Here is a 60,948-nt window from a genome sequence, read left to right as displayed (position 1 = left end):
CAACTAGTTGTTAGCTAGCGCTAGCTACCCAGTTAGCTAGCTTGTTGTAACATTTTAACATTGGCACCTTTTAGAGGCAAGACACAGCTGCCGTTCATCATGAGAGAGGACCTCCGCTCCTGCTGCAAAACTGTCAACCTTTAACCCCAAAGAGGATGCGGGACTTTGAGAAAACAATGATAAGTTAGCCAACGGCCACAAAAGTGAAGCTACAGTTATTGGTCATTGCCTTGCTCGCTAGCTCCCTGAGAAGGAAAGCTCTGAGATTTGGCCAGGACTGGATGCGGAAGGAGGATATGAGGCAAGCTGGACAGCTAATGCTAATTGTAAGCTTTGCTGGGATCAAAATATGGGGAAACATTTCACTGTGAGCACAATTATCAAACCTATCGTGCTTAACTAAGCTAACACAAGCTAATGACGGACAGCTAACAGTCACCCAGAGATCAGCGGTGGAACGGAGTTGTTGTTGTTCGCTGGCGTTTACATTTTGTCAGTCAACGATAGAGACATTACCCAGGGTGAAATGCTGATATATGCGGCCTAGCATTAGCCGGTAACTAGCATCAAGAGATCTAGTGATGTTTCACGTTTGTCAGACAGTTTCAGTGTTGTGCCGCTGCTATCGATTAGGTTTTCAGATACACCGAGGTGATTGAAGGCGGTTGAACAGGTCAGACTTTATCCGATCCCAAATGCTTAGAAATATTCGTAAGCTAGTCTGCTAGCTTGCTAATGTCAATCAGAAAACTTAATCTAGCTGGCACAGCATTGGCCTGTTTCAGCTCTGTCATCCTGTCTGAAATCTGAAAAATATGTCATGTAGCCTCCCTGCTTCTTTGATTTTGGTTATAAGACATGTACTGACAAACGTTACACAAATGTAAATTCGTGCCAGTGGCAGCTTAGGTCATTCTCAGCTTTGCTTTTCGTGATCAGATAAACCATATTCTGCAACTCAACCTTAGTAGGGTTTATCAATGATCAATTATTTAATTGAACACAAATGTATTCCAATTCATCTTTATTTTGCTATATTAATCGAAGAAAAGCTGGAAATCAAGAGGAAACTATAGTTTCATAATCATCATGTGAAATTTAAGGAAGTACTTGAAGTAAAACGAGCTAGAAAAGATACTTAAAGGTGCTCGATATAAACTGATTTTGTGATTGTCAGTGTAATTTCATGAATGGGTTGTTGCCAAATGCCTAGTGCTAATTTGTTCCCAGGGCTGAATGTGATGTGTAGCTTCGTATAAGGAAACAAACCCGTTTGATCTTTCTTACAGATGAATGTTTTTTCATACATTCTGTGGGTTACCAATGTGCCAAAAAGTCACCTTCCCGATTACCCAACAAGGATTAGACTAGAGTGTGGCAGCGTCGGTGCAGGGAGAGAGCCCATACTGGAACAAGAATATGCAAGGACTCTTGACCTCCTCAACTGAAGTATACATATCCAAGGTGCAGAACTATTGTCCTTGATGAGACAGTCTTGGTTAACCTGCCATACCCAATGGAAGTGCCATCATAGATACCAGATACTGTGGCTCGAACTGCCGCAAAGTTTTTTGAGCTACAGCCTTTGAGGAAGCATTTCAGCTTTTGCTTGAACCTCAAGGTGGAGATGGGTTCCCAGGCTCTCCAGATACTGCGGCAGGGTGTGTGGGCTTCACTCACAGGGGGCTGGTATGTGGACCCGCATCAGAGCACCTTCTCCAACTGCTTCCACCTCTACCTTTGGATATTTCTCCTGGCCTTTCCCTTCCTGCTGTTCATGGTAAGCACATTGAACCACATCAACATACAACCTTTATAAACTGTTTGAAAAATGCTATCGAGAATAATTGCTTTTGTTTACCACACTGGATGGTTGCACAAGGGTTTTACACAACACATGGTTGTGACACATTAGGTGAAGGGGGGAATCCATAGCATTACCTTATTTAGTTGTCGGCAAACAGTATGAGAACATTCAAACGTTTCCAGTTTAACCACAGTAGACAGTAGTATGTGAGGAAGTCTTCAAGTGCTTGTGTACATTCACAACCAATGGTCTTGGTTATCATCACCATAGCATTAGCCATGTAGTTCAGTTCCAAAGAAGTGTTTTAAATATTATAGGAAATATGTGAATTTGTTTCAAATCTATCTGCGTCAACATATGTGGTCGCCCTGTGCACTACAGTAGCTGTGTAGTTGCTGTATGGTGGTCGAAATTAGCTATGGCCCTTTGCTTTCATTATGATAAGTAAAAAGCACTGTGTTCAGTTTGATGTCTCTATTGCCCCAGCCATTATGAATGAATTCCTAGTACTCAATCCTTGACTTGGATTGCATGGTATTATTTTCACATTTAGTCTCATCTACTGTCCTCATCTTTTCACTCCCTCCAAGGCTCTGCCTCCTAGCTTGCTGGTAGCAGGTGCCTACTCTGCTGTGGTGGCAGTCTTTTTCACAGCCATTAAGATTGTCAACTTCCGGCTGCATGCTATGTTCGACCTTGGGGAGATTGTGGAGAAGAAGCAGGCCTCACTCACAGCCGAAGCTGCAAGGACAGAAGACGGAGAAGAAGGTTCAGGTGCCCATGATGGGAATCAGCATAGGTAGGAAGATCTTTTCTGGTGCATTTCGGTGAAAAGCTATGAAATCACAATGCTGCGAAAGGACAAATCCTATACATGTTTCTCTATGTGTCACAAATTCATAGGGATAGTCATGTTGGTGTGGAGATGACTGTGTTTCGGAAGGTCAACTCGACACCGCCGGTGCGCTGCAGCTCCCAGCACTCTCTGTTTGGATTGAACCAGGTGTCGGTGAGGATAACCCTATTTGTATAGTACTCTGCATGGTGGAAAATATGCTATTTTGAATTTCCCCCTAACTGTTTGTTTTTGTTACATTTTCCTTATCCTTCAGGAGTTCTTGCCCCAGTTGGAAGATACAGGGGGCTCTAAGGGTAGGTTTCTGAATTCTATGTTTTCATATGGCTTAACTGAATTGACAGGCTTTTATTAACCTGAGTTGAATATGCACTATAGCTTTTTGAGGGACTTCTGTCATTTTTACCTCCAGATATCAGAGAGCTGTTGCGGGAACAAGGAAGCAATAATATGATTGTTACTTCAGCTCATCGTGAGTTACTACGCCAGAGTTCCATGGACACCACTAGTAAGTCTGCTAATTTAAATGGAAAACATACAAGCATCATAAACACTGAACTCTTCCATACAGGCAGTCTCATCCTGCCTGAACAGAAGTCACACACATTGTAGACATGGCTCTTCATTTAGTCCATCAGGATGAATAGTAGTGAAGCCATTTAAATGTATAATTTCAGAGAGGAAAAAAAACAAGTTTAAAAACAGGTCCCAACTCTGACAAAACCTCTCTGCTACACTTCCCAAAGTGCATTTCAATCTAAATGTTGGTCTGTTTCACTGTACAGGAGCTCACAGGGTGGGCCAGTCCTGCATTGCTGCTGCCCTAGGAGGGGATTTCCCTGGCTTCATGGGAGTTTCGGGTGCATTTGGAGAACCCGGAGAGTGCTTGTCTATCCCCCCTTCACCCTCCAGTCAAGAAGATGGGGGCGAGAAAGAACCGTTGCAGGAAGCAGAGGAATTACACCTGACTCATCGGGGTTCTGGGGACAATGGGTTGGGGGCTTATTCTCCCCTTGGCCCCTCTGCTGAATCAGAGAGCTTGGGGGATACTCCCCTAAGCCCTCTTATAAAGAGCAGTTTGAGTGAGGAGCTGAGTCAAAACCTCCTGGGTTTGGGCCTAGACCCAGTGGTGTTTGCACCTGGGACTGAGCACCCAGGCAGTCGCAGTGGGGTCGCGCTGGCAGCTGGCTCTACGGACAGCTGTTTCAGTGCCGGCGGTGCCACCACAGACCGTGAGACTCTAAGCACTGTTAGCAGTTACCGCAGCGAAAAAACGGATTCCACACAGCTGGAAAGTCCGTCTTTCAGCCAGCCACGGCCCTCCGATGGACATGCTCCTGCATCAGCAGCAGGGACGGGCGTCCCCAGGCCCGCAGAGGATCCAGCAGGACAGGGAGGCAGTGACACTGACAACCTGTCAGACAGTGTGCTGCTGCGCTCCCCATCCAAAGAATTCTCCCTCAGCCAGGGGCTGGACAGGACACTTGTTGAAGGAGAGGATTTTCCCCCTGTACTCTGTGATATTGCACAGCCACCTCCTCTCCAGAACTCCTCCCCTTCAAGTAGTGGCCAATCAGAGGTCTGTGATTTAGACCGAAATGTCCCAGTTCCTCCTCTCCCCCCACCTCGGCAGGCCAATTCAGTGCCCTCAGGGCTGGCCCTGGGTCTGGTGTGTTCTGAGCCTGCTTTGCCCATCTCCTCTACACCCTTTTTACTACCCGAGCAGTCTGCTCAGCAGGTGGTGCGCCCTAAAGACTTGAAGCTGCTGCGGGCCAGCGGCAGTAGTGTTGGGCACAGGCCAGGCCGAAGGAAAGCCCCACGAAGGCGAGCTGGCGCAGGGAGCAGTAGTTTTGACTGTGGTTCATACAGGCGTCACAACAATCATAGACAACACAGAGATTACATCCCAGTGCGCAACCGACTGGGCGCCAAGGCGTACAGCGAAAGTCTGTTTGAGGATTCCAGCGACGAGGACGATGGCAGCGACATGAGCGCTGGTTCTAGTCTGGGTTCTCAGCGTCGATACAGCTCTGACGACGATGACGATGACTCGAGTTCCTCTACCTCCTGCTACTCCCCGGAGCTCACTAACACTGGCATTACATCCCCACTCCCCACTGCTGCTCAACTCCCCACTCCAAGGGAAGGGGATTTACCTGAAAGCGCTGGCCCCTCACATTCTCGTGCTGCTCAGCGCTCTTCTAGCACGGCCAGTGCAAAGACTCATGCCAGAGTGCTAAGTATGGACGGTGCAGGTGGAGGCCAGAGCAACACGGCGGCTCTGCCTTCTACTTTGATTACCATGCCCTCCACCTCCACCCCTGCACCGCGCACTCTCACCATCTCCAAGTCTGACCTGGAGGCCCGCACTATCCACACTGACGGCTTCACTGGAACTCACCATCATCGGCTGGATTCTCTCGGAGGCTCGTGGACTGGCAACCAGATGGGCTGGAGGGCAGAAGAGCTGGTTGAAGAGGGAGCTGTGGGAGGAGGTGAGTCCACGTAACCTTTAGAGTCAGTGTCTAGACTGTGTTTTTGTTAAATGAGTTCTTACTTTTTGCTGCATTTAAAGGCAGAATCCTTAGATGGGGCAGTGTTTTCAGTATGTTTTGTATTAACCAGCCTTGGCAGTCCAGAAAATGAAAAAGCATTTATTGACCATAAAGGAATACTACCGTCGTTCTATTTTATTACATTTTCTGCTTCACTTAAACTTCAACTGTGAAAAAATTTATTGATTTGAAAGGGTGTAATTTAGTGTCACTATCCTTCGAATGTCTTGAATGCGTAATTGAACATTGACATTCATTGACTGACCTCAAATCAGTGCTAACTTCCATATCTGTGACATCCTTTTCAACCATGAAATAAACGGGAAGCATGTTTCAAGATGAGGAAAAGGAACTGCCTGGTTACTAAAGATATTTTTGTAATGTGTCGCCAACAAAGACAAAGAATTTCCCACTAACTTCAGGACGGACATGCATGCGTTTGGAGACGGTAGTTCCTTTTTTTTTTTTTTTTTTTTTTTGTGGCTGAAGATTTGAGTCATTACCATTCTATTTAATGCAACATCCTAGAGAGAACAAACAATGTTTAATTACAAGCAGCCTTGTAGGTGTAGGTAAGAAGCCACATTAATGACTCACTGTATAAACACAAAAGTTGAAATGGTGACAACCCTTAGAGGTGTGCTGTCTTTGGCAGACATGAAACAGAGCATGTCTTACTGCATGATACTGAATTAAATGTGATTGCCTTGGCCTCACTACTGCTCTGAAGGCAGGAGAAACATATCCAGCTATGCCCCCGGAGCAGATCACTTACCCCTACAACAGTAGTGAGTCAGTGCGTTTACATGCAGACTCATAATTGGGTAAATAAACAAATAAGACTTCAACAGGACTTGTAAACTGCATGTAAACACCTTTATCCGATCTACTTCGCACATAAACGGACAAGCGAAGTCGGATAAGAACACCTAGATAACTCGTTCATAGTCGGCATTCTCTCTGCATGTATACAGAGATCGGACATTGCATATCGGAGTTTGCGTTCTGTGCCTGCTCGAGAATCCCAGCGGAGGATTTCACAAGGAAGTGTAAGGAGACGACTTAAAAAATAGTAGGGTTGTTGCCAGAAGGGAGCCGGACGTGGCTCTATAACCACTTGTTGAAAGGGCTACAGCGCCACCTAGCATAGTGGAGACTAGGGTTGCTGGACGGGTCCCGGGATTTCGGGATTCCCGTGAAATGAGTCAGTCCGGGAGTACCGGAAATTGGCCGCGGGACCCGTCCTCCCGTTTTTTTTTTTTTTAGTTTTTTTTGAGGGGGGATATATTTTTAAATATTATTTAGACAGGCAGGCATACGAAATACCAGCGCCTCTACAATACTGAAAGTGCTGTGTCCGAGGAAGAGTCTGATGATACCCAAGAATATGCGTATCAGCCAGAGCCAAGCGAGCAGACGATGACCCAGAGCCTTACTGCACATCTGCAGCAGGCAGTCATTAGCCTCGTTAGAGATGTCGCCGTCTTGCTCACACCTGCGCAATTATGACGCTCGGCTTGCTGAGCGCACAGCATTTTTGTTGTGCGCTCAGCAAGACGGGCTTCATAGTTGCGCAGGTCTGAGCAAGACGGCTCCAAGTCGAACGAGGCTAATGACTGCATGCAATGTCCCGAGCCAGACCAGAGGTATGGGAATGACCTCCACAAAATAATTTCAAACGAGTTTGCGCTCTTCGAGGCAACCAAAGAGCGACCCAAACACCTGCAGCAGCTCTACTCTGCACTTTCCACCATACAGCCGACGTCCGTGGAAGAAAGAGCGTTCTCGGTGTCAGTTCGTGACAAAGCTCAGAAACAGGCTGAGCAGTGTTTCTTGAAGTCACACTTCATGAAAATAAAAGAAAGGAAAGCTGGAAAGTAATCTTGCTTAGCGTGTCAGTTTGAATAGGCTGTTAGTTCTGTCATGTCTTATTTTACACGTTAAAGGCACTACGAGTAAGATGGCACGTTGGCGTCCCCTTTGGACAAAAGCGGTAGTATTTTTACGACGCCCGCTGTCGCAAATGCTCGTGCCAGGCGCGTGAGCGTGGACTGAGAAGGGCGCAATATAGTGCATGTTCGTGTGTTGAAAGTGTGAGGACTCTTTTCGGCTCCGTGAGAGTGGTTTTGACACTGCATCAACTAATGCCAGTCAGTACACACACCTGCTTGCAATGAGTTGATTCAGCAGCGTCACCTAACTACTCTCTCTCTCACGGAGCTGTGTCCTCACAGAAAGCGAATGAATGAGAGACGGCAGTTAGTAGACTATGGATCACGATGAGGTAATGTGTTTGTGTTGTTGATGTAAATAATGACTATTTCAGATAATGGTTATCTGATGATGGTGAAGCAAAGCAAACTTTGTGTTAGTACCAACCGCTCATTCATTTAGCAGTCTAGTTTCGCTCTCGTGAAATTGTATACACGTTGCTTGGCAACGTCCTCCCGCCCGCCTATCACTCACTCTCCCTTTTCGCTTTTCTTCATTGCATTCTCTTTTTTTTCTTTGATGGTTCAGCCCCGTTATCAGTCATTTATGACGACAAATAACTGTCTCAAACAAGGCTCCCGCTCCCCTTCCCTCACCTGGAGGGATAGGCTTCTCAAATCGCGTTGCAGCGCCACACTGAAATCTGCAACCAATACGGATATGTGACCATAGAGCCTGCACGAGCGAACCGAAAATCGGACTGGGTGTGCGACCAGACCAAAAGCAGTAATAAAAACTATATAAAAACGTCTTTCTTTGCACTGATGGTCTCGTTTGCTGTTAAAGGTAATTTATGATTATCAGAGGAAACATGAGGTTGTTTAAAAGATATTTAAATGTTACTCGTATCCGCTTTAAGAGCAATCGGTAGCCTAGTGCATTTTTTGTTATTTGCCTATCCTTTGGAAAATATTCAATTTAAACTGATTTCGTTCATAGAAATAAAAATAGATTGTTTGAAATACATTTGTTCGCCAAACACCGTTTTTTGGCCATGTTTTGATATTGAACCTCTGTGAAATTGTTTTCGTATTTTCTTCATAAAAACACCGTTTTCAATAGGCATCTTCTGGAAAATATTTTGCCTAATTTGAATGGCTTTTCTTCATGTTATTTAAGTAGAAATAAAACGTGATGTAATATAGCCTTGTTCTGCTGCATTTATTTATCTATTTGCATTGATTTAGTCCCATTAAAGTAGTATTAAAGGGCAATAATGGTTTCAACGGGAAATCCCGGGAAATCCCGTGAGGAGCTCTGAAATCCCGGGATTTGAAAAGGGGCCATTTCGGGAAATTTCAGCAACTCTAGTGGAGACAGCCATGCATCGGACATTTATCTGATTACTGAAAGGCCATGTATACTCAGACAAGTAACACGGTCCGCTCGAGTGTCTAGTTCGGTATTACCGTCGATAGTAAGCCTGCTATCGGTGTATGAATGTGTGTGAATGGTAACGTGGGAATGGGAACAGGTCTCCCTTGAAAAAAAAAGTCTCCGGTCTCAATGGGATTTACCTGTATAAATAAAGGTTTAAAAAAATAAAAAATACAATGTAGTTGTGCCATGGAAACGCACTGACTGATCCAAGTGAAAGTATCAAGAAATGTAGTAGTGCCATTGCTCAAATAAGCAATTCCTTCTTGTTAGCCAGACACAGTACAATATGTTACATTTTTAGAAGAGTTACGTTGATGAAGTGGAACATATGGATTTTGTCCTTTGTTTGTTGTTGTTGTAACACCTGTCATGTTGCCAAACTTAAAATATCCTGACTTTTAAATGAATTTCTCAAGAGAATTTCTGACAATTAAGAAAATATAACAGATAAGAACAATGAAATCACTTAGATCAAGCAAACGGCAAAGCATTTATTAATAGGTTAGGTTGTTATGGCAACACACACATGGGACACAGTGTAAAGTTAACGAAGGAATCTCACAACCATAAACTGTAAATGATAGACCGAAAAGCCCCCAACAACCAGTCCTAAAAAAAACACTACAGTGAACAGTAATGGCTGAATTGAAAACACATTTCCTAGTTATAAAACTGTGGATCCAGGACTTAATTACTGAAAGACCAAAAGGACTCAAACATACCTAGATGTTTATGTATGCAAAGCAGGTAAAGAAAAAAATAATGAAGACGGGCATTACCAGATTCCTCTTTTAAGTACAGAGCGTTTCATTAGAGGTTCAGAAGCTGATAGTCTGTTTATTAATTTATCTGCACTGTTTGTATCCGCTGCTAATGCAGTGCAAGCTACCCGGCAGGGACCGACTGAATGCAGTAAAATGTACACACTGAATCCACAAACTGGGCATTATGACTTTCATGAAGGGAGGATAAGCTGCAGGACTGTTGTATTAGGGTAGACTGTATTAGATTTAGCTAGGTGTATTCCTAATAACCAAGTGCCTGTGTGTGTGTGTCACCTCCATTTCACTATAATTTAGAAAGAAACGTTTTAAATGCATGCTGCACACAAATATCCTTTTTTCATCACTTTGAATTGTCTCCGTGGAAGTTTCATTTAATAGTCCTGCTCTGTACAACACTACAAAACCAAGCAGGAATGAAAATGGCTAAATGTGGGTTAGAAAAAAAACAACTAAATACAAGCAGATTACAGCACCCACCGGGTGATATTTCTAAGGGCTCATGGTAAGGATACCTTCAAAACACCTTTCCTTTAAGGCCAACATGCAGGAAGAGACTAAAGTCAATGGAATTAGAAAAGGTGCCACGTTAGTGTGTATCCATTAGAAGTGGCGGGACCAGGTTGTATTGGACCGATAGCACAGAAGATGAATGACTAAACAAGATTAAACACTCCTCTAAAATTTGAAACCACAATCATAATTATGTGCAACACAACACATTATTAATTAATGTCATTAGAAAAGTGTATAAATTGATGTTGGATGGAGGAAATTAAGATACTTTGTTGAGAAGTATTATTAGGCTTAAAGAGCTGCGTCGCTTACCTTTTTGCTGGGAGGAAACCCTGAATATATTACTGAAAATCTTTGGCTAATGCACTTCAGCCTGTAATTAAGCTTAATTAGCTTAGCTTATTCTTCTACACTGCAGTGAACCATCAGCATTAATTTGTCATATGCCTTTTATTCTTGCTGTGAACAAAGACTCAGTTGGGTTGCCATGTCACGTCAGTGTGTAATTTAAGATTTTTTCGTTAAAATTCAGTTTAAGGGGGTGTTGATTCAGTAAAGTCTGCAAAGCAAGCAGTGAATGTTCAAAGAGCAGACAGCCACAGAGACTTCCACACAGTTTACCTCCCAAAATGTCTTATCAATGCCAACCAAAGGCTGAGAAGTAGCTTTGAACATTGCGGAAGGCTGGCATGAGTAGGGACAGGTGGACAGAGGAGAAAAGTTGGGCAACAAAAAGAGAGGCGGGGCCCCCTAGCTCAGTTGGTAGGGCGTCCCCCCCCCCCCGGGCCGGGCCCAGCAGCAGACCCGGGTTCGATTCCCGCCGACGGTCGTTCTCTGCATGTCACTCCCCTCTCTGCCCCATTTCACCTCTGTCTCTCTGCACTGTCAATAAAGCATAAAAATGCCAAAAAAATATCTTAAAAAAAAAAAAATCAGTTAAAGGCCAATGTTTTATTGCTGCCTGTTTGGAGTGCATGGGGTGCCTATAGGTGGTGCCTTGTCTTGTGTACATTGACACTGTAATGTAACCTGTTGTATATCTGTAACTGATAACCCCTCTATAGCTTTGGCTGCAGAGGATGGAGACAAACACGACTCGGTCAGCAGTGTTAAGAGGACCCAGGCCATCCGCAGGAGACACAATGCTGGGAGCAACCCTACACCGCCCCCATCTACCATGGGATCCCCTCCCAGGTTAGTCCACTTAGCAGATCTTAGTGTTAGTGTTAAAATTATTAAGTATGCGTGTTTGCCATAAAATTAATATTCTTAGCAAGTTTTGGAGTATTGATAATCAAACATGACTTAATTGAAAGTACCTCTCGGGGAACATTCCAGCTTTAGCTTAACATTGCCAAAGTTACATAAACAAATGTGTACAACGTTTTTCAGGATGTTTTGTGTTTTTGTTCCCGTAGCCTTCAGGACCTCCAGCGGGCTCGGACTTCCTCACATTCCCGGACCCGCACACTTCCCTCGGCCTTACAGTTTGCCTCCTCACTCCTACTGCCCCGCAGTGGTGGTGTCCACGAGGCCTCCACCTTCGACGACACAACAGAGGGAGCAGTGCATTACTTCTTTGACGAGGGCGGTGAGTCAGTGCCGCTGAAGGAAAACTTAAACATTTTGGGGGATGTGCTCATTCGCCTTTTTAAAGTTGGGGTTAAATGAGAAGATTGATACAAGTCGGTGACTTTCAGGAAAATTGCTGCAGAAATGCTCAGTAGACGTTTTTTGACTTGTGGTCATTTTGACCCCACTTTACATAAAAGAACATCACCTTTCTGTTTTACGACTATTTAATTTCTCTTCATCAATATTGCTTCTCCTTCATGTGATGGAATATTGTTCTTAGATTTATGGAATGAAAATAAAGTAGTACAAATTGGGGAAACAGATGGGCACACAAGTGTCATCTGTTAGTTCAGCAAAGATCATTCCCCATTTAAAGTATCAATTCTAGCTTTCTTTCTGTTGTTTAACAGGAGTGAAGAGGTCCTACACATTTGGACCTGGTGGAGGCGGTTATGAGGACCCAGTTCAGTAAGTTGTAAAGCAGTTACTAGTGATGCCTTTTACCAAGATTGAGAGTTCATTTTCTGTTAGGAAGCTCCGACTAAAAGCTGCAACTAATGCCATAAAATGTCACACTTTGCAGGGAAAGGGAGAGACAGTCCCAATCCTCAAGCTTCACCTCCACTGAGGTCCAGGAAGGGGCTCCAGTCCTGTCCATGCTCCAGCCCAGACCTGTGGTTTTACAGGGCATGCAGGTGCGCAGGGTGCCTCTGGAAATGCCTGAGGTTAGCAGTGTTTGGTGTAGCAGATAATTTATGTGGACTCTTTCTAACTCAGGGGGAAAAACTTGTCACAGATTGCCGTTGTTGTTTCTGCGTCTGAATTCCTCACTCATTTCTCACCTCATCTCTTAGTTTGATCTGGACCACGAGTCGCTACAAGAATCCCAGGAAAACACACTGATGATTGAGGAGAAGGCCAAACCCAAACAGTACTATCGCTTCTGGGTGCTGCCCGGGAAGTGGCTGAGGGTTCGATACGATCGATTGGCTCTTCTGGCCTTGTTGGACAGGTAAGCCAGACTGCTGAGTAAAGGATAGATAATACTAGTTGGTTCCTTGTTCCCCATAACAAAGCACTCTCTACTTGGTTGGCCTTAATATTATTTACTATTGTATGAATAATGTACGACAGTGGATCTGAGTCATAGTTTCATCTCATTTCTGTTCTGATATTAAAGTAAAATCATGTTCACTCACTGCTAATGACCAGGCAGTGTTACATTCGTCATTCATATGTGTTGACCAATTCTTGTAACTGTTTTGAGAAAATAAAGTAACAGTCAACTTCATGAGCTGTTGATATCTTAAAGAAAAGCATCCTAACTCTGTATTTAACTTAAGTACTCAACTGAATATTTGCTTAATCAAAGTGTTTTAATAACAGGTTATGTCCAGTAGGTATCTCTTGATGGTAAATGTTTTTTCAGATATTTGATCATTATTACATTTCTCTGCCTTCTGTCTCCAGGAACCGCCGTGTGGGAGAGAATGTGTTTGCTGTGGTGTTGGCCAGTCTGGTGGCCTTCTTGGGGTTCCTACTGCTGCTCCAGGGCTTCTTCAGGGACATCTGGGTATTTCAGTTCTGCCTGGTCATTGCCAGCTGCCAGTACTCTTTACTAAAGGTAGCTAACCTCTGATTTTTTTTTTTTTTTTGCAAAATGTATCTCATCTTGTTTATTTATCTATGTAAATGTCTTCACGCTGGGAGAAACTGTGCTATTTTATCGATCTTCCCTTTTTTTTATTCACTATTTTCTGTTTATCCAAAAACATAAAACTTCTATGCTTACATCTGTTTTTGGTTTTGTATTTATGCAAATTGTGTAACCATAACCTATAAATTCCCTGCTTCTTTGTTTTTAGAGTGTACAACCAGATGCAGCTTCTCCAATGCACGTGAGTACTACTTTCACCTTATTTTTTATATTTATATATACACTCACCGGCCACTTTATTAGGTACACCTGTTCAATGGCTTATAAAAACAAATAGCTAATCAGCCAATCACATGGCAGAAAATCAATGCATTTAGGCATATAGACGTGGTCAAGACAGGGTGCTGAAGTCAAACCGAGCATCAGAATGGGGAAGAAAGGGGGTTTAAGTGACTTTGAACGAGGCATGTTTGATGGTGCACGGCAGGATGAATCCATACTTTCATGTTGTTTACGCCAAATTCTGAACCTGCCATCTGAATGTCGCAACTGAAATTGAGACTCATCAGACCAGGCATGATTTTTCAAATCTTCTATTGTCCAATTTTGGTGATCCTGTGTGAATTGTAGCCTCAGTTTCCTGTTTGTAGCTGACAGGAGGGGCACCCGGTGGGGTCTTCTGCTGCTGTAGCCCATCTGCTTCAAGGTTGGTCATGTTTTGCATTCAGAGATGGTATTCTGCATACCTTGGTTGTAACGAGTGGTTATTTGAGTTACTGTTGCCTCTCTGTCATCTCGAACTAGTCTGCCCATCCTCCACTGACCTCTGACTTCAACAAGGCATTTTTGTCTACACAACTGCGGCTCACTGGATATTTTTTCTTTTTCGGACCATTCTCTGTAAGCCCTAGAGATGGTTATGTGTGAAAATCCCAGTAGATCAGCAGTTTCTGAAATACTCAGACCAGCCCTTCTGGCACCATGTTCAAAGTCACTTAAAACCCCTTTTGTCCCCATTCTGTTGCTCGGTTTTAACTTCAATAAATTGTCCTGTCCAGGTCTACATGCATTGAGTTTCTGCCATGTGATTGGCTGATTTAGTTATAAGTGTTAGGAAGAAATTGAATTGCTGTACCTAATAAAGTGGCTGGTGAGTGTATATACGTATATATAATGATACAATGATCTCAAAGCATTAACCAAAACGGGACATTTGTTGGCTTAATATTGTAGGTTAATGGTGGCCTGTCTTTGTGTTTGTTATTTTACAGGGCCATAACTGGATCATTGTGTACAGTCGACCTGTCTACTTCTGCTTGTGCTGTGTGATGATCTGGATCTTTGACCTATCTGGGCGCTCCAGCAGCCTACAGCCCTTCTCTCTCTACGGTGTCACCTTCTTCTCTGGACACTTCCTGCTTTGTGTCAGGGACGTGCTCGTTGGTTAGTTTTTGTACCCGACTTGACGGTCATTTATTAAGTTTCCCAAAGTGTAAAATTGTTTGCTTGTTTATTGTATGTGTGTCTTATTCCCATATATTCTCTCTCTCTCTCTCTCTTGTCCAACAGTGTTTGCCTTGTGTTTCCCGGTCATTTTCCTGTTTGGTTTGCTACCTCAGGTCAACACGTTTGTGATGTGTCTGCTGGAGCAGATCGACATGCACATTTTCGGTGGGACTGGTAAGAACAAGTCTCTGCAGACAGGATGTTGATGTAATGCCTTGTCAGGAAATGAGGGAAGTTTGAAAGCATCTCAGTCAGTTCTGTTAGCTATAAAATTACACAGAACTGTTTGTTTTTGTTTTTTCTTCCTCCTGATCTTTTTGCTGCTGTTTCCTCAGCCACTACCAGCCCCCTCTCATCTCTGTTCAGCCTCGTTCGCAGCATGTTGATGGCCGCTCTGCTGTACGGATTTTGCCTCGGTGCCATCAATGTAAGTGGAACAGAGACGCTCCTATGTGAAAGTATAGCAGGGCTGTACAGTGCGACAGTTTTGATCGCATTTGCTACTGAAATTGATCACGTGCGATGATGAATACAACTCCAATCGCACTCGTGCTAGTGTTGCCACCCGTCCCGTTTTTCCCAGAATTGTTCTCTTTTTTTCACCAGCTGTGACCCGTTTTTTGGGGAAAATGCCAAAACCTCATTTGATTTCCTTCCTTCGTTCAGTAGTTAAGGCCGTCTCACACGGGCCGAGGAGTTTGTTGCGCCCGCTATTGCATCGGAGAGGCGGGCGGGCAGGGGCGGTCTTAACGATCTCGGGGCCCGTTTCAAGACCCTGTGTGGGGCCCCACACTTTTTTTTTTTTTTTTTTTTTTTTTAATAAATAATGCTTGTGCATGCTGCCCGCGAAAATAAAAAAGATTGTGGAAACCAGTTGGTTCATAGACGGATTATGAGATAATGGGCCCAGACTCTTTGTACCGTTTTAAAGTTAAATGCATCAGAGCAGAGGAACATTTTAATCAAATCTTGAGCTGCAGAAGGAACATTATTTTTCTTAAACAGGCACTCTTTACTCTGCAACTGTGAAAACAGTACAGTAGATTGGTCTGCAGACTCATGTTATATGATGGAGGGGCCCATTGCAACATATACAGGGTGGAAAGCTACTTTTCATGAACAGTATAGAATTTACACATAGCAAGCTTATTCCTGTTTGTGTGTGGGGGGCTTAGCTGTCCCTCATGAAGCCCCTTAGACAGAGCTAATAATGCTTTTGTTTTGCACTTGCTTTTCTATTTGTCACCTAGTTGGGGCCATGATGATTTATTTCCTTATATTTAGGCTATTCCTTGTTGGACCCTGTTATTGACATGAGTGACTGAGCTCTTTGACAATGCAACATTTAAAGTTACTATCAGTATTTCTGGCTTAGGCCCCCCCCCCCCGAGCCCTTGGGCCCCTGGGCATGGTTGCATGCAATATTATTCTCAAAGTGCACCAGATTGATGAATTTTACTTTAAAAGGTTGCATTTTTTTCTTCCGGGGCCCCCCTACAAGGTCCAGGGTCCCCACCCACCTCAGTCTCCCTATTTAGCCTATACTGTAAAAAGCACTGTAGGTGTGTATGGTTATTATAGGTCATTACACTGGTCAGTCTGAACTGGTAGCCTAATAATGGCCGAGCCCTCCGCCCCAAACATTCAAGTGTCCCTTTTTTTCCTAAATCCAAGGTGGCAACCCTAACTAGTGCGACAGCCTGCCAAATTGCAATTGGCAGGTTAGATTATTTTGTCTAAATTGCAATCAGTGCACCCCTATTAATTTTTCTACAATTATTACTGCACACACTAGGAAATAATATTAATTGAGAATCTCAAATGAGACCAAGATGACATGCTCAAAGGTAATTAGAGCGAAATGCAAGGGTTAAGGTTATGCAAGTTTTCGATCATACTTTGTGTGCTACCAAATTTATTTTTGTGCTACTGATTTTTTTTGCTTGCTAGCACCAGTGCTACCACTTTAAAAAATAAGCGTACAGCCCTGTATAGGTATTTTGTTGTGGTAGAAAGCTTCTGATAAGAGAAGTAATCAATGTGTACAGATAAGTAAATGTATATATATTTTTTCCCCATTAGGCACCGTGGGGGGATGCCCATGTGCCAGTACTGTTCTCTGTGTTTTGTGGCCTACTCTTGGCCTTATCCTACCACCTCAGCCGCCAAAGCAGTGATCCCACCATTCTGTGGTCAGTATTTTGTGTTTCACATAGTCAACAATGGCCTGAGATAATTGAAAATCTTGTTTTTACATCCATGATAGGTCATCATTTAACAACTGTCTGTAGCCACTGCCAGCCCAAACAGTTCATTGTATATACTTTTTGACATACTTTGCAAAAATAAAGCAAATTTACAATTTTTTTCATGCATGTAAGTACATTATCTAATGGGCTCTGAGAGCTACTAAAACGTGAGTGATCTAGACAAAGAAGTCTGCCTGAAGGCATCCTTTTGAAGACTTTGATATTACATATCAGCTTTGTTTTTCACACTCTCTTAAATCAGGTCACTGGTACGGTCTAAGTTATTTCCAGAGTTGGAAAACCGTACGCCAGAAGAACCCCCTGTGGAGATCAAGGACCCTCTTCCTGAGAAGCTGCGTAACTCCGTGGTAAGGATCAGTGCTCACTGGCCTGCAGAGCCGAGCAGTGGGGAAGGTGTCGCTTTGGATTTCACATGCGTTTCCATGGCACAACTAGATTAGATTATCACATATATCGAACTAGACACTCGAACGGACCGTGTCACTTGTCTGAGTTTACATGGCCTTTCAGATATCGGATAAATGTCCAATGCATGGCTGTCTCCACTATGCTAGGTGGCGCTGTAGCCCTTTCAACCATGCTTTCAACAAGTGTTGAAAGAGCCACGTCCGGTTCTCTTCCGTCAATAACCCATGGTGTAGCCTATCACGCGCAGGCACACAAGCACAGAACGAGAAGTCCGATAAGCGATGTCCGATCCCTGTATACATGCAGAGAGAATGCCGACAACGAACGACTTATCTAGGTGTTCTTATCCGACATCTCTTGTCCGTTATTGTGCCGATTTGTGTGCGAAGTAGATCGGATAAAGGTGTTTACATGCAGTTTAAAAGTCCTGTTGAAGTCTTATTCGTTTAGTTACCCGATTATGAGTCTGCATGTAAACGCACTGAGTGTCAGTATTTTTAAACTCTAGCTTCCTGCCTTCTTGCTGTCTCTTTGTAGAATGAGATCCTTCACTCAGACCTCGTCATGTGTCCCCTCATGGCTGTGATTACCTTCGCCATCAGTGCCAGCACAGTTTTTATCGCTCTTCAAGTGAGTTGGAGCAGAGTATATGATCTATTTCTTATAAACACCTTTCATAAAAAATCTAAAATAAATGTCAACAGATTTTTCAAGCTCTTTTTTCTTTCTCTCCCCCTCCTTTTCCCTTTATCCACAGCCTGCTCTTAGCTTTGTCTTGTACATCCTTGCCGGAGTTATAGGCTTCATCACACACTATCTCCTGCCTCAGCTCCGCAAACAGCTGCCATGGTTCTGCCTGGCTCATCCTGTGCTCCGCTCCAGGGAGTACAGCCAGTTCGAGGTCCGAGGTGAGTGTTTCAAAGCTCGTCTTTCATAAAGTACTACTGTATGAATAACTGGAACTTAAGTTTCCCCACTGGATAAAGCTGCATGGAGTCAATGAAAAACTAAGTAAGCTCTCTAGTTTAAGGGCTCTTGAGAAAAATGCATAACCTCAAACATCTCAGCACCAAACTGTGGTATGAACTATCAAACCGCTGCATATCTCACTAATAGACTAAGAATCAACAAGTCAGCCTTGTGGATTAATTAGCTGAATTAAAACTAGAAGAGCTACTAAAGAGCTTTATTTATTGTATCTTAAGTGTAAAATAACTTCTCACTGCCTACAGTAGCCTGCATCCTTCTGTACATCTTCCTTTCAGGCATCATATTCTTAAGCAGATCAATTTCCAGTATTTGATAACAGCTAGGGATGTTGTTTATACCATACCACCCATTGTATAAACTCCATAAAACGTTTTGAAATGTTTTTCAGTTGAAATTATTTTCTGCCAGATTTATTTCACATCTGTTGATTCTCCATTGATTCTCCTCCAACAACAGAGTCAGATTGTTTTGCTTTCTGTTTGACCCCTAGACGCTGCGCAGTTGATGTGGTTTGAGAAGCTGTATGCGTGGTTGCAGTGTGTGGAGAAATATTTCATCTACCCGGCTGTGGTGCTTAACTCCCTCACGACAGAAGCTCGAAATGTGGGCCAGAACCACAAAGAGCTGGACATCTAGTAAGCCTTTTACTCATCCCGTCTATAAACTATTTCACGTGCAAACATTATACTGTTCTCCATCTCTGCTCCCAGGAGATATACACTCACTGTTAGCTGTGTGTGTGTGTGTGTGTGTGTGTGTGTGTGTGTGTGTGTGTGTGTGTGTGTGTGTGTGTGTGTGTGTGTGTGTGTGTGTGTGTGTGTGTGTGTGTGTGTGTGTGTGTGTGTGTGTGTGTGTGTGTGTGTGTGTGTGTGTGTGTGTGTGTGTGTGTGTGTGTGTGTGTGTGTGTGTGTGTGTGTGTGTGTGTGTGTGTGTGTTGGAACTGCAGTGAATCAAATTAATAATGTATTGCTTTCTGCAGACTGTGATCAGTAGCACAAGATGTAAAAAAATATTTATGTTTGTTCACCCCCTCTTCAACCCTTAGTCCAACCTATAGTAGTCTTTGTAAAGGTACATTCTTTTTCAGTTAACCTGTTGCACACGCAGACATCTGGGTTCGGAGATCTCTGTTTGTGTGTCTGATTTCCTCTCTCTCTTTCTCTCCTCGATCCTTCAGCAGTCGAGCTCTCTTTATCTCAGTGGCCGGCATGAAGCTGATGCGTTCGTCCTTCTGCGCCCCTTCACAGCAGTATGTCACGCTGTGCTTCACCACACTCTTCTTCCACTTTGACTATCCACACTTCTCAGAGACCTTCCTAATCGACTACTACTTCATGTCCATTCTCTTCAGCAAGGTTAGTTAAGTCTGTTAACAAATAGTATGAAATTATTCCGTTTTTATTCTACTCTAGCAGTTTATCGTGCCCGTGGGACACTTAAATGTTAAAGAGTAAATGAAAACCAGTCCTTTTTGTATTTGTCCTTTTGAATCCTCAGATGTGGGACCTGCTGTACAAGCTGCGCTTTGTTTTGACTTACATTGCCCCCTGGCAGATCACCTGGGGCTCAGCCTTCCACGCCTTCGCTCAACCCTTTGCTGTGCCCCGTATCCTTCACTTTGTTTGAGCTTATGTCAGTAGCTATAGCTTAGAAATCTGACTCCACATACACTTAACATTACAAGCCACTTTTTGTAACAGGGTTGTTGTATTTACATTGCAGTGTTTCCCCCAGGAAATGTCTTAGTCAAGGTGGTTGCTGCCCAGGGACCCAGGAGGCGCGGCCCAACGTGTTGCGGTGAAAATTTTGGGAGTATTTTGCTCAAAGATGCCAATACGAACTAAAGAAATAAACAACTGCTTGTTTGGATACAAAAATACAACAGACAACTGACCTTACAGTTGTGCGATTTTGTTTACTATGTATGCAGGTACAAATTTTGTGCAAACATACAGACACTACAAAATACAATTAAAGAAAACGTCTACTGTTTTGGTGCAAGACAGACAGACAGAGCAGGCCAGCTGAAAGAGAAACGCTTTGAGACGTGCACATTTATTTACTGCAAATTGCGGCCTTTCGCGCAGTTATGACCATGCACAAGCACTTGCTAGTTCATTTATTGTGCAGCACTCAAAAAGATTTTTTATTTTTTTTTGGTTTGTAGTCAAGGCGGGGGTCTGCCGTTGTTTGGTGTTAATTTGTATTTTCTCCTATACCTGCTGTGTACATTTCCAGATGTCACCAGGGTTCTGCATGTTATGAATTCCAGAGATCTTTCAAGTTGTTTTGCCAGTGTGAGATCCTTAACTCTTGCTATTTCAGACTCTGCTGTGCTTTTTGTCCAGGCCATCTTCTCCGCCCTGTTCTCCACCCCTCTCAACCCTGTCTTAGGCAGTGCCGTGTTTGTCACCTCGTACACCAGACCTGTTAAATTCTGGGAGCGAGACTACAAGTGCGTCTATGGAAAAATAAACCCAATGCGCAAATTGTGAAAAATGTATTTCATAAAGTCCAAGCATGAAGCATTTCCGTTCTGTTCTAATGCCAGTTTGTGTGTCTGCAGCACCAAGCGTGTCGATCATTCCAACACCAGACTCGCCACTCAGTTAGATCGCAACCCAGGTATGCCACAGCTTCCTCTAGCCATCTAATGATCCCTGTTTGACTCTGGCCGCCGATATCTTTGTTCCGTAGCTATGGTGACAATCTTTCCCCTTTTTGTTATTAAAGGTGCAGACGACAACAATCTGAACTCGATTTTCTACGAGCACCTGACGCGCTCTCTTCAGCACAGCCTGTGTGGAGACCTGCTTCTCGGTCGCTGGGGCAACTACAGCACAGGCGATTGCTTCATCCTCGCCTCGGACTACCTCAACGCTCTGGTGCACATCATAGAGATCGGAAACGGGCTGGTCACCTTCCAGCTGAGGGGTCTGGAGTTCAGAGGTCAGCAGCAGGGGATTGTGGGGGCTGACATTGTTTGTTGCTTTATGTATGTTTTAATTTAATTTAATTTAATTTAATTTAATTTAATTTAATTTAATTTAATTTAATTTAATTTAATTTAATTTAATTTAATTTAATTTAATTTAATTTAATTTAATTTAATTTAATTTAATTTAATTTAATTTAATTTAATTTAGTTATTTGATATGGACAATGCTCAATAATTGACAGACAGGATGCGGTAAATAAGCGTATTAGCTGTGTGTGCTAATTGTTCATCCATTGTCACCAGCCAGTTCTTAAAAAGGTAACCTGAAATACATTTTAAATGGTACTTCTTATCTGTACTCACATTTGTTTATTTTCATTAACATTTAGTATTGCCTGTTGTGCCAGTTCTCATAGTATATTGTAATCCTTCTGAAAACAAGATTGCTTTCTTGCTGTAGGTGTATTTTAAGGTTCACTGAGAATGACATATGTTGTGCGTCACATTCTGCAGAGGTTTTCACTTGCCAATAAATCCATGCTTTAGATAATGCTTTATAATCTAAAATTCTAAACTCAGTCATCCTACAAATGATTCATTTAGATTACTATGCACACACAGGGAGGATAATTATTCTTATAGTCTTATTTAGTCCAGTAAAATTATGGAAAGTGATTTTCTAAGTTGTTAAACTGCCTGATGTTTCACAAATTGACAATTGACCACTAAACACTTAAGACTATTGTACAGCCGATCCTCATCTGTTTTTACATCTGTCCAGGTACCTATTGTCAGCAGAGGGAGGTAGAGGCCATCACAGAGGGTGTGGAGGAGGACGAGGGCTGCTGCTGCTGTGAACCGGGCCACCTCCCCCACATGTTGTCATTCAACGCGGCCTTCGGCCAGCGCTGGCTGGCTTGGGAGGTGGCCGCCACCAAGTACGTACTGGAGGGCTACAGCATCAGCGACAACAACGCCGCCTCCATGTTGCAAGTGTTCGATCTGCGTAAGATCCTCATCACGTACTATGTCAAGGTAAGCCGTTCAGGTCGTTCTTTGTGTTCTAACATCATCATGCTTCCAAATACTTCACAAGGTCACATGCCTGTTTTTATTTATTGCTATTGATACAATAGTGTTTTTTATGAGCTGATATTTCACCACAAATGTCCTTGTCATGTTGTGATAAAATCTGTGTTACTTACTGTTCACGTTGTTTTTTCGTAAACTGCAGCCTGATTAAGTTTATAAGATAATATAGGCTTTAAGTTCCAATAGCAATGTGAAATGTGCACACACTTTCAAGTCAGCCTGTTGTATTGCGATGATACCTAAAAAGCGTAGCCTGTGATGATCTCGATGTTAATGCATAATAGTTCAATCATTTGGATCATGTGTTTTTTGTTTTCTCAAACAGAGCATCATCTACTACGTGAGTCGGTCAACTAAGCTGGAGGAGTGGCTGGCCAATGAGAGCATTCAGGAGGCTCTGAGGCCCTGTCTCGGGCCCAACTACGTGGACAGTGACCCCACCTTCAACCTGAACATCGATGAGGACTATGACCACAGGGCGTCCGGCATCACCCCCTCCTCATTCTGCATGATTTACCTGGACTGGATTCAGTATTGCAACAGCAGGCGTCAAACGGTTAGACCTCTCCTCAACATTTACCCCAGACCAACCACATGGGTCGATAGGGTTCCATATCATATTTGTAGAAAAAATAACAATATTTTAACATTTATCTGAACTTCTCTAAATTGTGTTGTAGCCGGTGACTTGTGAAAGAGATTCCCCGCTTGTCAACCTCTGTTTTGGGCTGTGTATCCTGGGAAGAAGAGCTCTGGGCACGGCTTCCCACAGCATGTCTGCAAGGTACAACCACCAGGCCACAATGACCAAGACTCACGGTGGCTAAGGCCTCCTGTCACTACCCATGTATATGCTAAAGTATGAGTTATTTATTTATTGTTGTTTATCTGCTTGACAGCTTGGAACCATTTCTCTACGGCCTCCACGCACTCTTCAAGGGGGACTTTCGCATCACGTCTCCTAGGGATGAATGGGTGTTTGCTGATATGGACCTGCTGAACCGAGTTGTTGCACCGGGAGTTCGGATGTCCCTCAAATTGCATCAGGTAGCATTTCCCAAAGGAGAAAAGCAGCCCTCGGGTTAGAATGATGACGATGATTATTTTTGTTTCTGAACTGACACTGCGTTTCCTTCAGGACCACTTTACTTCACCGGACGAGTATGAGGATCCCATGGTTCTGTTCGATGCAATCACTGCCAATGAGGAGAAGATGTTGATTTCTCACGAGGGTGATCCCGTGTGGCGCAGCGCTATTCTAGCAAACATGCCTTCACTGCTGGCACTGCGCCACATCATGGACGACGGCAGCGACGAGTACAAGATCATCATGCTGAACAAGAGGTTCCTCAGCTTCAGAGTCATCAAGGTCACAGCACTTCCTGTTTATTACTTGCTGTCTTGTTGATATCTGTGGCCTCTCATTGTTTAACTAGTCGATTAATCCTATTTGTAATGGTCGGGGTGCTTTTCTCACCCTGAACCAGGTGAGGGTTTTGCTGGGGGTTTTCTTTAAGTCAGTATTCCTTTGTGCTGCCCCCTGCAGGTGAACAGAGAGTGTGTGCGCGGGCTGTGGGCGGGGCAACAGCAGGAGCTGGTTTTCCTGCGCAATCGTAACCCAGAGCGTGGCAGCATTCAGAACGCCAAACAGGCGCTGAGGAATATGATCAACTCCTCGTGCGACCAGCCCATTGGCTACCCCATCTACGTGTCCCCGCTCACCACTTCCTACGCCGGGGGCCACGGCCAGCTCCGGTCTGTGTGGGGAGGCCCTGTCAGCCCACACAACATCTACACCTGGCTCATCAGCAGCTGGGACAGGTACATGTGCAATACATGTTCACACACAGTCCTTCAGGGACGGAGATGCGACTGTTAAAGTCTTCAAGCCACTGTAAACCCAAATCCACAAAAACTACGTCATTTGGGGAGTGATTTGCCTGAACGTTCTATAAAACAGTGACTGTTGCCATGGAGATGGTTTTGTTACAGCCACGCCCACACAGTCCCGTCAAACGGACTGTTTTATAATATTTCTGAACATTTATTTTCAATCAGATTATTGTGATAGGGTTTGAGACACCAAACTTTGATATTATATGTTGATGTTTACTATGTTAGACCAGCTTTCCAAAGGCTTTAATGAATGTCTCGTTGCAGGTTGCAGAAGGGCTGTGGCGCTGGCTGCAATAGCGGAGGAAACATTGAGGACTCGGACTGTGGAGGCGGCTCCACCTCCATTTCCACCAACCCAGCTATTCACACCACCCAGAGCACGCCGGCCTCCAGCCTGCCCCAGCCACACATCACCACTGTCCAGCCCTTTATGGGTAAGACCTGAAACCAAATGTTGATTCCCTCAGGCTACAGTTCTGCCTGACACTGCTGATAACAGGAGGGACATGACAGGCTCCTGCATCGGATGTGGATGGCCTTAATTTGGAGTTAAAATTAAGACGTTAATCTGTGTTAGTGGCTGTCCTATATACAAAGCGGTCTTGACATGCTCTACACTTTATGCTTGGCTGTATTCCAAGCCGAGCAATAGTTTTCAGACCTTTTTGATGAGGTTAAAATGAATTTTCTTGCCTTTCAGGTACAGATAACCCCGTAGGTCCGACCCAGAGCTGGCCTCACCACCCCCAACCTCTCCCGTTAGCTCTGCTCAGCCAATCAGAGGGCAGGATGGAGGCAGGACTGCTCTCCTCCCTCCAGCGTGCGTCCTCCATTCAGGGGCTCCTGGGCCAGCAGCTGTCCAGCTCCCAGTTCTCCTTCAGCAGCTCTGTGGCTCCGCCCCTCCTTTCCGGCCCAGAGCGCTTCCTCCCGCCCAGCCTCCTGGAGAGCTCAGGCTACAGAGGGGGCCAGAGGGCTGGAGGGGCACTGCACTACGAGAGCCACTTTGGCAAGTGGAGCTTTTCAGGCAGGAAGGGCTTTAACGGACCAGCTGCAGATGAGGGGGATGCAGGAACAGTACAGACAATACGCACACAGGTGAGAAGGCTGCAGGTTTAGGTTGCTGGTCAGTATAACTGAAGGATCTGTCCAGCCTGAAGAACAAAATGGTTTAACTGTATGCCAAAGGAAGAGTCTCTGGGATGTAAAGCTGCAACGATAAGTCAATTAATCAATCCATACATAATTAATCTTCAGGCTTTTTGTAAGTAAATAAATTATAAAAATGTAAAAAAAAAAAGATGCCACGATTCCTTGATACAGCTTCTTAAAGTATAATATTTTCTTGTTTTCATTGATAGGTCTTGTTTTTGACTCAACAAGACATTTTAGAAATTAAATGTGCTCTGGGAACTTATGATTGGTATTTTATTTATTTTACTGATTTTTAATCGACCAAATACTGAGTTGACAAAGTAAATTTGAGGATTTATCACTTACAAATTTTTTCTAAATACTTTTAAATAGAGAAAACTGGGGCTGGACAGGGACCTACATTATGAATCTCTTTCCCCACCTACTCAATCCATATTGCACACTTCATCTACAACTCAAAAGACAGTTGAATCAGAGTTAGTTTATTTCAGATGTGAGTAATTATTTCAACGTGAATCCAGTTTATACAACGAGCAGGAAGTGGGCCAGAACAATGCAATGCTTTTTCCAATAATAATCAAAATAGCTCAATGGGTCGTAGAAAAGTCCTTGTGTGCCTGTGTTAATTTGCTTTTGCGTGGAACCTGATATTGCTGCTTGTTGCAGGATATTCTTAGCCATTTCCTGGCTGTTGATGAGCATTAGGGGACTTTTCCTTGCCTGAGTCATGCTGGTGATACATTTGAAACGCATAGCAACTGAAATCTTTTTATGGTTCTGTTATTCATGTTTTTAATGGCGGTGCTGATGTTCTGTTTCACCTTTCTCAGCCTACTCCATCTGCACCACTACAAGAGGCCAGTCAAGATCCTCTGGGTGCCACTCAGACGATGGATCCGTCCCCACTGACTGCTGGGGACCCTCCCACCCCCCGAGAGGAATCCACAGAGCTGCCTTTACTTGAGCACCTGCGCTGAGTCTCCACTGGGAGACCCTGAATGACAGTCTCTGCAGTGAAAGCACACTGCGCTCCAAACTGGACCGGGCCGGACTCACTCCAGTCTTTTGGGACTCATTCCTTCGTTTAACGAACTTAAACCGTGATTTGTAAATCCTCCAAAGGCCCACTGCAATACTTCATGGATTTGGCTGCACACACACACACACACACACACACACACACACACACACACACACACACACACACACACACACACACACACACACACCACCCCTCTCCTTCTTGACCAAAGGAGTCAAACATCTGATAGCATGCTAAGCTGATGCACGTCAGATCATGAAATGATTTCAGCCAACTGTTTTGTTCCAAAGTCCACTTCCATCAGGACTCGTAAGGCCTGATGATCTACTCGTACTTGAGGGGTCCTTTTTTCTGACAAAGGCACGCAGTGTCTCTATGGACAACCTGACGGTTGGAACAGTAGTGACAGGCCACGAAGGCCAGTGCGACTATAAGGGATATTTTGCTTGAGGATTCATTATTTTTCTATACTGGAGAATAGAGGACTGCTCTGACTTGCTCTCACTTGACATCTGCAGCAGCAGTTTCTATTTGCATTACCAATAAAAAGATAAATACATTTAAAAAAAGAATACTAAAATATGTTGCTGTATGTGCAGGTGAAGGATATGTGGAAACCATGAGAAGCCTTGTTTTGTTTTCCCCGTTTTACCATCATCACCGCACCTACAGTTGTGTCAAACAATATTTAGCAACACATGTTGACCAAATTCAGGAGCCTCCACTTATTTCCTGCACACAACACATATTCAACAAGAAATCTAAACAACACACATCCCACAAAAATTGTCATCTTTGTCCTCTGGCCTATTTCCTACAGAGGTGCCTGATAAAATCAACACTCAACACTTTCTGTCTTGGAGTAATTTTTAGGGAGGGGGATATAAACAACAACTCCCTTCCATCCCAGCCAAGACGTGGTGCTTTTACTGCTAGTTTACAGTGGAGGCCGGGACATGAGTCCTGGACCTGACTAGCGACACACAGACGGAGATGTGGCATAACTACGGACAGAGCTGGTGTCCGTGGATCACGATCGAGCAGAGGGTCATTTCCAATCTGTGAAAATTGTGTTGAGCACAACCTACACACTGGGAGTGTTCAAAGCCCTTTTTTTTTTTTTTTTTACTTGAAGAATCACAAGTTCCTCCCTGTTTCAGGTGCACAGAGCTTGTTTTCTTTTGGATTGGCCGATTAATGACGTGCCCTCAGATCAGCTTATGACTTTCTCAATAGCAGGGGACCCAGGCTGCTCCGTGTGCGGGGGAACTTTTGTTTTCTTTGCCTGCAGTCCGGCCCCTCCCGTTACTATACTACTGCTTCTGCATCTCCTTCTACTACTAATATACCCACTACTACTGCTGTTTCTACAACAGTTTAACATCCAGCGTTTTAGTTGGAAATCAACAAACGTTGAACAAATACTGAAAGCAAAAGGTGGAATATTTATTTGATTAATATTGTCTTACAGCTATCTTTACCGGGGTTTGTCAATATGGTGTGCTGATGTTAGGAATTGGAAATCTGCCTTCTGTCAACTGTACCCCTCCCCCAAACCTCTCCTCCTATTAGTTTGCTTTTATCGTATTTGTATCATCTCACCAATGGCTGTTTCTTTTTTTTTAATGTTCAACATAACTGGAAGTATTCCAATAAGTCACTTTATTGTGGTTTCTCTCCCACTCTTGTACTCGTTTTGTTCCACCGCTGTGAAAAAAAGGCAACTTCAGAGCCCAGATTTGGACGGTTAAAGTAGATCATGCAATGCGAAAAAGAAGATGGCCGTTGGGGTTAATAATTCGGCCCCCAAATGTTTCCCTGTGCTCCAGCGGCGTTGTCGCCTACAGTGCTTGAACAGTTTTTGAATGGCCTTGTGCTAAAGCATTAATGGTGTCACCAGGTAACTGCCTTGGTATGCTATTTTCTCACCAAATAATCTCTCTGAAAGCGGCATTCCCCCTGCAGGAACTTTTAAAATGAGGCTGGCGTTCTCAGGTCTATAACAGGAAAGGAATTGAGTTCTTCTGCAGGGAACCTTTTGGCCATAAAAAGACACGAGGCAGGTTAGTACAGGGTCACACTAACATTACAGAAGGCCCTCTGCATTGTTATAGCCTCATACTTCTTTAATGGCACTGGTTCTTTGTTTCCCCACTTTCAACTCCTTACAACATCTCACACAGTACAAAGCTTTTTTCTTCTCTTTTTTTTAAGTCCTTTTAGCAGCCTAAAGATTTTCTGTCAGTCTCGGCTGTGAAGAAGCTACGACAGGCGAAAAACGCATCGGCATCCCTCTCTCAAAACACGTTAGTTACTCCCTCGACTCAGGAAAAACAGAGACTTTCTGATCAGTGCTGTTATCTGTTTTTCTCTTTCTCCTCATTCATCTTGTATCCAAAGCAACAGGGAGTAATATTTTTATTAAATTTCTTTGGTATTATTTTGGGACTGAGGAAAGCACAAGTTCACGGACATACCTGGGTGTCCATAAAAAGGGATTTCTTAATCTCTGAATTATGTACAGCATGTTTCGTATATAAATATATATTTAAAATATAAATCTATTTTATTATTATTGGATTTTGAGTTATTTTACATTTAAGACACTATGTTAAGGTTTAAGGGTAGGGACACTTGTTTACCCATCAGAGGGGGAGAGCTGAGTGGAGAGAGGCACTCTTCACATTGAAACGTGCAGTTTGGGAAGAATCAGTTAACACTTCTTTTGCACAAAATGTATCATACACCATCCTACTTTTGTTATGGTTTTATTATTTTAGTTATTTTTGGCAGAGGGGTCTTTTTATTTAAGAACTTTAAGTCAATGTTCAATGTTCTGTACAGTTTTTTTTATGTGATCTTTTTTTTTCTTCTATTTAAATTAAAGGTTTTTGTGTCTTTGTTTGCAAATCAACTGCTGCGAGTGATATTAATTTCCCTTTATCTGTCCTGTTGCTTTGTTATTTTGTCCAGGTCTCTTTGGGGCTTAATTTTTACTTAATGTTGAAACCGTTTTTTAAATGATATTGTTAAACACCGTTAGTGCCACAGTAGCTCATTTACAGCTCAATAAGCGTTTACAGAAAATAGGGCAAAAAAGCTGGTTAAAAGACAGAACTTATGTAAACTTGTTTTGCAAGAAATGAACCCTCTTAACCTCTCACTCAGTGGACAATAATGATCTAAAGTATTTAGCAGACTTGCAAGATTGTCAGTAATACAGGAAAAGGCAATGATGCAACAACATAAACCTGCAGATAAACTCTTTCAACTCACCTCTTCAGATTATAATGGTTACCACCTGAGCCTGTTAGCCACATTTGATTTGGGACATTTAATGCAACAATTCAACTATGATAATAAAGGCAACTTGGACATGTGGTGGTTAAAACATGAGCAGGGTCAGAGCTTTATTATCGATATAGATCTGCTGCTAAAAGTAAAAGTAGAAGCTTGTTTTTGTAGTGCTTTCAGATGCAGTACGGCCTTTTGGTGAATATAATACCACACTGATTGGAAACATGGTTATTTATTTCAAACTGGTGACGCAGTAGGTTTGCACAGAGCAAAATAGTCATTGGAGTCTTTCTCTTGGAAACCCAGGATGGAGCATTTTTCGCTTTTCTTTTTAAATTCCTTGAGAAGTCAAACAAATGAGCGCTTGATCAGAGTCGGGGTGTACTCTATCTCATTGTAACACTCCTCCTCTTCTTCTTTTTCCCCCTCCCTCCATCTCCCGTCCTGTCCGGTGCGATGAAGCCACAGCAAGAGCACAAGCAGCGCCAGCAACAACAGGCTCATAGATAGGGTCACCAGCACGCCCTGCAGTATGCCTGAGGACTGGTCAGGGGCTGCATAGAGAGAGAGAGAGAGTCAAAATAATAAATAAATAACGTACAAAATCAGAGTCAGAGAGGATCGTGGGTAGGCAAGGGGTGCTTACGGCTGTAGATGGACAGGTTGACGTAGCAATTCTCTGTTCCCAGGAGGTTAGTTGCAGAGCAGCGATAAAGGCCGGACGTCTGAGATGACACGTTGACAATTTGGACGTAGCCGGACAAATCGTCTGAGAGAGAGTGAAGTCAATTTAATTTATGTAGCCCAATGTCACAATTAGAACTTTGCTTCTGGGCTTTACAATCAGTGCCGCATAAGACCAGCTCTTTCCTATAAAACATTACTTGTAAAAGGAAAAAACAGGATAAAAATTGAAGAAACTTCAGGAAGAATAAGAGGTGAGGAGGGGTCCCTCCCCTAGGACGGACAGGTATTCAATTGATTGTTGTGAGTGTAGAACAAACTAATAAAAAATATCAAAGTAGGACAAAAGTAATACATGTAGGGCAGGTTTCGTAGACATGAATTAAGCCTAGTCCTTGACTAAATGGAATTTTTAATAGAGATTGTCCATTGAAAGTACAATCTAGTCCAGGACTAAGCTTAATCCATGTCTGAAACCGGCCCATAGACAGAGAAAGTGTACATAGTGGTACATGCTTATACAGTAGGAGCTCTCTGCTCATACATTTGTGAGTGCCATATTACATTGTTGCAGGACTCCTTTAACAGTCTTCTGGACACAGTCACTTGATTTTTTTTCTCCTGAATTAGCTTCATGTTTTATTGTCTGAAGTGTAAAAGTCAAAGAGGAGATTGAATACTTTTTGAATAGGCACTGAATCTGCTATTCCCTGTGGAGCTTCATCATGCTCAAATTGTATAAAATCATGAAGTCCAACCCAATTTTTTCTTTCTTGAATTATATTCAGATTGTCTATTTACTATCTCTGAATTATTAAACTTTATGATAAAAATGATGATCTCCACACAAGATGACTATTACTCTGCCAAAGGGTTATTTTGGCTGAAGACAAACACCCAGTAGTGGTGTGTGTGTGTGTGCGTGCGTGCGTGCATGTAGGGGACACGCACGTGCTGGGGACAAGCTTACATTCATAGTGTGTGTGTGTGTGTGTGTCACTGTCACTGACCCTCCATGTTGATAGGAAGTGAGATTTCCTCTGGACTGAGTTTCTCCCATTGGATCTCTGGAGTGGGGATGCCCTCTGCCACCGAGCAGGACAGGGTGACGCTTCCTCCCTTATCAATCTCTCCATCCCACTGACACACAGGCAGCGAAGGAGGCGCTGCAAACATATTCAGAAGATGACAGACAAAAAAAAGGATGTCACGCTTTGGAAACTCCAAAAAAAATGGACGCAGGTATTTCAGTGTGTGTTTAGACAGTTTGTTTTGCTGGTTCTTCTAGGGAAAGTTCTTGTTAGATGTCCCACTCTGAGTCAACCTGCCGTGAGAACACATAGTTCTTCTTCCTTTCCATTAAAATAATGTGTCGTCCACAAAACTATAGTCAAACTTCTCTACAAGCAGTTTTGAACTATTTAAGAAAGTCAGCAAAAGTCTGGAAGGAAGGCTAACCGTAAAGATTGACAGTCCTTGTTCTTTTTTTTAAAGGGTATGTCATTTGTTTTGCGTGTATTTACGCAAAATGCATTGGAAAGGGATACGTTTTGGCCTGATGGTGGCCTTAGAGAAGGGTTGAAGTATAAAGGGTTCACCGTAAAATACATCACCTGGGGCACATGAATGTCATAATTTTATGGAAATCCATAGTTGTAGACTTGTAGTTGTTAAGTCCTTTTTACTTGAATCCACAATCCAAATGGAGCTATACATTGCCATGATAAAGAGTCATTCTGGCCAAAACTATTTGTTTACCTCTTTGGCTCCAGTAGGCTATTTGTACTGCCAAAAAATGCACTCCTGTAATGGGGGATATAGTTGAGAATACAACACATGTACACAGATGCATCCCCCACAGTCTATTTAATGGCCATTAGACTTGCTCACTCAAGTAGAAAAATGAACAATATGTGACACACTTACCCAGAACACTGAGCTCCAGTTCCCCTATGCCGGGATCTGCGGTCTCTGGCGGGTTATTGACCATGCAGCGGTAAAAACCAGCATCTGATACACGAGTGTCATTCAGGACAATGTCTGCACTCCAGGGAATCCCTGCAGTTGGTTAACATTAATCTGTGCTCAATTTATGAACTCAACTTTTGAACAAATACACATAATTATTTGTTCATAAACACCGCCATGCAAATAAAACAGGCTTTCCCTGCAAGTCATACCTGTAAAACCCACCCGGCCAATGAGGGAGGGGTCTTCAATTGCCTGTCCATGGTCGAACACAATCACCTGGCAGTGAGTGCAGCCGTTAGCCAGTAGTATGACACCCAGACAAATATGGACAGGATGGTTGTGTGTCATAGAAAAATACGTTGTTACTGTGGCTCCAATGTGGATGTTTGCAATCAGAATTCACCAAACTTTACATACAAATTCATAAAAAAAAACAACTTTGAACAAAAACTCTCTCACAAAAAAAACATTATTCACATTGCAGCAAGTTCAGTTTATCAGATCATACATTATTAGATCAACTGGTAAAGCTGAAGCTACTCTGTTGTGTGTGTGTGTGTGTGTGTGTGTGTGTGTGTGTGTGTGTGTGTGTGTGTGTGTGTGCGTGCGTGCGTGCGTGCGTGCGTGCGTGCGTGCGTGCGTGCGTGCGTGCGTGCGTGCGTGCGTGCGTGTGTGCGTGTGTGTGTGTGTGAGTTTGTGGTGAGATTCAGACCTGTATTGGGTTTTCTGGACTGGAGGAAGGGGCCATAGTCCAGATAATGTTGAGTCTGGAGAGGGGGCTGGAGGTGAAGAAGGAGCAGGGCAGGACAACAGAGTCTCCCTGAACCGCCTCCAGACTGGCTTCCCTCATGGTTACTTTAAGAGCAACTGATGAACAAGGCAAGAAGGGGAAACAAAAAACAAAGAGTGAGACAAAGTCACATGTGTCATATAACATGAGGGGCCCTTTCAGTTAAGGAGTTATTCCTTAAATGTCCTCATGTTTAATTGTTGTTATTCTGCCTTTTACTTCCCCTAGGTCTCACTGTTGACGTGCAGCCTGCACCACACTCCTCCTTCTCCTCCTTCATTACTGAAATAATGAACCCCCTCCTCCCTGTCGTCCCCAGGCCTTTGTGTGTGTGTGTGTGTGTGTGTGTGTGTGTGTGTGTGTGTGTGTGTGTGTGTGTGTGTGTGTGTGTGTGTGTGTGTGTGTGTGTGTGTGTGTGTGTGTGTGTGGGAATTCAGCATGCATTTTAGTTGTTAATTACACTCGACAGCTTTGAGGGTGAGCCAAACTGGTCACAGACTGAGTTGAACAACAGCCCGCTTCAATAGGATGTGTTCATGAAAACATAACGTCGATTCATGACGTTGTCTCCAAATTGTCAGCTTCTAAAACGCCAGCCTTTATAGATCTTTTCAAATTAAGACACTCTATATGTCAAACATGGACGTTATTGGCCATAGCCTAACTAACATTTTAACAAGAGGGCAGCTTTTTTGCAGACATTCATTTAGTACAGAAATGAAGAAATAAGTAGGCTACACTAGTGTATGATTCAAACTTTTTGTATACAATCTTCAATTTGTAGTTGGCCAAATGTGTTTGACTAAGTTTAAATTGTCATTTATGTTTACAACTTTGTTGATACTTTAAGTATGTTTTTCGTAAGAATCTGCAAGCTCACACAGTAAGACATATCTGTTTGAATACTTAAGTCATCCCTGTATTTGTTTACAACCTAATCAAAATGTATAACAAAAATGCTCTTTTCTTTATTGCATTGAAACGGCAAATCTTGTAACTTTTGTAGATCCCTCAAATCAAACACTTGAAGCAAAAGCAATGTGAACAAAATGACCAGTATTTCTCATGTTGTCTATAACCAAGATTGTATCACAAGCTAAAGACAGTGGATGTCTTTACTCACCATTCTCCAGAGCGGTGGAACACACACATAAGGTCCAGATCATCCATCTTCCAGAGAAGCCCATAGCTGAGAGAAGCACAGAGCGAGGGAGCCCTCTCTCCCCCAGCGCAAGAGCTGGTGGCCAAAAAATCAGGCATGCATGATTAATGTATTGAGTGATGCAAACCAAACCCCACCCTGCTTTATCTTCACTCTCATCCCTTATTGTTTTATTATGTCCAATTAACTGCACAACTTACTTCAGCTGTAATGAGTCAGCTTGTAGTCTAATTAGTTAATGTAACGTTAATGACTGCAGCTGTTCCACAGAAACCATCACCTATTAGGCCTGAGAGGACATCTGATTATTCTGCAGGGTGACATACAGAATGTGGTGCATAGCAGCCTGCTTTTGTTGCCATGGAGGCAGACATCCAGTCTTATTGTTTTGCTTTTCATCATTAAACAATTTGATAATTGGAGTGTTCATTGGACCTTTAAAAAAAAATAATAATAATTACAAAATGTTTGACAATTTATCATCACATCAATGTATATCTAAGAGACAAAAATAAAAACTTTTCTTCTTTCAGCTTTTGGTTGGCAGTAAGCAGATTGCATCATAAAATGTAATACAATTGACATCATTGCTGGAATGATTTAAGGACTAATACATTGGAGGAACAATAAAGAAAATGATCTTCAGCAATTTTCTATGATCTGTTTCAAACTTTCTGAGAAGGTTTTGATACTTTTATCCGTTTCGTACGACTGTAATAATCTATTTCTGTGTTTTTGGAGTTCTGATTGATCAAAACCTCTAAATCTAGGTTTCTGGAAATTGTCATATTTTCACTTTAGACTAAAATGACTCGTCAGTGAACACATAAAAATGACAGAGTATTCAATAACAAATGTCATATTGAATGACGATAACAAATTCTTAGTTGCATGATATCCCTGCTTTCCATTCTTGCACTTGAGGTTTTCAGGGTTCCTCCAGCCGTGTTTCCTCTTACTGTTAAGTAGGTTATAAGCTGTGTCATTTTATCATTTACCATTAAAAATCTTCAATTTAAAATAGCTTTTAATTGTTTTTTTTTCAAGATTATGAACTCACGACAAATTTAACATTTCTACTCCAAGCCATGCTAAAGGATCTCGGCATGTGATTATGAGGTAAAATGGAAAATATTCTCTCATAGCTGCTTCACTATTACTACAATTGGATTACTGCATCCAAAATCATCTCTTTCCCCTGTGTGTTGAAGTGTTAATTTATGTGTACGGTGATTCACGGATTCAAGGCAGTCAAAGATCCAAGGGTTACCCTGGAGTGTGGACATGTTCAAAGATGAATTTCTGACACCTGCTTCAAGTCATCTGGTGATAAGCAAATGATCTGGTTATGACCTATGGGCTAAACAAAATGCTATCAATGCTGCTTTTTTAAAAATATTTACATAAAATGTGTATGTGTAATATTATGTGACGTTATAAAGTTTTCAAATTTGACCTTTTATTATGTATTGGTTAGCGATACTAGTAGGGTCCCTTCACCCCCTGCAGTTTCTTTAGACGCTTGTCATCTAGATCTTTTTCTTCTTTCATGTAAGCACACGTTACTATGGTAACTAGGATTTTATACCTTGCTAATATTGAAAAAAAGATTGAAGACAGTAGGCGACTTACGTATGCCAATTCTGTGGTTCAAATGCAAAACAACTAAATGTTCATTAATAAGTATAGGCAATCTGAGCTTGTTTTCAGGTGCTATGGATTTTTTATTGTGTGTGGGTGGGGGCCCACACAAAGCAGCAGTGCCTGCTGACCCAGATATATGGAAAAATGCACAGATAAGGAGACGTACATCTTTACATTTCCAGTTTTGTTTGAAGCACCAGTCAAATGAAACAGGACAGGAGTGAAACAGGTCAGTAGTATCTGCAACAACTCCTTCAAACAAAACAAAAACATCAGGTTGTGTGATCCCATTTGAAGTTTCCATTATTAATTGCTTCACTTCGGGGTCTTTCAGAACAATTAGTAAAATGATAATGAGCCTATGGCAAAAGTTAGACTTCTCCCAAATTTATTCAAACAACAAATAACATCCAGCACCAGCTTTGTGCGTTTCAGCTGTGAAATACAGTATATTTCAAAAGGTAAGTGTTTTACTCTGAGATTTAAAAATTAAAATGTCCCCACTGAAGAGATATTTGGCAAAACATTTCAGTACTTCCTTTGAGAGTGTTTGTTTTCATTCAGGACTGTACAGATATTAAATTATATGGTGAGGCCTCATCAGAGCTCTGTTCTTAATCATACAGCTCACCTCCATCTATATATATATACACAGCACTGTGTTCATCCCACAGTCAAGAATGTACACAATGAAGCATCAACCCACAAAAAACAATCAGTTTTTTCAAATGTGTGTGTGTTTGTGTGGCCACTAAAAGAGGGATAGGTTTGTGTGTGTGTGCCCTTAGATCTGGACTATGTGTGTCAAAGTTAGCTTGCTTAGATATATCTCCATCCTCTTGCCTACAAACACACACAAAAATCACAACCCTTTACCGACAAAAAGCTTCATTTGTCGTAATACACAAACACAAACACACACACAACTAGTTTTGTTTGCTTGCTGGTTGGACATGTAACACTTCCCTTTGTAAAACATTTGTAATGTTTTAACCACATATCGCCTTCTATTCTAGGATAATTCATACCTAAAAATGGGGCCTCAATAAATAGAATATGAGTGAAAGAGAGAGAGAGAGAGCGAGAACAGAGAAAGACAGACAGGAAAGACAAGGAGATAGGCAGGTTTTCCTTTGTTAGAGTTCTGCCTTTTCCCCTTCAGGGTAACTGGGAGTGACCTGGTGGAAGGCTGGCTAATCACAGGAGGATCCGGACCGGTTCAGACCAATGGGATCTCTTCAGTGAGAGGCCTGGGCCTGTGTTCGCTGCAGTCTAAACAGCAGTACAGTCCAATCACAACAGCATGGTGACAGGCTTCTCCAGGAACTTGCGGAACTCTGCGAGCCACTGCGCTCCCACCGCCCCGTCCACCACCCTATGGTCGCAGCTCAGCGTCACCGACATCATGCTGGCTACGTCAAACCTGAATAATAAAAAACACACACACAACATTAGATGTTTGGATTCTTCTTAAAGGCTGCATGTCCATCTAGCATTGTAGTCATGACACTGACCCTTTCTCATTATCAGCAGGCATCAAGCGTTTCTCTGAGCCTCCCACGGCGAGGATACAGGACTGAGGAGGGTTAATGATCGCTGAGAAGTTCTTCACGCCAAACATCCCCAAATTAGAGATTGTGAATGTACCACCCTAGTGGAAAAAAATAAATAAGTACATTTGAGGACTTGGAGGGATGTTTCTATTAGCTGGTTCACAAAAAATATGCAATCTGCATCATACTAACTATCCCACAACCAGAAATGTCACACAAAAGTATAAACACAGTGCGTGGTTACCTGGAACTCATGTGGCTGCAGTTTGCCGTCCCTGGCTTTGGCAGCGAGAGCCGACACGTCAGAGCAGATGGCAGCCAGTCCTTTGGTGTGGGCATTAAACACTATGGGCGTGATGAGGCCATTGGCTGTGCTCACTGCTACGCTCACATCCACCACATGATTCCTGGAAAAGTTCAAGCAAGTCGATATTGAAGAAGGTCACAGATATTTGGTCAAGGTGACTTTCTGTGTTTTAAACTGAGAGGAGATGACAAAATGGCTGTGCTCTGAGAGCCCTCTACTGGCAAAGTAGTGCAGCTACACGTTGAGAGACTGACATCCAACAAAAAGCTGACAGTATTGTCTAATCTCACTAAACTGCTGCTGTTATCTCTTTGAAATCTCACTTTTGTTTCTTTTTTTAAGTGAACAGTGGAATAATGTGCTCACTGCTCACCGTGGATGTGAGTGAAATTTTAGATTGAAAGAGAAACAAAACATAAAGAGGTTAACAACCGATACATGTTGACAAGGTCGGAAAAGAAGACTTTGTATGATGCAGATGGATAGTTAAAATTTGTTTTAAACTGCATACTGGGAACAAATGTTCACTGGTGTTTGGATCGGCCTGTTCATGTGTGTTTACTCACTCGCGAATGACTGTGTCCAACCAGGAGGAGTTGCACTCGGGAACCTTGAGGCAGGCCAGAGCGCTGGCTTTGATGATGAAGTCGTTCACACTAAGCTTGATATTCTGGGCTTTTACTTCCTGCAGACAGAAGGCAAAGTAGACACAGGAAATCATTATCTGAGGTCAAACCTTTCTCGTCTTTCATTCGGTTACACGTCTATCAACGGGCAAACAAACTCACAGCGTTTAGTTCTTGGCGAAGCCCGAGCACTTGGTCCATGTTGACATCTACAGACAGATAATAGTGGGGGATGGTTTGCTTGGACTGCATCAACCTCTGAGCGATCACCTGCAGGACAGACGCATATATACAATTCAAGCCTGGTATGTTATATGGTATGTTAATAAATGTGGAGGCACATGTTGGAGTTAACTGCGCTACACTATGAAAATCCTACAGGACGTTTGGCCTACAGCATTCAATACACAGCATCAAACCCCACATAGGAGGAGCATGTCATGACTTGCACCCAAGCAGCACAGCAAGTCGTCTGTGAACACAATGGGCCACTAGAAGTCAGGTGTGTGTGTGTGTGTGTGTGTGTGTGTGTGTGTGTGTGTTGGCTCTCACCTTGCGGATGTTGCTGATAGGGATGTCTGTGAAGGTCCCGGCTGCTGCAGCAGGAGCAGCGGCAGCAGGTGCAGGAGCAGCTGGAGCCGCGGCTGGAGTGGGAGCAGCGACGGCCTGCCGACAGAAAGGATTTCATTTGCATTTAAAACAAATTACGAGAAACACTGGAGGAATGTGCAGTTTGACCCCAAAATGTTGAGAGAGCTCAAAACAAGGTCTTTATATATTGCAATTTTTTTCAATCAAACAGTCCAAAAAAACAAATAAATTTAATAAAAATAGCAGCCAATATTTTATATTTAAATTTAAAAATAAATTATATAAATGATGGTTAGTTAAAACATTTGATTACACAGAATAAAATTTGCATTGCGAATAGATGGATTATAAAGTATTAGCTTCACTTACAGGTGCAGCCTTTGGTGGAACAAAGCTGTCAATATCTTTCCTGGTGATGCGTCCATCAGGTCCAGAACCTGAACAGAAAACAGCTCAATGTGCTGGACACAACATCCAATACTCTTCCATTGCTTTCCCTAGCTCTGTATTTAGTATTTCACTAGTCCTGTATGTTCTACCAGTATACGTCTTAATGACTACCTGCATTTGAGTAACTTACCTGTAACCTGTGCCAGGTCGATTCCTTTCTCAGCAGCGATTTTCTTGGCGAGCGGGCTGGCGAACACGCGACCCTTCCTGGGTGCGCCTGGTGCAGCGGCTGCCGGGGCAGGACTTGGTGCTGCAGCGGCTGGAGCTGGAGCCTGGAACATAAACAGTAATGCTCACGCTCACATAATGCCTGTGGAAGTTAACCTTGAAACTGAAAAAGGCCATATTCAGTACTAGGGTTGCAAAATTCGGGGAATTTTTAAAGTTGGAAACTTTCCATGGGGATTAACGGGAATTTATGGGAATTAACGGGAATTTTGGGAATTAACGGGAATAAACGGGAATTTACTAAATTTAAAGCAACCCAATGCACTAAATTCTCCTAACTATGTTATTTCAGTCCAGGCAAACATTCTAGACTGTAAAAATCTGTTTTTTCAACTAAGTTTTAATATATTTATGAACATTTAATTTCAAATCAATTTTTTTTTTAAGTTTATTGAGACACCCGACTTGATATCATATAAGAACAGGTTTACAGAGGCTTAAACTGTGATTTTAAATATAGTTGGGGACAATATATTTTAGCATAATCTTGACTAAAACAACCAGATTTCATGCAAGTAGACTTGGCAAATTGCACATAGCACACATCCTACTGCAGGGGTACTGAGGCCACGCCCCTTACATGCACTGTCTATTCCTCCACCACATGGGGGGCATTTGACTGTATTTATTGAATGGGTGGGGTCAGACAGATGAGTAATATTTTACTCAACATTCATATTTTTTCAGTGAAATTATTGATTGTTCATAAAATAATCAAAACTTGATAAAGTTTACTAAAAATTTAGTTAATTCCTGTAATTTCCAATTTTGAATATTCCCAAAATTCCCGAGCGAAAGTTCCCGTGGAAACTTTCCGGTAATTTACCGGAAACTTTCCACCCCTTTGCAACTCTATTCAGTACGTTTGTTTTGAGTTTTTGCGTGAAATGTTGAGATATATTTGACAACATTAAGCTTTTGGTGTGTCTCACCGCTGCTGCTGGTGCTGGTGGTGGCGGTGGTGCAGAGTGGTCGACCACTCCTGTCTCTACGTAGTCCTTGAAGGCAGCGATGTCACTTTCTTTCTCTACGATGATGCAAAGCGGCATTCCCAGGGGAACATCCCGGGTTCCCTCTGGCACCATGATTTTGGCCAGATATCCCTCCTCCTGCACCTCAAAGCCTACACACGAAAAAAAAACACATTAGAGGGACTTGTTGACAAAGGTAAGCGGTAAGTTGTTCCCGTCGTGCTGTGATTCACCATACAAGACAGTTCACCGAAATGATGGTTTCCCATAAGGTACGCCGACAAGATAAGATAAAAACGACAAATGTATCCGATTCAAGATAACACTTTAACTCTCTGAAGTGCAAAGAACAAATATGTCAGGACTGAGGTGTCGGAGTGAGTTTGGGTTTACCAATGGTGGCTTTGTCAGTCTCGATCTCAGCCAGCAGGTCTCCCTCGTTCAGCTTCTCTCCCACCTTCTTCTCCCAGCGCTGCACTGTTCCCATCGTCATGGTGGGAGAGAGGGCAGGGAGTGTGATCTGTAACACAAACACAAACATCAACAACACAATATCTATAGCTTCCAGTCTGAGTCTTTTGTACAGGAAACTAATAACTGACAAGTCTGATTAAAAAGAAAATGCAAAGAACCGCGTTTGCTCTGTTTATTTCACTGACTCACTATATGAATTACGGTCACTACTACCACTCACGTTACAAGTGCAACTTAATACAACTGGTCATGACTGCGTTATTTGGGAACTTTGGTTGAAGCTCAGGTGTGAAAAACCCCAACAACATGATATTTAATATTTAAACCTCAAAAGACCAAATTATGTCTTAAGTTTTTGTTTTCCCTCCAGTAATTTAAAGCTCCACTGTGCAGAGTATGTATGGTGTATCATCTTAATATATAAAATGAAACATTTGGTGCAGTCTATGTGCTGCTATAAGCCTGTTAGTCACAGTGTCCGTCAGGTTGTATGTTTGAGGGATTAAGAGGATTTGCCACAGAGGCTAATGAATCCAAAAGAAAAATCTTGGCTTCACCTTCAGAGAGAGAAAGCTCCAGAATGTCACCATATAAAACTGCTCTAAGACCGTGACAACAGCACAGTGTAACTATAAACATCCTCTACTATTTTACACTAGCGGTACTATGTTCACGTGAGAACACACGTACCGTCAGGTGTGTGGGATAAGAGCTGCCAGGGGCGGCAGGAGGAGCAGCAGCAGCAGCAGCAGGAGGAGGAGGGGGAGCGGAGGCAACTGGTGAAGCACCGGCTGCTTTAAGTGAGTCCAATGTTACGTCCTTAAAGGCCGGGATGAGGTCAGGACTGCAGGAGGGAAAAATGACACAAAGATATTAGATGTATACTTATAGACCACAATCACATCCTGACTAAAGGACATGAAACGTTTTGATTTATTAAACTAATTAGGTAATGAAACCAAAACAATGGATGTGAGAAAAGAAATGTTGAAAATGACATATAGTACGAAAAACACCAGTTGTTAAGTTTGAGCTAAAATAATGAAAATAAGTTAGCTTTGCCAGATACAAATTCTTTACTGAACAGTGCTTGAACACATCACAATGTAACTCAATACAACCACAAAGGAAATAATCAACCCAACGCTAGTGTGATCAAATAAAATAAACATATTGTGAACACACGATTTCCAGCATCTGACAAAAAGGAATTGACAGGAGAGTTGTGATCCTATTGGCTTAACAATTAAACGCACAGAATAATTTCAATCAAGATGACCAATTTACTCCGCAAACTCTTTTCTATAGTGAGATCCCTGTGGTTTTTAAGCATGTACAAAGGAAGGACACTTACTTATCCACAGTAATGCAGATAACCGCTCCAATAGTCACATCCCTGGTCCCTTCGGGAACCAGGATCTTTGCCAAGTAGCAGTCCTCCAGCAACTCAAAACCTACAGTGGCCTTGTCAGTCTCCACCTGCCGAGGTAGAAAGATAATAAGAAAAATGTCTTGTGAGAAAAAGGTGCACAGTGGCGATTTTCAGACAATAACATGGAATGACACAAACGTCTTCTTACCTCAGCTATAAGGTCGCCCTCGTTGATCTTGTCTCCCTCTTTCTTCTCCCAGCGAGCGATTGTTCCCGTCTGCATGGTGGGCGACAGTGCGGGGAGCTCAACCTGAGAAACACAAAGACAAAATTCCAATGAGTTATGTTGTTGTCAATGTGCTATATTTCACCTGGTGGTGGCGGCTGACCAAATGTCAAAGAAGAAATTCATGCTTAAAAATCACCATTGTGGCATTGTTACTTTACAGAATTGCCTTGCCTTGTGAAAAGACAAAACTGTCAGGTGTTGTTGTTACTAGGCTACTACTGTTGTTACACCATCATCACCCGGTTCTCTTGCTCAATACATTACCAACATACAGCAACATTTTAACACACTGTGATGTTTCAAGGTTAATGAAATAGGTAATAGCGGATATGTAAAGTGGAGAAAGTAGAGGACTTCCCACAAAAAGATCTACATCAACTAAGATGTGTTTACATTTTCCATCTGCGCCTACAGTTAATTTTTCAACAATACGCACATTGATTTTTATAGAATTATTATTACATGCTCAATAAAATCAGTAGCCTACCCGGAGAGCACAGGTCACACAAAATAATATCTGATCTGAGGCATGACATAAATGAAATATGGTAGGCCTACAAGTTGGCCAGATTTGGCCACATGATCATTACACTCCTTCGTCATTTTTATTACCAGACATGTTCAGGTTGAGTATGCTCCTAAAGTTTAGTGAAACTGTTTAGTCTGAAACATACAGGTGTGTTTTTGTTTGTTTGTTTTGCAACAGACCTTTCTATTTGGACTGGGGCTTACACATCACTCTTCGGCTCCAAAACACAATAAATATTGTAAAAGACTCGCATGACAGCACTCATAGTACGAGTACACTTTTCCACACACATCGTTGAAAGCTGGTTTCACCTTTATAGGAGTGGCTGGCTCAGCCCAGCTCAGTACATCACAACGCTAATGATAGCTATGGAGGTCATGCTAGCTATAACGTCGGTGCTATAACAACTCTCCCCCAGTAATGTTACCTTCTGGTGTGGTGGCAGGCTGTAGAAGCGCGTGCTCTGTGCGCTGCCTGTCAGCGGGGGACACCGCAGCACAGCCCCTCTGTAGCTGAGGCTGGAGCCCAGAGTCGCTACCCGGGACCCCGCTCCACAGTGAAGCTGCCTTAGGCAGCCGGTCCCGGGCACGGAGCGTGAGCTACGCGCAACAGGCCCGGCCGGGAGGACACGGGGACAGGGGAGCCCGGTGGACGGCCTGAACCGCAGGATCAGACGAAGCATTTTGCAGCGGTTGAAACACTACACGGAGCTGCTGTTGAATAATGTATATGTCTCACACCGGCATCAGAGGTAGACTGTCCCCGAATCTTTCTGCTCCTTGAGAACCGTCCCGTACTTGCTCCTCACTTTCTAATGACCTCCTCCAGTCCAAAACACAATGCTTTACGGCTCCACTTCTCGTCCTGCCGTCGCCTCGAATGTGGTGTCGTAAAACGTGGCCTTTCACATTTTAATTCAATCAAAAAAACATCCACTGCCGTAAATACATTTAAAAACTTGATCAAAGTAAATTAAATTAAATTGTAACTTTTATGCAAAGCCTGATGGTTCAAACTAACGACCTTATTGTATTGAAGAGCTGCAAGGATATATTTGACTGCAATTACATCAGCAACCACATGGTGGCAGTAAAAGGACTACTGTATAACCATAGACTGAGCGTGTATAACCCACGGACAGATACAGTGCAAGATAAATGTAGCTGTCTATCAACCATACTGTCTATACTACCTACTCTCATATGGGAATGTGGGAAAATTCATGAATATCAGCTGGTTTTCTTCAAAAATTAGTGACTTAATATTAGGGGGACTTTGGACTTTTGGTTCAAACCCAAGAAAGGTTATGGATGCAGCAGCCATCAAATTAAATACTCAAATGCATTATCCTTTATTTTAATCACATTTCTCCAAAATCAGCATGACATATCAGGTATTATTGTAAAAGTAGCAAGAATTTCGGATTATGTTCTGTGAGTTTTAAGTGGAGTTTGTTTGGCTGGGCAGCACGAGTCGGTAAAGTCTGGTACTTCTGGCAGGTTATACAATTTTTAAAGATATAAATTGAGTAAAACTATGTATCATTAGCCATTTATTATTAAAGGGTAGTTTTCCCCACACTGTCTCCCAACCCCCACAAGAAGAGCAACAATGACATCTCTTTAAGAACTCAGGTTTTATTTAAAAATATCCATATTTCTAACATTCATCAAAGGACATTTTTATTTTGTATCAACAGACAGTTTCCATTGTAAAACCTTCTTCAGTAAACAAAAAAAAGCTAAATAACCATCTCACCAGCAAATTGTACTATTTACAGTACTGGCAGTTATGGCATTCAAATGAGTTAAAAAGTAGACTGATGTATATTTCTGTTGGCTTGTTAGTGAAGGCAAACACATTGATCCCAGGTGGGAAGATAGAAGCAGAGTGAAGTAAAACGTGTGAGTGATAGCCACTTTCACGTGTCCGTAGATCGTAACACAACTAACCACTGTTCTTCTGGCATTTACATTTCAAGGGTCCATCCATATCTCACACAAACATACGGGTAAACACACACACACACACACACACACACACACACACACACACACACACACACACACACACACACACACACACACACACACACACACACACACACACACACACACACACACACACACACACACACACACACACACACACACACACACACACACACACACACACCATAAATAGTGGAATGGTACATTGTAACAGGATAAAAGGTTTCCTTTTAAATCTCTGGTGTCCAAATCACATCAACATTGTCAGGAGCAGAGGCATCATCAACTCAGAATCTCTTTTTAAACAAATACAATAGACATAAACTTCAAAAACATAAGGATATGGTGAAAATACGTTACTCACATGTACAAAACAATTCCATAAAGTCAACAAAATAACAGTGCTGTTTATCCGCATTTCTACATGAACTTCAAGTTCCAGCATCAATTCTGTTCACTGCTAGAGATTTGAGCAATAGACTTTTCGGTTTAGACATGTCCAGAATAATACCTGGTTTTTACTGATAGTTGTTCTATGTAACGTATACATAGCAAAGTAAAAGCAATAAAAGCTGATATCTGGGGGCGCCCTTAGCTCAGTTGGTAAAATCACAGATAAGAATTACATTTGCCTGGACTAAAGCACAATGGGCAAAACCTATTTCTAACATGTAACCTGGTGGTATTTGTTTAAAATACTACATTGCTGCACAGGGAATGCAAAGTCATACTAAACGCATAAAAATGACTTTGTAAATTTTTCAAATTCCTCAATACAAACCTCTTCAACTACAGTCTAAAAACAGTTCATTCAATATAATGTTTCTGTCTATTAGTCCTGATACTTCAGTTACAACCTGGCAATAGCAAAAACATGATGGAAACAACATTCCCTTGTAAGGCACTGGGCTTACGATACATTACGATATTCTAGACAGATTTGCACTGGTATCTGAGCAAGTAGGGCAAACAGTAGGGTTGAATACAAGCTAATCAACCCAATTCTGCTGCTTACAAGTCTTACAGTTAGTTGTTAATAGTTTGAATCTCAGAAGTGTCCGCTATGCCTCTGTTCTGAACAGTCTCGATGTGCCTCTGGGATCAGAGCAAAAACACAAAGGGGTCATGGCTCCTCAGCTTTAACCTACAACGGCCTAAGACAGAAAAGAAAATGCGTTGCTCATCACTGAGACTCAGCGAAATAAAAAGAGAGAGAGGCAGAATGAACACATTTTGTTACCTCTCTTCACCGTTGTCCTCTTCTACCCAGGCAACGATTTTTCCTTCCCAGCCTGGAATGATTGCGCCATCCTGGAATACCTGCACATTGACAATAAGGAAATATCATCTTAACGTATAACTATTTATTATACTTGCATACCACATGTATGTTGGAATTCATTTTTGCACGGAGTAAGGATGGATTTCTTCCCCCTTTTTTCAGTGTATGGAACTAAACAGCTTAGTACCCACACTTGTAGGTATTCCGTTTATTAAGAACAGTAACTATTACCATAAAAACCACACAGTTTGCTTTCTGACCAGTGTGCTCCAAGTTTACTGTCCTATTAACTATTTATGGCCTTTCCCCAGCATTATCTTACCTCTTCTTTCACAGTGCCAAACTCAGGGTCCAGGGCTTTGAAGTGGTACTTGTAGTTTCCCTCTCGATCTACAGCTGCCTTCACATCCTTGAGAGTCACCTCACCCAGCCTGTGCATATGTGTACAGAGAGACTTACCCATCTTGACGCCTTGTCACATTTCATATTTGTTGTTGATTCTATAATCTGCCTAAAGCCAGCTAGCCTAAATTCATTTGTAAGGTTAATCAGCATCACTGCTTGCTGACAACCATGGACTATGTGTCAATTTTTTCCTTTTTAGGCCAATAAAAAAAAAACTGCAACATATTTAAAAATGTAAGAAAGAAAACATCTCTCGCACGCACGCACGCACGCACGCACGCACGCACGCACGCACGCACGCACGCACGCACGCACGCACGCACGCACGCACACACACACACACACACACACACACACACACACACACACACACACACACACACACACACACACACACACACACACACACACACACACACACTAACCTCTTCTGTATATTGATCATGGAAGGTGTGGGAGATTTTCCAGTAAAATATAGGATTTTAGTGGAGCCTGACGGACCACTATGGGGCTGACCAACCTCTGTAAAGGAAAAATATAAATAAAGTTAGAAAAATCAGACTGTAGATATCAAGTTGTAGGTTATGTGGTTACAGTATGTTGGAAAAACGTACTTGTGCAAGGCCAGGTGTCAGAGTCTGTGTGTTGACCGTTCAGTCTTGGAGATTTCCCCCTTCCCTGCAGTGTATGGATGAATGTTGACAGTCTGGTATGATTTTAAATCTCTACATTTTGTCAAAAATAACAGTATCTGAGAAGATTGTATGGTACGTTTCCATTTTATTGTATACTATTTCCTGCTTAATCATCAATCAATTCAAATTTCAAATCTCATATTTTAAGTTAACATGAGTCAATGTCTACACCTGAAGTCTGATTTTAATAACCCAGCAGCCACTATGAATTTACATGACACCATGTGGCTTTGGCTGCTGACCCACAAAAAGAGTATGAAAGGTGTTCCTTTTATGTTGTTCACTTATTGAAAATGTAAGTTTTTCTGGCAGAAGAATTAGTTTGATGGACAGTAAGAATTGTACCCTGGGTGTATGCAGAACAGACAGTCTGTCGATGAGTGACACTATGCCCTGCTCCAGGGTGTCCAGTGTATGGTGCTGTGGGTCGTGGTCTCTGAAGTTGTTTCTCAAACTCCTCAGTGCGTCTCTGAGCAGCTGAACCTCCTCTGCCTGCTAACAGAGGACAAACACAAAAACCCTGTCAAACACAAGAAGCTCTTTTTATGGAGTACAGCTAGTGTTATCTTTATGTATGTCAAGCATGTTCTGTCCTATGTTAGGTCCTACTCATACTGTATCTGGAAGGAATTTGTCTTCCAGGTAATTTACACCACATAATTGTCATAAAACAAGCATTTCTTCAATTTAACATTCTTGAAGGTAAGAGGTTCTAGTGTTTCACATTGTCAAATTATGGTATGTAACCTAAGTACTACAAGAGAATACCAGGGCATAGCTGTGCTATGCATTGTTTTGCGCCTTAACATGTAGAAAAAAATATGAAAAGGCTCAGTGATTGAACAGGCTCATCTATAGGAACAATACTTACGCCTGACATAGAGGAAACTGGATTTCCAGAGTAAGAGTATCCATTGTTTTCTGTGTGAATCTGACAACAAAAAAAAGTATAATGGGAGTGAGTAGCTGTTTTGAGTTTTGCATTAAAGACACAGTAGCTACTATCTGCAGCATGCTGTTTTCATGTACAGCATGCTGTTTTTATGCCCCAAGTCTCTTTGCAATTCACTAAAAACCTGCTAGATCATAACATGTAAAATATATCCAGTCCGTCCCTAAGTGACCAATTTTTTGATAAGTGAAGAAGGTAATTTTAGCATAGTCTCCTGCATCAATGGAAGATTAACAATACATTTCTCCATGAAGAAAAGCGAAGCAGGCATTTAAAAAAAAAGTGAGTAAATGATCAACTTTTGGTGATAGATTTTCTTAGACATAGGATTGAGCTGGAAAGAACATTTTGTTGGTTTAACCTTTCCTAAAAACTGCCTGATATACAGTACCTGCTTCTTGTGGCTTTCTTCAAGCTTGTTTTTGAGCTGCTGCAGCAGTCTTTCCTTCTGTCCGATCTCCCTCTGCACCAAGCCAACCAAAGAAAAAGAGAAAAAAAGTGAGGTTTATTATCAAGTAAAAAGTCAGTCAACAGACTTTGTGTGACATAAAGTCAGGACAATTTAACTAAGTCACAGCAAACCTCACCTTGCATTCGCCCCACAGCCTGTTACATTCCTCCAGCTTCCACTGTAGCTCTGCCTGTAACACATTTTTCATAGCGGGGAGTATGCAATACGCACTTATTAAAAATAAACACTTCAATGGAAACAGACTTGATGTGAGATTATTTCGTACGTTCTGGTTGTTGAGTTCATCCTTGGTCATGCCGGCTCTGAGAAGCTCCTGCTTCATCTGCAGTATGGATGCCTCCTGAGTGCACAGCCTCTGCTGCTGTGCGTCCTGCACATTTACAAACCAGCCAGAAAGTCAGTAGCGTAGCCAGCAACTTTAACATAATACAACTACAATTATATTGAACCAAAGTGATATGATATGTAACCGCAAGCCCTGGCTTTGTTACTTTCTTACCTTGACTCCCTGTAGGTTTCGCATCTCCTGTTTACAGCGCAACAGTTCCCTCTAAAGCAAACAGCAAACGCAGTCTGAATTAAATATTAATCACAGTGTGCAGTCCACAACTGTATTCTCCCAGTAGTAAAGAAAAAAGAATAGAACGTACTGACAGTTTAAAAAGAAAACAAATGTTTTACCTTCAAGTACCGAGCCTCTTCCATACTCTGATCCAGTCGACTGCGAATGACTAACTGGTAAGAAGAAGAAAAAAAGAGATGTTTGCGAGAAAGAAACTGATACCCGTGTCACCCTCTGACTGACACACACACACACACACACACACACACACACACACACACACACACACACACACACACACACACACACACACACAGTGAAGAAAAGTAATTAGATCTCTGTTGAGTACAAAGAGTTGGTGAAACAGCAAAGAAGTGTGTGACACAGAAGAGAGAAAGAGAGAGAGAGAGAAAACAGAATAAGACGAGAACGGGAGAAGAAAATCTAAAAATAAAACGTATCACTACCAGTTGCTGCTCAGTGCTTCCTTGGTCCAAAGTCAAAGACGTGTCTTGTCCATCCGCAGGCAGCGAACCATCCAGTAACAGGGCCTTAAAAACACAAAGGGTACAACAATGTCAGCATTTTGTTGCCAAGTTGTATTTGTCGAGTCGCTTTGTTCAGAAAGCTCTGGCGAGTTAAAGCAGGTGCCTCTAAGGTGGTCTGATGTTTTTTGGGTGCGTGCATGCTGTATAATAACCACAGCATTTAGCTGCTTAAAATATTGAATTTCGACTCAGGCTGTTTTAGGCTAGAATTTTAAATGTGCATTGAATACATATATTTGGGGGTTTATTAACTAGCATTCAGTGTTTCCCGCAGGATTTTTTTCAGCAGCGGTGGCGTGGTCCCCGAACCCTGTAGGGGGGTCCGGGGGCATGCCCCCCCAGCCGAAAGTTTTTTGTACCCTTTAAATTTGAATGCATAAATCTGGTGCACTTTGAGAGGAGAATATGCATTTGAATCCCATTCAAGTCTTGTGTATTACTATAGATAAGATAATTGACTCTTAAACAAGTTTAACCCTATTAACCCTAGCCCCAAAGCTATTTTTGAGATGTTTTGGTTCGCCTGGATTTATTCACTTATTAAGATTGCATTCATCACCCCTTTAACGCACAGCAGTCAAGCTATGAACATTTATTTGGGCCACAACATGGACTATAAGAATATGTGCTGCAGTGATGTCGTTTGAATAGGAAATATCAATTACACCAAGGGTGTCAAACTCATTTTCACAAAGGGCCACTCTACGATATGATAATCACACTAAGGGCCAGACATGTAGTTTACCGACATGCCTTCTTTTTAATCCAAAAAGTAAAAACAACAAACCTATGAATATATTGTAAAACAACCTGCATACAGGGCATATAGGCTAGGTTTTGTTTCAACATTTGGGGGTACAAATTATAGGTGGTTATCCTTAGACACTTGACACAATCAAACATCAATATTAGCATGCTATCTAGCCACATAGATTGGCCTATTCAAAGCCCTTTAGAAAAGTGACATCTTTTCTTTGATGCAAGTTCATCAATTCATGGCTTAAAATCCTGAGCTGTAGAACTTTCAGCAGACATTCCTGGTGGTAAGCTGCGCGAGTGTCCACCCGTTGGGAGCGTGGGCGATGTGCGGATATGACACAGGCTCCACATGCAGCAAAAAAAAAACTAAATTGATATGCAAATGATTTTTTATAGCAGCGGCTATACACATCATTTACAATCAGCACTTCAATCTTCAATATCGAAGTTACCTAAACAAAATGGTTTTATTCTGAAAAGGACAACACTGTTTTTATGGAATCAAAATCAATATGCATTTACCTGTAGAGCGGACACCATTTTCCGTGTCTCCTGCACCTCCTTCTCCAAACATTCGCTAACAGAATCGTCCAACACCGTCTCCCCTACAGCATGAGATAACTCTGCTAGATACACACATGTGACACAGGGTCCCGCAAAACCAAAACATAAATCAGACGGTTAACAATTTACAATCAATAGCGGTTTGTTGGAGGGACAGAACCCACCACTGCTCTCCCCTTGTAGGGGGTCTTCCAGCTGTCTGTCGGATTGGCTGCTGGGCGGGGCTCTCGGAGATGTCAGAGGACTGACGGAGCTGAGGCTTGAGGGAGGACAGAGCAAAGTTTTAGCAAAATCAGATTTATTTATGCAAGTTAACACCTCTCAGTCAAACACACCTTGTAAATAAAGCACACTTTGTGCTTTTAGATTTATTACATATTTCATACACTTTGAAATGGCAGGGTTTACATCTTAGTTTGTAATTATGTCATGAAAGTTAAACTGTCACTCTAAATACATACACCAAAATCTAAATTAATTTTTTTCATTCAATTACTCTTTTAGCAGATGCTGTTAAACACACAGAAACCATGGCAGCTGGTGATGCTTTTGTCTAAATTCTGAGTCATATATTTGGACGGACGGGTTTGAAGACAGGAAAGGGGGACCGACAGAACAAAGCAACACATGAGAGTGACATGATATTTTCTCAAATCCTAACTTGCAAAGAGAAGCCCTTAATCCTTGCATGCCTAAACTATCCAAAGCACTTGAAAAAACTGCTCGGTGCATACAGATTAAACATACAGGCAGCATAAACTCAAACACACACATTTGCGCAGGAATCCACAACCACACTGCTTCACAGTGTCTGGTCTTACCATTTAATCAGCGTCCCCCCCATAGCGGGTTACAGGTAGTTCAAAGTGTGCACAAGACTTCCAAGGAGTCTAAGTTCCACCCCGTATATCGTTCTCATCTCCACAGACTCATGACAGTGCGTGATTCTCCTCACTCTGACACAGCCCGCCCCTCGCCCTGCAGCCGGCTACCATGGCAACCGAGAAACCGCTTAGCATCTCTGACTTAATAAAGTAAAGCTACATAATATGTGATAGCAGCATCAACTCGATATAGCTCTGTTGAATAACAGTTTTTTTCCAAACTAAAACCACATCAGTGTTCTTCAAATAATCAATACATGCACTTTTCTTACCCTTCTAAATGTTTGCGCGCATACACACAGACATACCATCTCTCTCTCACTCTCACTCACTCACACACACACACACACACACACACACACACACACACACACACACACACACACACACACACACACACACACACACACACACACACACACACACACACACACACACACACACACACACACACACACACACACACACACACACACACACACACACACACACACGTCTGTACTCACATTAAAACACACACAATCCATGACTGTGAAAGGTCACAACAGAGAATAACAGGACATGTGATTGGAGAGGATAAAGACTGACAATTTCTTTTTTTTCTATCATGTGCCTGTGTTTTGTAAAGACGCCTATAAACTACCCCTCCCCCCAACACACACACACACACACACACACACACACACACACACACACACACACACACACACACACACACACACACACACACACACACACACACACACACACACACACACACACACAGGGTGATAGGGTGATGTTTTGATCGTTAAAAACAAAGTCATATGGTTTGCCGGAAGACTAACAACCAAAGAAAAATGTGGTCTACTGTTTCCCAAAAGTATTTTTAAGAACTTACATAACTTGCGGCAAATCTAAAGGGGTTTGAGTTGCACAGTCTAATATAGAAATACACTGAGACATTTTTGTAACAAGATGTACGAATAGAAAGTCCAATAACATTTACACTACTTTTCAACAGTTTTGATTCACCTGCCACAAAAGTTTGCTTTGTCAGTCAGATTGCTGAGAGGACTACTTTGTATTTGTGATTGGTCTTTCATGCTTTTAGGTTGTAGAATTTTCTCTTTTAGAACAGATGAACTTTGTCCAAAGGGTTTGCAAAAAGAAGTTATGTTTTGTACATGAGAAAGAAAAGCTGTTAAACTGACAATTGAAAGGACAGACAAGAGACATGGACAGACTGTGGAACAGTTCAATTTAGTAAATAATAAATTGGAAGCTAAGCATTCAAATATGTGCAGATGGGGGGCGCTCGTGGTGTATTGGCAAGAGCGCCCGCCCATGGAGGCTCAGTTCCCAGAAGCATCAGACCACAGACTCAAATCTGGCCTGTGGTCGTTCTCTGCATGTCATTCACCTTTCACCTCTGCCTCGCCAAACTATCCAATAAAGCATAAAAATGCCAAAAGATTATCTTTAAAACGTGCAGATATAAATAGGCAAAGCTGAATGTAACAGGCGTGTTGCTTCAGTTAAGCTTTTCTTTAAAACTCCAAAATAGAACCTGAAGGTGAGTCTAGGTTTAGCACTGATGGAGCTGGATGAAAGAATATCAGCTGAACATACTATGGAGTGACACATCACTGTACATACCTATTTAGGACTGCAAAGGGTCCAAAGCAAAACTGGTTGCCAAATATTTAGAGCCCGATTAGAAGCACTGTTGTGGTTCAGTAATGATCGAGGGATAATTACGCATTTCTGAACTTAAAACAAATATGCCATTGAAGATTGTTTGAGTTAAAAAAAGGTTAGGTACAGCCTTCTCCCTCCTGCATGACCGTTGACTAAATACAATTTTAATAATTGAATAGTTCTTCCTTTGGGGTAAAAACCCTTTCAGATGTAAATTATACATTTGTTGTAATATACTAATATGTTTTATGTTGTGTTAAAGTAGCCATTATTGAAGGAAAAAAAAACAGTAATTTAACAGGTGATTCCAACTTTTGTAATGGTAATGTGTCAACCAGTTGTCCTTGGGCCATTAAGCTACAGTAACCGCATTAATGGATTTAGGCCAGCAACATGCTTTTCAGTAAGGTTTCAGGTTTGATTGTTTTTGTTGTACAGTATCACAGCCCTTCATCATTCTGAAATGACACTTCAAAACAAGACGGCTCATGTTGTGAGGAGTCATTTTATACTGAGTGTACGAAGCATGAAAGATATTCCAACCTGTGAGTGTTGCAGGAGAGTTGTACTTTAATTTTAATTTAATTACAATGCGCAACTTGAGCTTATGTAAAAGCAGATTACCTGCTGGCCAGAGGATCGTCCTGATCATCCGGAGGTCTTCTTTCATACTGCTCAACCAGAGCACGAACACACACACTCTTTTCCGCATCCAGCCCCCAGCCACTGAGACACAACACACAAAGCAGAGGTTATCTAAAGTATTCATGAATAAGAACTGGAATTCTGTTTTGATAACAAATGTATGGAGACAAAGTTTTTCAGCAGTCTGGAGGATGGTTATTTGAGGATCTGTGTTAGTCCACTAGAGGACAGCAAAGACCGCGATAACAGAAATATATTGACGACGTGTTTTTGGAAAGGGGAAGTGTTAAGGGATACTGAGGCCAGCATACCTGTGGATGCGTGTGGTACGTGCAGGCTGTGAGGCATCGAGTCGTGCTGAAGCCAGTGCAGCGACGGCATCTTGTGCTAGGGCAACAGTGGAGTGAGGATTGTGGCCGGCAGAGCATCTTGTCAAACACCTTCCACTTCCGGAAGCCGCCCTATGATTGGCCGAGGGCTTGAAATGGGCAGCCAGCGCCAGAATGATCCTCATTACAGATTTCAGATTGCCATCGACAATGTCTGCAAAAAAATAAATATATGTCTCTCAATAATAAGCACATTGTGCCCAATATTTGCCACATATGGCAATACAATCGGGTGCCTTGATGAGAGTTTCATAAACAAACACAATTTTTATAGGTAACACAGTATCTGATGTGAAACAAAGTTGCCATGCATGATCACTACTTCCCTACTACGTCAGATATTGTTAATGAACAAAATAAATACATATTTTTCGTTACAATGTTAACATATAATGTTTAAAGCATTGGGGTCACCTGAACTACAAATTAAGTAAAAGAGAGTTAAGCAAATGTTCCTGGATTTACCTCTTGCAGATATATGTGGCATGCGTATGTGTCTAGAGGAAATGAACCGCAAGACTTGCTCCACATTCCTCCAGCTTTCCTCTTTGTTTTGCGGCTCCGCATACACCCCCTCCAGCACCTCCCCGGCTGTCAATTTGAATGAGGTTTGAGAGAGAGGGGAAAAAATAGAAGCCACCAGTTAGATATTTCTAACAGTACGATTTAAGCAATACTACAGTACAGTCAGTTCATGTGCAAATTACAGCATATTCCATGGAACATATTTAATGCAGTGCTTTTGTATGTGTGAAGTTGAGTTGCAGACATAATTAAACAGTTGGTACCACTGCGCAGCATCTATCTTAAAAGCTTTAAATCCTTTTTTCCATTTTATTCTAGAATTTACATATCACAGTGGATTACAACCGATATCAAGGCACTAGTTGTGGTGTCCTGCGTTATGCTATAGACTGAGAAAAATATGGCTATGTGAGGAAATTCTTATGTCAACATAATATGGAAATACTCACCTATTTATTCTCTTGCAATAGTGCTACATGCTCTTTGTGTGCATGTACGTACACTACTTACCAACTATCTCTATGAGTTGTGTGAGCACCACCCCATCCTGCAGGTCGTGTCTGAGGTCTGCGATGGGATGCAGGCCTGGCTTCCTCTTCAGCTGAGAGTTCACCCAGGAAACATACGCTGCCAGCTGCTGCTGCAATCCATCAATTGCGGGGCACAAGAGTCCATCAAACGACAGACACACCCATGCACAGGCACAGACACAAACACACAGATTAGGGTGGGGGCCCAAATCAGGTTGAGGGCATGGCATGACAAACGAGTCCCTTTGTTTATTATGTTGAGGCAGGAGGGGGTGGGGGGGGGAGCCTATTGTCCCACTGCTTATAAGGTATTACTTTTGTAATGAAGGCCACTCATATAATTTCGTTTTCAGGCCAGAGTAACATGGTTCAGCAGCACCCTTCCCGTGGATTTCACACGATTACTTCTCCACCTTTATCAGTCCCGTTAAGTCACGTGACAGCCCGTCGTCCGGGTTACCTTACAAAGAACGCACCCCGTTATGAACAACAGAAATGTTCACTCAAAAGCTTGTCAAATTATGAAGTGTATATGTTTGAGTTTTGTTTGTAAAGCTACCGGGTAACTTTATTTCGTGGCATTCATTACATTAAGTCATTGCTAGCTTTAACGCCATCTAAATTACACCGTTTCTTTTTGTAACTATCAACACATTAATGTCTACAATACCTTAGTCGGACAAACAGCGGAAAATTCGTTATTTGTACCGGAAGATACATCACTTAAATTTCGCTTGGTTTAACTGTTGGATGGTTAGCAACTGTAACTGATGTCCGCTTTCTAATGTATACTTAACTTAATAAACTGTTACATTAGCCAGTAACGATCGGTAAACTGTACCTCGTTGAAGCCCCCATGAAGAACCTCATCCAGCAAACTTCCTCTTGAAAGTGAGGCAATCATCTTTTATCTCGAAACCCCATTGAAGCTAGCTAGCTTGCTAGCCGCACGACTCGCCTGGAACAACAGACAGACCACCGTTATTGTACTCCAGCAAACGTCAACAAACCGAGACCATTGAGGGATCGGAGGAGACAGCCACCGTTCCGACCACCGTTACTCTGGCTGGGAGACCGGTGTCAAGTCGCCAGCACTGACAGACACGACCTCCGGTTGCAGTTTTCAGAATTAAACTTCATTTGACGAACACTTCCGGGATTTATCTTCAACTTGAGGCACTTCTGTTGAAAGTTTTGGAAATCTAACATATTATTTTTAGAAATGTAGTGATATGTTGTAGTTCTCCATGTTGTGTAGAAACATTTCCTGATAGTGGCTGTGCTGAAATTATTTAAATATTATATAATTTTAGCCATCTTGTTCCAACAATCAGAGGAAATCGTCATTTCCATCACACTGCAAACATGTCCTTTTTAAACAAAACTATGAATATGAACTGAGCCTGTATTTTCAAAATATCTAATGTAGTTGTACAACCAGATGTTAACCAAATGTTTTAAATTAATTTATCTTCTGGGTTTTAAAGATAATATTTTTCCATTGTAAAGATGAAAATCTGCATAAAGCTATTCCACTTAAGTCTTTCAATCAATGATAATGTTAATGTGTTGATTATTTGTGATTTTTCCTTCAAAATATGTGCTGTGATGGTAATGACTGTGTGATGGAAATGACAGAATGTGACGGAAATGATATGTGACAAACAGTAATGTTGAATATTGTGTAGCCTATATGAATGAGCTAATAACTTGTTTTTGTAACTGTTTTAGTTCATATGCATATGTTTCAGTGATAAGCCAAATGAAAAGCATTTATAACAACGCCATTGTCATTTCTATCAGTCATTTCCATCACAGTCCCTTCAAAACATGAAAAAGGTGATGGAAATGACTGTTGTGGAAATTACATTTTGTCACATTTCTTAAATTATCTGCTTTTATACTGGCTTGTAAATGTCCTTTTTAGAGTTAGCATTAAATACACTCAAAATATACAACATAAAATGTTTATTTTCTCATAAATTAATCATTTAAAGGAAATATGAGTTGTTTGGAAATGACAACCAATAAACATATTCTTGATTTAAGCAACCTTTACATTGACTTCTACGGTTGTCTGTTCCCTCCATGGAGCTGAATGTCTCCTCTAGCCATTGGCTCTACTGTCACATGACTATGCTGTGATCACCTAGTACACAAACCCTAAAGAAACCTCCCATAATTCACATTTTGTTCGGTGTGATGGAAATGACGGTGAACCTAAGGGACAGGTCTTTTAATAAAATAATACATAAAATACTAATATTTCTTCAAATCCATCATACATTTAATTAAAATACACCTTTGTTGTATTATTAAATGTTTAAAGTAATACTATATCAGTATTGAATTTTACAATTAAGCAAGTATGTCCAAAACTGGACCCAGGGACAAAGGATATATAGCCAAAACCACATATAAAACACAACTTTTTGTATAATAAAAATATTGACTGGTCTACCATTTATTTTTCCAAGAGTGACCCTTATACCATTAAAGAGTTCACATTTCTATGGGTCATATCAGCTTCTCTTCTTTGCTCCAACGTATAATAGCTATACGGTACACATAAGCCCATTTGTTTCACACATTGGGGTTAAAAGTTTTAGTTTTTATAAGGGTAGCATAAATGTAGGCTACAAGTTAAAACTTCACCAGGGAGAATCTCATTTAGCATTTTGATGCCATTAAAATGCCACCTATTTTGCAAAATGCACTGTTTTCATGGTTTTCCAACATAAAATGGGTCCCCTGTGTGACTTGACTCCACAGGTATGAGAAAAAAACAATCCTCTATTTTCCACCTTACTATCTCCACTTGTGATAACCCCCTGCCCAGATATGGCCAATCAAAGCAGACTGGGCTTTTTGTAAGGGGGTCTTAAACAGGACCTAAAAAAGGTGTTTCTGACAGGGGCTGAAAAGAGGAGATTTAGCCATGGCACTGTGAGCAATAAAGGGGTTTTGGGAAAATACACAAAAAAAACTTTCACAAATTATAATTCTGAACCTGAAAATTTGCTTAATATGTGACTGTTTAGTGGTATGACCATTCCCTGCATTTTCCTACTACTGGTATGTCCACATCTGGTTCCCATAACCAATATTAGCTATCTACATTTCTATCATTTAAAATGGAAACATTATAGTTTTCAACTAAAATCTGTTAATATGTAGGCAACACTACACTAGGTAAAGTTGCTTACATTTCTAAATCCTACGACTCTCTGGGCTTCACTGCACAATGTCAGTGTTGTGTCGACAAAATCAGTCTCAGTTTAAATGTATTATTTTATCTATATCATAAACATCATCAGCTTATTTATACCTTCATTTGATGGATCAGTTTCTCGTATCAGATGTTCAATATGCCTTGACTTTAAGTCACTGTATTGTGATCCCCCTGGATTTTGGTGTTTAAGATATATTAGGCTCCCAACCTTACATTTGAAATGTAACTTTAATCTCATCATGTGTTTTCTTTGACACTCATGATAATGTTTGTACTTGTGTTACACCTGTATTCAATATTGATCTTAACAGAGTGATTATTTTATGTAGACGCTCAGTAGGTTTTATTTAATTCCAAAGTATACAAAATACACCATTGACTCCAACTGTATACTTTTTTAAAGGGCCAATTTGCCCTGCAGTTCAACAGACATCTACAGAATTACATTTTATTTGATAACTCTTAGGGCTTTCTTGGTCTCCATTTACTGCCAACTTGCAGATTGCAAATTGTGAGATTGGACAATGAAGAATGATGAGATACAGAAATACATAAATAAAATATTTAACATCATCATTTCTCATTCTAGACAAAGGCCATTTTCAAAAATGATGGTCAACATATTATTCCCACATTTGTATATAGCCATGGCAATAGTCTATTAGCAAACAGTATTCAGCTTGTATCTACTATGTTTATTACGTAATGTTTCATTACATCAGGTAGACAACAACATTCTTGCTTTCTTTAACAAAACAAGTACCCTAGGAACAGAAACAACTGATCATGTTGCTAAGAGCAACTCACAATGGGTGTCCTTCTGTTCTGGCTATCTGGCTGAGCATGTAGGGCTGGAAGTGCTTGGGTTGCTCAGAGACTGATTGGTGCTAGAGAGTCTGTGTCACGATGACATGACGGGTGTGATTGCTGCCTGGATATGGACTGTGTTGACTGGGAAGAGGCTGGCCTTTTCACGGCGGTGAGATCCTGGATGTGAGCTGCAAAAACAATGCAAGTGAGACATTTTTTAACTTTGCATATAGAGTGTAGTGTGAAAGTTTGTGAACCCCTTGAGCCTTTTGAAATTTTATTTATTTTAACCATTATTAATTCATTTTTTTCAATACCAGTATTTTTTATATGAAATAACAGATGTTATGTTTATCAATTCAAAAATGTTCTTTTCCAGAAATCAATTGTTAAAATAGATAAAACAAATGATTTGACAAAAGTTTGTGAACCCTGAGCTGCATTGCTTAAATCTAGCAGGGTAAACACAATCAGGTGGGCCAAACTGATTGATGAAACAGACCAATGTAATGAGAGATCTTTAGGGAAAAAATTGGGCGCCACTAGATAAAACAAAGATAAAACCAGGTCAGTTTAGGCCCACCAAACTGAACCCATACAGGTCAGACATGCTCAAAGGGTAAAAAATCTCAGAAGATCTCAGGAATAGAGTTTTGATGTTGCACATTTGT

General features: G+C 41.9%; 5 protein-coding genes across 8 annotated transcripts in view; 1 reads left to right on the top strand and 4 right to left on the bottom strand.

The window, feature by feature from the left end:
• The first annotated feature begins 221 nt into the window (after positions 1-221).
• On the top strand, positions 222-29,324 carry LOC307260370 (pecanex-like protein 3). Of its 2 annotated transcripts, none has more exons than XM_080040591.1 (36): positions 222-326; positions 1,290-1,780; positions 2,398-2,606; positions 2,711-2,816; positions 2,920-2,959; positions 3,076-3,171; positions 3,449-5,158; positions 10,953-11,082; positions 11,307-11,479; positions 11,874-11,931; positions 12,047-12,158; positions 12,318-12,475; positions 12,934-13,087; positions 13,329-13,361; positions 14,392-14,563; positions 14,690-14,800; positions 14,962-15,053; positions 16,709-16,818; positions 17,138-17,243; positions 17,842-17,934; positions 18,062-18,212; positions 18,785-18,929; positions 19,472-19,649; positions 19,792-19,900; positions 20,620-20,749; positions 20,861-20,919; positions 21,028-21,243; positions 22,014-22,267; positions 22,650-22,880; positions 23,005-23,108; positions 23,224-23,371; positions 23,463-23,693; positions 23,871-24,145; positions 24,485-24,654; positions 24,921-25,315; positions 26,203-29,324. In XM_080040591.1, the coding sequence occupies exons 2-36, from the start codon at positions 1,628-1,630 to the stop codon at positions 26,347-26,349; spliced, it is 6,759 nt and encodes a 2,252-aa protein (XP_079896717.1). In that variant the 5' UTR covers positions 222-326; positions 1,290-1,627; the 3' UTR covers positions 26,350-29,324. The 2 variants fall into 2 exon arrangements, with proteins under 2 accessions (XP_079896717.1, XP_079896716.1); XM_080040590.1 differs by having other exon boundaries at positions 12,047-12,188.
• Positions 29,325-30,059: 735 nt separating this feature from the next.
• LOC307261206 (immunoglobulin superfamily member 11) lies at positions 30,060-34,343 on the bottom strand (the record flags this gene model as incomplete). The annotated part of the gene is made up of 7 exons (XM_080041690.1): positions 30,060-30,265; positions 30,358-30,480; positions 31,406-31,561; positions 32,322-32,453; positions 32,576-32,642; positions 33,079-33,233; positions 34,280-34,343. 7 exons carry the CDS (start codon positions 34,341-34,343, stop codon positions 30,060-30,062), a joined length of 903 nt encoding a protein of 300 aa, XP_079897816.1.
• Positions 34,344-36,027: 1,684 nt separating this feature from the next.
• Positions 36,028-44,180, bottom strand: dlat (dihydrolipoamide S-acetyltransferase (E2 component of pyruvate dehydrogenase complex)). Its single transcript, XM_080040407.1, has 14 exons — positions 43,780-44,180; positions 42,743-42,844; positions 42,517-42,641; positions 41,853-42,006; positions 41,082-41,208; positions 40,650-40,840; positions 39,620-39,761; positions 39,409-39,476; positions 39,001-39,114; positions 38,611-38,718; positions 38,389-38,507; positions 37,760-37,922; positions 37,477-37,613; positions 36,028-37,385 (listed from the first exon to the last, which is right to left on the bottom strand). Exons 1-14 carry the CDS (start codon positions 44,032-44,034, stop codon positions 37,256-37,258), a joined length of 1,935 nt encoding a protein of 644 aa, XP_079896533.1. The 5' UTR covers positions 44,035-44,180; the 3' UTR covers positions 36,028-37,255.
• A 904-nt stretch (positions 44,181-45,084) lies between these two features.
• On the bottom strand, positions 45,085-57,296 carry LOC307260943 (dixin-like). 3 transcript variants are annotated; one of them, XM_080041338.1, is made up of 20 exons: positions 57,077-57,296; positions 56,216-56,345; positions 55,646-55,771; positions 55,103-55,334; positions 54,771-54,872; positions 51,747-51,841; positions 51,541-51,644; positions 50,179-50,262; positions 49,831-49,884; positions 49,649-49,699; positions 49,415-49,519; positions 49,265-49,318; positions 49,069-49,140; positions 48,597-48,656; positions 48,071-48,220; positions 47,645-47,708; positions 47,456-47,552; positions 46,948-47,056; positions 46,584-46,663; positions 45,085-46,497 (listed from the first exon to the last, which is right to left on the bottom strand). In XM_080041338.1, exons 1-20 carry the CDS (start codon positions 57,137-57,139, stop codon positions 46,488-46,490), a joined length of 1,842 nt encoding a protein of 613 aa, XP_079897464.1. In that variant the 5' UTR covers positions 57,140-57,296; the 3' UTR covers positions 45,085-46,487. The 3 variants fall into 3 exon arrangements, with proteins under 3 accessions (XP_079897464.1, XP_079897465.1, XP_079897466.1); XM_080041339.1 differs by having other exon boundaries at positions 51,541-51,641; XM_080041340.1 differs by having other exon boundaries at positions 51,541-51,623.
• Positions 57,297-60,068: 2,772 nt separating this feature from the next.
• cfap54 (cilia and flagella associated 54) overlaps positions 60,069-60,948 on the bottom strand; it is a 55,368-nt gene continuing 54,488 nt past the window's right edge. The window contains exon 53 of the mRNA XM_080041445.1: positions 60,069-60,465. Coding sequence (XP_079897571.1) covers positions 60,338-60,465 — 128 coding nt within the window. The 3' untranslated portion in view covers positions 60,069-60,337. The remainder of the gene's footprint in view (positions 60,466-60,948) is intronic.

Source organism: Ammodytes marinus, assembly GCF_949987685.1.
Source record: "Ammodytes marinus genome assembly, chromosome: 14".
NCBI classification, from domain to species: domain Eukaryota; kingdom Metazoa; phylum Chordata; class Actinopteri; order Uranoscopiformes; family Ammodytidae; genus Ammodytes; species Ammodytes marinus.
This window is presented reverse-complemented; position numbering and strand designations above follow the sequence as displayed.

Coding starts and splice junctions, on each gene's coding strand:
- LOC307260370 (XM_080040590.1), top strand. CDS start 1,628: ATGGGTTCCCAGGCTCTCCAGATACTGCGGCAGGGTGTGTGGGCTTCA. Junction 15,054..16,708: donor TTTGCCTCGGTGCCATCAAT/GTAAGTGGAACA, acceptor TTTCCCCATTAG/GCACCGTGGGGGGATGCCCA. Junction 23,694..23,870: donor TCAGCTTCAGAGTCATCAAG/GTCACAGCACTT, acceptor TGCCCCCTGCAG/GTGAACAGAGAGTGTGTGCG.
- dlat (XM_080040407.1), bottom strand. CDS start 44,034: ATGCTTCGTCTGATCCTGCGGTTCAGGCCGTCCACCGGGCTCCCCTGT. Junction 38,508..38,610: donor TTCGCCAAGAACTAAACGCT/GTGAGTTTGTTT, acceptor TTCTGTCTGCAG/GAAGTAAAAGCCCAGAATAT. Junction 37,923..38,388: donor TTGGACACAGTCATTCGCGA/GTGAGTAAACAC, acceptor GAACTTTTCCAG/GAATCATGTGGTGGATGTGA.
- LOC307260943 (XM_080041338.1), bottom strand. CDS start 57,139: ATGATTGCCTCACTTTCAAGAGGAAGTTTGCTGGATGAGGTTCTTCAT. Junction 54,873..55,102: donor CGTACCACACGCATCCACAG/GTATGCTGGCCT, acceptor GTTGTGTCTCAG/TGGCTGGGGGCTGGATGCGG. Junction 48,657..49,068: donor AAGAAAGCCACAAGAAGCAG/GTACTGTATATC, acceptor TTTTGTTGTCAG/ATTCACACAGAAAACAATGG.